We start from the raw sequence: 72,089 nt of genomic DNA, 5'->3' as shown, positions 1-72,089 counted from the left end.
AACACTAGAGGCTGTTGCAAAAAAGGCTAAGTGTGGGTACCAAAGACATGGTGGACATCTATAGGATGTAATAAGGGCCTCACAAAGTGTAGAGAGGCTGTAGTACAAGGCTTACATGAGGAGTTTACAAGCTTATGTCAGAAGCATTAGGTCTAGGCAATACAAGGCTAAAAAAGTCTATCAAAATAGAAGGATAGATGAGGCTTGTCCTTCTCTTAGTGGTCTTCTTCTTATTCTTTTGCTCCATGGTCTTCTTCTTCTTTAACAACAACTAGATAGGCCTTTTGGGACCTCTTCCTGGCATGATGGAATTTGTCCATGTGCCCAATCCTTTTGAAAAAGTCACATACCAGTTAATCTTTCTTGCCCTTGTACCTGGTACCTACATATAACATTTGTTCATCTTTAGAGGTGCTTGGTTCTTCTTTGGATTTTACCTTCTTTTCTTCTTCTAGCAAGGAGGCCTTAATATCAACCAGTTTAGGACTAGGCATGTTGATCAATATAGTTGACACGTTATTATAGTCAGAAGGAGGCATGCTTTTTAACAACACACCCATACAAATATTTTCATCCATCTTAAGATCAATTCTTACAAGCTGAGTTAAGAGACTTTCCATGTAGTTTAAGTGAGTTGTAAGAGATGTGTCTGATTTCATATCTAGCCTGAAAAATTCAATCAGTAATGAATACTTAGATGAATTTGATTGTGCACCAAACAAAGTATCTAATCTCTTCCATGTATCATTAGAGGTTTCACAGGTATCCACATGGTGGACATACCTATCATCCAATTCTAGCTTAATGGTGGCCTGTGCTTTGTCTTCATTCTTTTGCCAAGTAACTACAAGGTCTGCATCCCGAGGCTTCTTCTCCTTGCCATTGGTAATGGTCCAAAGACCCTTCTTTATCAAAATGAGCTTGATGTGGGTTTGCCATGTGTGAAACACGACCCCTTTGAACTAAACAGTTGGAGAGTCTTTGCCCATGTGCTAGAGCAGCAAATTAGCATTAAAAGACTTAGATTTGAGTAGCACAAGATTTAATTGTGTCAAGAGACACAAGGAATGTAGTGTCAAATAACACTTGATAAGTATCAATAGATACTATGCTATTAAACACTTGAGTTTGATGCTTTGATGCTTGGATTTCTCCCCTCCTACTAATTTGATGGGAAATGCTTGCTAGAAATATCTTCAAAATGGCTTCACTTGATTAAGGTTGATCAGTAACCAAGTTGACTTGTAGTGTGTTGAAAAACACAAGCAATGGTAGCATAAAATTTCACTATGCTTAATGCTTGTACTTCAATGAAAGCTTTGAATCTTCAAAAACTTTCCAAGGCTTGCTTGTTGGATACTAAAATATTGCTGGAAACTTTGATTCTTAGTGGATCAGAGTATAGAGGTTTGGTTTAGTGGCAAGAGAGAGAAAATGAAGGAAAAAATGAGCTTGAAGGTAAGCGGCTATGGCTACCAGTTACGGTTTCAGAACAACAGCCTAATATTTTGGCTGTAGCAGCTCACCCACTAGACCATTTGAGTTGAGATTTTGTCAAGAGGTAAAAACTTCAAAATCCTTATGGTAGCCCTTGAAATTTTGAGGTGTAATGATGGCTCCATCGATTGAATAATAGTAGGCTTGTTATGGCTTCTTGCAGTACTACCTCCGAGTAATCTTCTAATATCTCTTTGCTGGAGTGGAATTTTCTCAAGCCCTCTTAGGTGAAGTAAGTCACCTATATGACCAAAAAATGCCCTAGATATGTGTTATCTATGGTAGTTAAGAGAGATAGAGTGAAGATGGAGGTGAAAGATAAAGGGTTTATGTCAAGCTAAGATAACCAGAGGTTGAGTGGAGCCTTGTTAGAGAGAACTAATCTTGCTCCAACAAGTACTAGCTAAATGACCAGACTTCCCACATATGTTGCATTTAACATTTGGACAATTCCTAGGGAAATGTTGGGCACCACACCACTTACAACTAAATCTTGGGGGGGAGGGGGGGCCTCTTCAGGGCATCACTCCCTATAAAATTCTATTGCTTCTTAAGGAAATTGACATCAATGGCTATTTGCATATATTGTTCACTAATCATGTCAGTATAGTGCTTCATCATATCCCTGACTTCGCCAAGGACATTCAAGGCACTTGACTCATAGCCGCGATCATCTACCTGTCAGTATAGTGCTTCATCATATCCTTGACTTCGCCAGGGACATTCAAGGCACTTGACTCATAGCCACGATCATCTACCTGTCACTCCATTGGCCTAACCACTTGATTAGAAATTGGATGTTGATTTCTTGGAACAACAGTAGGATTGGCTTCCAGCATTTGGTGGAGCCATCTAACTAGCCATAAGCATGCTCACACTAGGAGGAGTTGGCAACCTAGGCACATTTTGAATCATACTTCCTCTTAGGAGGACTCATGGGCATCCCTTGACTGCCATTCATCAATGCTAGAGTATTTCCAATGCCTAGACTCTGATTCTAGTTTTCCCTAGAGGTATAAACTGCTTCTAATTGTGATTCTACCTCCTCTACTCTTGTAATAGCCATATCAATGTCGACAAGAGCAACACTACTCAACTGCACTTAAATATTAAAGTCTAACCCATTCAAAAAGTATTGCAACTGAGCAGTATAGCTGGAATAGGAATCTAGGTTTATAACTTACGAAATACTTATAGGTTGATAGGTTTATAACTTATAGGTTTATTAAAATAGCAATAACCTTTTATCCAAAACTCAGAATTCAAATTTGTTCAAATCATTGTAATCTTGGCAAAGAGTTCTACATTACAATTTTGTTACTTCACCTTAACTTTTGAGAAATTGTTTAAAAACTCAATATTTAATTTTTGTGTTTCTCCATCAAGATTTTTTACCAGTATCTCAAAAAAGTCAATAAAACTAATGTCTTCAACACTCCCAAAAATTATTACTCTTTAAGGTTACTAATGTGCAATAAAATATGCAACATCCTCGATTACTTCTATCATTAAATAGTATATAAAATATGCAACATCCTCAATTACTTCTATCACTAAATAGTACATAAATATATAAGGTACCAAGTGGATACATTTAGTGATGAACACATACCAAAATTGTTTCAACCAAATCCAATTTGTAGATATCAAAGCTAATGTTGTCATGTTTACTCTAGATAGGAACATTAGAAATAGGCAATGTTATATATATAAACAATCACAACATGGGGACTAGAGCTTTACATTTTTTTCTCTCCCTATAAACTCATCTAAAATTATTAACAAAACCGTTTCAAGAGAAGGCCCATCCATTAAACTAACCTTTCTATTGCTACATTTTTTATCTAGTGGTCACCTTCAAGCTCTCGCCAAGTTACTATAATATTTTTTACCTCAAGATTTAGTAGGCTTTTCACTTTGTCTAGGTATTGTCTTTGCTTTTATAGTCATTGTTTACTCTACAACTTGACATCCACATATTTTTACAGCTAGTCATGATCCAAGAGATCTCCACCGCTAACTAAGATCTGTGTTTTTATTGTTTCCCATCCTACTCATTTTCATTCAATGTCAGAAGTTACTACTAGCTCACTTTAAGGTACTTCACATTTTCATTTTTTATCTTCTATAACTAGAGGCATATTCATAATCACCATTCAATTATGGACAAATGGTTTTTTTTCTCCCTTCATTACTATCCACCTTCATTTGGTGTCTTCTTTAATATCCCCTTTGTTGCAGAAAGGACTGTATTTTGCTACCATGACATAGGCACTCTTTCTACAAGAGTTGCCACCTTGATTAGTCAAGCCATACATTTATCTCAAATTACACCTATCAACTCTAGAGTCTATTGGCCCACCTTTATCCCTAGTCTTAAAGACATGGAGAATTGAGGCCGATTGTATCATTATACATCATTCATGATTTCATTCATTTTGTAATCTTTTGAGTTCGTAAATTTTTAGTGTTTTTTGTACACCATGTTGTCTCCACTTCAAGTCCTATTGCTTCTTCACAAGCCTCTCCTAGAGGGTTATTGATTTTGCAAAGGCACATGAATAGAAACTCATAAGTAGGTTGGAGACAAGGGAGTGTAACAAAATGCCATAGGTCAACTATATTCAGGATAGCCTTGATCTTCCATGACTAAATGATGACATAATTAAGCCCATCTAACTTGGTCAAGGAAGAGATTGGGTAGGACGGTTGGGCACTTATACATGCAGTGTAAGCAGAGGGGGGTGAGGATGAGACACATTAAAAGAGGATAGGGGAAGGGAATACACAAAAAGATGGTAGATAGGAGGGATAGTGTGATCATTGAACCACATTAGGATTGAGTTAGCCTTGGTGTTGGTCCTCCTAAACACGATAATATTTGTGATGGTCCTCATAGTCCTGGTGGTCTTCATGGTGGCGATCCTCATGGTCTTGATTCAACTCTTGATCCTACCCTAGTGGTCCTTTTATAACCATAACACACTTTGGAAATAGCAAATGAGTGTGCACATGGATCAAGGATGTGGCTTGCTGATGCAATGACTATACCATGGTGAGTGTTGGTAAGTGTGTTTTCTATTTGTATCAAGCAGTTTGATTCATCAAGCATGTGAGTAGACTAAGCAAGAGAGAACCGTGTGCTTTGTAGGTCAAAATCCTCGAAGGAATAAGAATGCATCCAATGGTCCCAATGTTGATCTCATATAGCACAACAATCCAAAATTCAATCCATGTGTTTTGCCATCAAGATTTTCTACCAAGATCTCAAAAAGGTCAACAAAAGTAAGGTCTTTAGCACTCTGAAATGTTATTAATCTTGAAGGTTTTTGATGCGCAATAAAAAAGACAATACCCTTGATTACTTCTATCACTAAATTATAGTACATAACATCTAAGATACCAAGGTGGATACACTATAGTGAACAAGTGTCAAAAGAGCTTCAATCAAATGCAATTGATAGATATCAAAGCTAATCTTGTTTAGTCTACATATGAGCATTAGAAATAGGCAACATAATATATGTTTACATTCAAAATAAGGCGACTATAGCTTTATATTTTTGTCTCTCCCATATAAACTCATGCAAAATTATTAACAAATCCCTATCAAGAGGAAATCCATCGATTAAACCAATGGAGATCACTCTTTGTAAAGGAGACAATTATCACTATGTGAAAAATCATTGAAAATCCTATCTATGACTCGTGCAAGAGTCATATGACCCCCTTTTTACACTTATATGATGTATCAAAAAAAATTTATTGCGTGCCTCCTTTCTTGGATATAAGATTTTGTATTCTGTTTATTTTCTCTTTTTTGTAATGCTTAAAGACTAGAACATGTTTAACATAATAATTACACCTTGCACTTTAACGGTGATACATTGTCAGATCACTCCAAAATTATATTTCATGATAGTGCATTATTTTGAACACCAAAAAGGTAGTATTTCAAAAATGTAGCAGGTAAATTACATTTCCCTTCCCCACCCCCTTCCTTTTATGATTGGAGGGGGAAACTAATGGGGGTATACATATGCTTATGTACTTTTTGAAAAAAAAACTCTCCCTTGCACGTACGTGATTCCATAAGTTACCCATGGGAAACTCCCCATGCCATTAAATATAGTAGTTTTCAACCTCTCTACTACTATATTTTTAATATGTTGGTCACCTTCAAGCTATAACTAGGTTGCTACAATCCTTTTACCTAAAGATTTAGCAGGATTTAAACTTGAGCTAAGTGTTTTCTTTTCTTTTATAGTTGTTGTTCACTCTACAACTTGTGCCCCACATATTTTTACAATTTTCCTTGTTCGAAGAGATTTCCAACACTAGTAGCAAATGTAACGTACCCGCCTTTGATTACGTGACGAGTAATGTTTAGTAGTCCCCTAGAGTTTACCTTCCAACCGTTGCCACCCGTACTCTTAACCAGAATGATCAGATTTTGTCTGGCTAGTTAACCCTAGGTCTACCCCGCAAGGGAAGCATCCTGCCATTACCCACAGAGAACCAACCTGAAGGTTCCTAATTGATCTAACAATCACTTATCAACAACTAACTCACATTCGGAGGTGTCCTTCGAGAGGCTTCTTGTCCGAAAGGAGCAACTGCCATTACCCTTGGTTCATGGAGTATAACGCTTTTTTCCAAGCGGACTAAGGATTTATGAAATCCCTTGCAATGCTCTGGCACAGCCGCCGTACCTTTCCCCTAAGATAATTTACAGTTCATGTTCTGAGACTAAACCCTAGGTAAGTCAGCGAATCGGCCCTTCCTAGAGTTTCTTCCTAGTGTTCGTTTTTGGGGAAACCTCTCGGCTAACCGAGACCACCCTGCCATAGGACTGCATTCATCGAGAATCCATCCACCCACTTCCCTCTATGGAAGTTCTTAGTTATCTAATTACCTACCACATTATGTGAAACATATAAAAATAGCTTTATTAATTAATATCCTTTTATGCATAGTTGTTCGTTTACATAATTTACTTATGGACATACAATCAGAATAAAACAAATTCATTGATTATATTACAATTTCGCGTTCTGCCTCATCCAGTGCATCTGCACGTCACGTGCTGCCTCATTCCGTGAATTTGCACGTCACCAAGATCAAATCCACCTATAGATAGCGTTTACAGGTGTCCCAAGTAAAACTCGGGCCATACAGGGGACCAAGTAGTTCCTAGGTGCGAAAAAGGATTTACTAGCCAGAGCCCCCTCGGCACCTTTCCACCTCTTACTTAATACGATCCTTGATGGGAGACCTCTCACTATCAGAGCCGGTCCATGCTTCCGCGATGGTAAAAACATCCCCTCTTGGTATGGGGATTCAGTACCTATCCTTGGGGGAGGTATAGGGCTCCTCAATTCTTATATCTTCCAATTCTTAATTCAATCAGGATCTAATCTAGAAGATCACAAACAAGATTGATGTCTACAAGCAGTTATGACTTCAATCAATCATACATTTTTATACATTTTTTACATACAGAAGGGTGTCATATAAAGGGGTTACTTACAAATTGAATAGAAAAGGGTTGTGTTTTATTTAATAAAAATTCACAAATTAGGATATTTATAAATAGGCTATGAACGCACGTTATATAGAGAATATGTATATAGGGAACCCCCTGAGCAATCGACACTTGAGTTTCACATAATGAAATCTTCCTCTTGGAATTTAAGTAAAGGCATCTAGATTTTGGGATCTCTAACTTCCAAGTTCTTGTAACCAAGTCTCTTGGCCTTAAGTCAGCATTTCTCAAGAGACTTATCTTATTTGGATAGAGCTTTTTTAGAAAAACCCGTGGTATCGCAGTTGGTAAAGGGTTGTCATCTGCACCCGTGACTCCGTTAGTGACTCCCATGCTTGCAACTCCCACTGTTGCTTCCACGTTAGTAGGGTTATTTGCGATTTTTGCTTCTGAACTCTTTTTCTTTGAGGCCATGATGGAGTAGAGACGAGAGTAGAGGTATGATAGAATAGGATAGAGTTCTTCAGTGTCTTCTCTTCTCAGATCAGAGTGGAAGAGGATGAGAGACCTTCAACATATCCCTTTCCTTGGGTTTAACGGGATGATGTCTCTTCATCTCGTGGAATAGAGTCTCCTCCTTCTCAATCAACGTCTCATCCTTGTCAAGATTGCTCATTGTCGCTCCTTCTCGATCAGCATCTCGTCCCGTAAGGATTGCTCTTGTCGCTCCTTGTCTCGTAGGAGCCATGGAAGAAGCCTGACGGGTTTGGGCAGCGCTTTCGCGTAGTTCTGTACTTCCTAACGCATACATGATACTATCAGTGATTTGTGTTAAACTATGCATTAATTGCTAGACCACTCTACAAATTGTTGATAGTATTCAGATGGACTAAGGAATGCCAACGTGCATATGAAGAGTTGAAAAAGTCTCTGACAACCCCACCAATATTACGAGTCCCAAACTGGACCATAACCTTCCACGTCCACATTAACGCCTCAAAGTTTATTGTGGGAGCAGTGTTGTTCCAACCTAGTGAACACAATCTAGACTATCCAGTCAGTTTCGCTAGTAGACAACTTAGGGATACCAAAAGGAACTATTCTAGACCAAAGAGAGAAGGTTTAGCCATGGTGTTTGCTGTAAAGAAATTTCGACATTATTTGTTGACTATGCCTTTTACTTTCTTTGTTGACCAACATTTTTACTTTGTATTTATGAAAGTTTTGGGCCTTATTGAAAATAATACATACTCATGTACCAATCCAAGATTTCCATTGGGATACATCAACCATTCTTTGTTGACCTAGTTTGCATCCATCGTATCCCTACATTGCAAGTCCCTTTTCCTTAGCCTATGCTGGTTGGAGAGAGAGAGAGAGAGAGAGAGAGAGAGAGAGAGAGAGAGAGAGAGAGAATGATTACAGCAGAGCTTCATCACATCAATAGTAGCAGAGAGACTTCTGCATGGGTCGTTGTGTGTCTCTTACGTAATGCTTTACCCCTGTTTATATAGTAGTGAGAGAGAGGGGGGGGGGGGGGGGGTAAAGAGAGGCACCTACTTTTTGGCATTTTTAATAACATCATTGATGACAAGATTTCATTCTTTTTTTTGCCCAACCTGTTTTTATCATAACTTTGTAGTATGAACTCCAAATATAGATGTTTGGGTACTTAAAATGATCAAAACACATCTGATTGACAAGCTATCGCGAGAAGAATTGCAAAAATCCATAAAAAATAGGCAAAAATGAGGATTTTTGTAAATCACATTATTTTTATCCATCTTTTGTCTTGGATGACTTATTACCTTCAAAATAAGTCACAGTATATATTTGGATCCATCTAAGATGGGAATTAAGTTATCTAAACATGATACTAGAGATTTCAAACTATACTAGTAAACCATTTCGGCTTCCTGTAAATCCTGTAGAAATTCTGTAGTTTTTTCTTTTTCATGTGTGGACGTGAAACATAAATCAATTTTCTTTCGAATGTATATTCACATTTTTTATTAAAATAAACTAAGTAATGGGGGCATTACATTCTTGCCTCCTTAAAGAAATCGAGATGTCCTCATCTCAAGAGAAACTGGGGGTATTCTTTCATAAGGGTTACCTCATTGATCCAAGTGGCATCCTCTTGAGGATAATCCTTCCATTGGATGGGATATTCTCTAAGGGTTCTATTCCTAAGGATTATTTCTTTTACATCCAAAATTCTATCAAGTTGAAGTTCAAGTAAACCTTGGCTAAGGATTATTTCTTTTACATCCAAAATTCTATCAAGTTGAAGTTCAAGTAAACCTTGGCTTGGCATTACAACTTGCTGATCATCAAGAATATGATCAAGATTAGGTACATAGGGCTTCAAGAGATTGACATGGAATACATTATGAACTTTTAGGATTTCAGGGAGTTGCAGCTTATAAGCATTTGGTCCAAGAGCCTTTATGATAAGATCCATAATATCTTGGGCTTAGCTTCTTGAATTTTCCCAAGGATAAGGAACTTCTCTTTGGGCATACATGGATAAAAACCTTGTCCCCTTCTTGGAAGATTCACTCTTTTCTCCCTAGGTCAGCATAGGCTTTCTACCGATCCTTGGCAGCTTGTATGTCTTGCTTGATGGTTTTGACTTGTTCCTCCATTTGTACAAGCATCTTTTGAGAAGCTTCAACTTTCAAGGTAGGTTCGAAGAAGTTTAGCAGGGTTAGGCATTATTGCCCATATAGAGCTTGAAATGGGGTCATTTGGATGCTCTGATGATAGGACACATTGTAAGCAAATTCCACCAAATGTAGATATTGTATCCACCGTCGAGATTCTTTGCAACAATATGCCCTAAGTGTGTCTTCAATGACCTGATTTGCACACTCTGTTTGTCCATCAGTTTGAGAGTGATAAGCTGTACTAAAACAAAGTTGTGTATCGAGAGCTTCAAATAATCCCTTCCAAAAATGTAAAGTGAATAGAGAATCACGATTGCTAATAATTCTCTTTGGTAGTCCATGAAGTCTAAAGATTTCTTTGACAAATAACGTGGCAATATCTAAGGCTTTGTAGCTGGTTTTGACCAGAATAAGGTGGGTAACCTTAGTCAACATGTCCACAATTACCATGATCGAGTTGTATCCACCTTGAACTGAGGGTAATCCAACTACAAAATCCATACTAATAAATTCCCATTTCATTTGAGGAATATCAAGTGGTTGTAGCTTTCCTGGAAGCTTAACTCATTCGGCTTTTATTCATTGGCAACTCAAGCATTCGATTACGTATTTAAGTACATCACTTTTGAGCTTTTCCCAATCATAGCTTTTCCTAACTGCATTGAGAGTTTTGGCATAGCCAGGATGTCCTAAAAATGGGGAATCATGAGCTTTCCATAGTATCTTCTTCTTAAGATCTTGACTTGAAGGAATAGATAATCTTATCCTGGAATAGGCAAGCCCTTCGTCAACGGAGAAGTTAAGATACTATCTTAATCTTAGAGTCTTGTTTTTTATTATGTAGTTCCTTCAGCATTTGTTGATATTTGGGATCATTATTTGCCTTCTCCTTGGCTAGCTCGATATAGGATTGCTAGCCATTGATATCATTGTAGTTAGTGTTTGAGCTCTAAGAGGTTCTTCTGAGATAAGTGCATTGAGAAATGATTTGTGGCTTAAAGCATCTTCAATTACATTCTCTTTGCCCGGTCTATACTTGATCTCAAAATATACTCTTGCAAGACTTCGATCCACTAATGTTGACTCATATTTAGATCTGGTTGAGTGAAGATCCATTTAAGACTGTTATGGTCGGTTACCAGTGAGAATTTCTTCCTGAGTAGATAATGTATCCATAACTTAAGAGCGTGGATAATTGCAAGTAATTCCAAGTCATGAGTAGCATAATTTCTCTCGCGATTCTTCAATTTTTTCGAGGAATATGCTACTGGATGTCCTTCTTGCATGAGTACACATCCCATGGCAAGAGAGCTTGCATCGGTCACCACTTCGAATTCTTTGCTAAGATCGGGGAGTTTGAGGATCGGAGCTGTGACTAAACTTAGCTTGAGCCTGTCAAAGCTAGAATGTTCAACTTGGGTCCCTTTAATGGCAACCTGCTTCTTGAGTAGGTCGGTGAGGGGTGCAACAATCAAGGCATAATTCTTCATAAAAACCCGATACCATCCCGTTAAACCCAAAAAGCTACGAACTTTGCTTACAGTGGTTGGAAGTGGCTAGTCTTATACATCCTTGACCTTGGTTGGATCTATTGAAATTCCCTCTGCTAAAACTATAAACCCTAATAACTCGATTTCCTTCTTGAAGAACACACACTTCTTCTTCTTAGCATACAACTTGTGAGTTTGCATTGTCTCAAGAACTGTCCGTAGTTATGACTCGTGACTTCCTTCATCCTTGGAATATGTTAAGATATCATCAAAGAACACAAGGACGAAATAATCAAGATAAGGTCTGAATATATCTTGCATTAATCTATTGAAGGTAGCGGGGGCGTTGGTTAATCCAAACGACATTACGATAAACTCGTAATGACCATACCTTGTGCTAAAAGTGCTTTTTGGGATATCTTCTTGCTTGAATTTGATTTGGTAATACCCTGATCTGAGATCAATCTTGGAGAAAATCTTCGCTCCTTGTAGTCGATCAAGTAGTTCGTCGATCCTTGGAATCGGATAATTATTTTTTATTGTTACCTGATTTAGCCCTCGATAATCAATGCAGAGACGGAGAGTCCCATCCTTCTTTTTTTGAAATAACACCGGAGCTCCCCAGAGTGAATTACTAGGTCTAATGTATCCCTGATCTAAGAGCTATTTGAGTTGTTTCTTTAGTTCTATGGCTTCTAGAATGGACATTTGATATGGTCATTTTGCAACTGGTGCAGCTCCTGGTACTAGCTTGATTTCGTGATCGACTTCTCTTTATGGTGAAAGTTCAGTTAATTCTTCAAGGAATATGTCAGCATATTCCTTAAGCCACGACGGTTCATCTTCAACTTCTTTAGCTTGTTCAGTTTTATTTAATTTGATTAGTTATACATGTGAGCCTTTTCTTAAACCTTTAGCGATTTGAGAAGCTTTTTCTAATTGAATCTTTGGTTTTCCTACTTCTCCTTGTGTGGTGACTTGTTTTTCTATAAGATTCAAGAATGTGACTTGGCCCTTTTCACAATGAATATGAGCGTCATTGGGAATTAACCAGTCCATCCTTCTGAATTTCATGTTGGTCTGATTGCCACCTAGATTAAACTCCACCTTACTTGTTTTTTTATATTGAGGTAACTTCTTTTCCATTAGCTAACTCAACTATCAACCTAGGTGCACGCATTGTGTCTATGCCTAGTTTTCTAGGACACCTTGGTGATATGAATGAATGTGTGCTTCCACAATCGATCAAAATTTTAAAGGGTTTACCATTATAGGTTGATGGTGTTTGAATCACTAAGAATTGTCGATTTGATCCCTTCTTGAGGTGTGAATTCTCGCTCTCTCCATGTCGATTTCCAAGGTGGGACCTTTACGGTCTTCTACTTCCTTGAGGGTTATGCCGGAAAATCTTCCTCTAGCTATGACTGTCTGGCTCTAGTTGTTACAGAACTTGCTTTGGTGTTCATTCTATCCGAGTTTTGGGCATTGACTTTGGATGTGGCCAGTTTCGTTACAATAGTAGCACGTGAAAGTGTCTTTATTACCACTAGTAAAGTTCTCCACCGCTGACGTCTTAGCCTTTTTGCTATTAGCAGGTTGGAATTGACCTTGGGCTCTTTTTGCATAGCCCCTAGTTATATTTCTGTTTTGAAACTTATTATTCCAAGGCTTATCATTTCTTGGTTTGGACTGGAGTTCCTGTACAATCGGTCTTGCTCTTATCAATGCATCTTGGAGGTCGAATGGACACATTGCTTCAAGCCATGTGTTCAGGGGATCATCTAATCCGTGGCAAAACTTGGATACTTGCTGTGCAATGTCCATAGACGGTGCATACTTGAGAAGTGTTACAAACTTCGAGTAATAGGCTTCCAGTGTCATTCCATGTTGCTTTAGACCAAAGAATTCATTCATCTTTTGTGTGCGGTATGCTGGCGGAAGATACCGGCCTTGCACTGCATCGTTTAATACGTCCTAATTAACAGACGTTTGAAGATTCCTTGGTCTTTACACCATTGTCTCCACCAAATTCGAGCTTCTTCTCTTAGATTTAACTTACCGATCATTGCTTGATTAGCTGGGGTAATTCCAGCAATAATGAAATAATCTTCCATGGGCTCAATCCATATTTCTGCTTCAATCTCGATATTTTTGCCTTGGCCAGGAAAAATACTCATATCTCAGGCCACAATACCAAGTTTTTGATTTCTTTTCACTCTAATACCACTTAACATACCCGCCTTTGATTACGTGACAGTAACATTTTAGTAGTCCCCCACAGTTTACCTTCCAGTCGTCGCCACTCGTACAGCTATCTATGCCAACATTGAGATTAAAAAATAACGACAGGAGACGGTATTCTTGCGGAGTAGGATCTTGCCTTAATAATACTCTAAGAAGCCTAACGTAATTACAAGTTGTGAGAAAAGGGGGGTTTGGGCAAGAACTGAACTCATTAAGGAAATGGTCAATCAAGGCATATAAGTCGTGCTCAAAAAAGGTGAGTGCTTCCTTGGGCTTAGTGGCATTGACATTATAGATTCTTGAAAAGTCATATCAATCGTGGATGTTTGGATTAAAGTCCACTCCTACCCTTCTAGGATATGGCATGTAAGTGGGGTTATCTCTTTCGAAGGGTAGGATGTTGCAAAATGACATCCAAGTATCCATGTTGTCGTCCCAGATTTTTCTTCTCCACCTTGGTTGGCACTCATAGCCTTTCATTATTTTGGGTGCTTCCATGACCTTGTTCTCCCAGTAGTCAAAAGCCCTTGTTCCCCACAAGGTAGGATTCTTCTCTCTTTCAGCAACCCACTTATCTCCCAGCCTTTTTCCTACATTAATCACCTCTTCCACCACCTTGGTTAATAGTACTCTGCTCAATGTGGTGGAGAATTGGAAATTAAAGTCGAAGGGTTTACAGCTATTCTCTTTCTGCTCCCATATTATGAGCTATGCATTCCAATCTACTGGAAAACAGTCTTCTCTTGGAGGGATGGGCGCTTCTGGGGCCACTACTGGTTGAGCTCTCAGCCTCCTCCATGCCTGGTCTAGCATATTCAATCTCTTTTTTTTAATTTGCACTTTTCTTTCAACTGTGATGTCTACCTCCAGCTGTACTTTTGGCCATGGAGAGGGAGGATGGGGTACTAGCTCCTCATCTTGCTGCCCCATTTCAAAACTTGGTCATGCTTCTTCGGTCAGCATTTGCACCTCCTCTCCCTTGTGTTCTTATGGCTCTCCTTCCCTGACTCCTAGAGATTCCACTTCTTGGATTGTCAAGCCTACTCTAGTAAGTAGCTTATTTGGTCATGTAGGCTCACGGTGCTTCATTTTGCTTATGGTTGGATGTGTAGCCCATGTTTTAGAGCCATGTGGGTGATTTCCAAATTTTTCTTTAGTAACTCAATGGCCTCCTCCTCCTATGATTGTGTAACATCCAAGCTAGTATTGAGGAAGGCACATTCTTGGGTTTCCAAGCTTGTTTGCACGGCCTCTGCCCTGCTTTCTGCTAGCACCTTGTCACCTCTTGCAAGGGTTAGACGGCTCGCTAGCTTTTTTTACTCTCCCTTCAAATCTACCCACCCATTTGACTGCTCTCCTTTTCATCTCTTCCAATATTTCACTTTGCCTTTGAGCTAAGGTTCTTATTCTCTACTCTTGTTCCTTGATTTCTCTTTCTAGCCTCTTCTGCTCTTCTAGTTCTAGGACTATCCTCTTCTCCAAATTTTCCACGTTTTTTTGATATCCTTGGGCCATCTCTTTTTGTCTTGCTGTGAACTCCTCCATGGAATTTTGGACTTTTTCCATCTATCCTTGCAGTTCTTCTTGTTGCAAGATTAGGAGCTTATACTCCCTTTGAATTCCCACTAGCTCCTGATTCTCGTCTTCAAGCCTTTTTCCCTAGCTTTCCTCTTATTCCTCCTTAACCATGAGCTTCGCCTTTAGCACACTTATTTCTTTTTGGTAACTGGCCACTTGGTGGGTTCTCTTAAGCTAGAAGGCTGCTAGTGTCTCTTTCTCAGCTTCTAACTTTGCAACAAACTGTTGCTTTATTTACATGTGTGTGGCCCAAGCTATGTCCTCTTCTTCATTCTTCCCTAGCTGTTATGTTTCTTTTTTTGTTCTCCTCTTCCTCTCCTTGGCTTTCTTGGACTCTTCTTTTATCTTCTCTAACCTAGCTTTTTCTTTTCTTTTCCTTTCTTCCTTTGCCTTCTTGGATTCTCTTTGTGCCTTCTGTAGGTCGAATTTCTTTTTCTTCATTCTCTCTTCTTTTGCCTTCTCTTGGGGGGTTCTCTTCTTGGACTTTTTGGCCCCTCCATGGCTAGACCGCGTTTCCTGTTCTTCTTCTTCATCACTCACAATTCTCTCACTAGACTGTTCCTGCTCATGGTGGGGAGGTGACCTGTTTGGTGTCTCACCAAATTTTTCTTCACCTTGTGCTTCCCCCAATGCCTCCTTGATGATGGAAATCAAGACCCCACCAAATCATATGTTCGAGGCCTTAGATGATGACTTCATTCTTGCCTTGGAGGCCGAGGACTCTCCACCTGTGGGTCTTCCACCTATAGCCAGTGCCTTTGGTGAGGTCTCAATTTTCTTCCACACGAAGCCGTTCAAGCTCACTTCATCTAAAGATTTGGATGTAATGCTTTCCAACATCAACACGTTGATCATGCTCATTAGTGTGTTGTACCTTTGGCTGGAAAACAAGGCATGCACCATCTTGGCCTATAGTTGGACTTCTAGGTTAGGGATATCAGCTAAGCTAATGCCATCATTAGCGTGGACCAGAACTTTGTCCATTCCCAGTATGTTGTATACATCCCTTTTCGATCGTCTTTCCATTTTGTTGGCCAGGCCCCCGGGGAGTCCACCTTATAGAACATGTAAGATACCATGTGAGTTCAAAAGAAAGGGTATTATCTTTAGTAAAATTTACAAGATTATATTTACAAAAGGGGTTTTTAAATGCCACCATAGTTGAGACGGCAACACCTTGTGAGCTATCGTGTCTCCGCTAAAGTGTCCTCCAACAATTCTGTTATGTGCTTCTGCAAGTATGTCATGCATTTCATGCTCGCACACACACCTACATAGCAAACCGTCCTGCCCTAGCCTATAGAGTTGGCCTGCTACCAAACTAATAGGGTTGTACTAGATAGGAACGTATAAAGTAGGTTGGGGATAAGGGAGTGTAATGAAAACCTGTAGATCAACTGTATGAGGATAGACTTCATCTTGCATAACTAAACAATGGCATAATTCATCCCATCTAACTTGGTCAAGGAAGAGATTGGGTAGGATAGGTACCTGCTTGTAGTGCAAGAAGAGGGAGATGAGGAATGAGATGCCTTAGAAGAGGAGAGGGGAAGGGGACATATAAAAAGATGGTGAATAGGAGGGATAGTCCGATCATGATTTCTACCTTGAACCACATTAGTATTGGCATTGATCCTTGTGAACACAACAATATTTGTGATGATCCTCACAATCTTGGTCATCTTCATGGAGATCCTCATGGTCTTGATTCAAATCTTGATCCACATGATCCTACCAACCCTAATGATCTAAGATATTGAATCCTTTCAATTCGTGAAAATGAAAGCCGCATAATCCTACCAATCATATTTGGTAACTCCTTTCAATTGTGGGAAATAATAGAAGTAAGTTTGAGAGCAAAGGCATACACATGTGGAGCAAGCTAGGTGATGCAATGAATACAATGTGGTGAATGTTGGTAAGTTTACTTTCTATTTGTATCTAGATTTTTGATTCATCAAGTATGTGAGTCAGCTAGGTGAGAAACAATTGTGTGCTTTATAGGTCAAAATCCTTGAACAAAGGAGGATGTGTCCAATGGTCCTAACGTTGAGTATATAGTGCAACAATCCAAATTTCAATCTTTGTGTTTTTCACTCAAGATTTCGTGTCAATATTTGATTACTTTTATCACTACATAGTCTATACTACATTATTATTTGAGCTACAGGTTCGGGAAAGTGTCGAACCACCACAGTGCTCCCGAACCTGGCTCCCAAACCAAACCAAAGTGACCATTAATGTCACATGATTAGGAGGAGAATGAAAGGTAAGTGACCATTAATGTCACATGATTGGGAGCAGAATGGAATGTGGTCTCCTTCCACCACCTTCTCTTCTTCTCTCACTCTCACTCTCATTCTCACTTTCACTCTCACTCTCACTCTCACTCTCACTCAGGAGGCAGCAAGTGCAAGCAGCAGGAGGCAGGCCAGCAAGCAGCAGGAGGCAGGCCAGCAACAAGCAGCAGGAGGTCAGTCTTCTCTCTCTCTCTCTCTCAGCATTTTTGTGTTTTCTCTCTCTCTCTCTCTCTCTCTGGTTGACGTCTGATAGACGTCAGAGAGTCGAGTCTGTCTCTCTGTGTCGAGACGCCAAGAAACACGTCAGAGGGTTGGGCGGGGGTTGGTCTCTGATAGCTTTACGGTGTGTGTGTGTCTGCATCTCTCTCTCTCTCTCTCTGTCCCTCCGTCCTTTGAAGAAAGAAGAAACCGGCGTTGATGTCTGTCTGGGCCACTCGCCAGTCTCTCCGTTGTCGTCCTTCCCCTCCCGACACTTCCCATTCGAGTAAAACGCTCTCTCAGAGTCTCTCTCTGACGGACGTCAGAGAGAGAAGCTGAATTGGGATTGAGGAAAGCTCCCCTGAAGCTCCATGAGAGAAGGAAGGCAATGAGGAGCCTGGAGAAGCTCTCGACCGCATACGCAGAGCTGCCCCCCAGTCCAGTGACGCCACTTGCATCGGACTTCGAGAAGTTCCTGGAGAAGCTCTTGACCGCATACGCAGAGCTGCCCCCCTTGGTCCCCAGTCCAGTGACGCCACTTGCATCGGACTTCGAGAAGTTCTGCACAGCAACCACTCCTACTGCCAGCAGTAGCAACAATACCACCAGCCAGGGGAGCTCTGTGGTGGTGGTGTCCCCTAGGCAAGTACCTCCCCAGCTCATGAATGCAGAGCTCTCTCTCTGACGTCCGTCAGAGAGAGACTCTCTGACGTGTCGTAACACGTCAGAGCTCTCTGACGTGTTACGACACGTCAGAGAGTCTCTCTCTGACGGACGTCAGAGAGAGAGACAGTCTCTCGGTCCCAAAGATATACCTTGGCAGGGTAAAAGGTCCAATCGAGTGACGTTAATAGGGTCCATCTATGTACACATCATATGGTACTCTCATGAAAAAATTTAGAACATTTTGGCATTTTTTTAATCAAGTTATTGTTACTTTAAAATCATGAAAGAAGACTTCTCACAATGACCATATATTGAATGTACAAACTAAACCAGATGACAGATGTACAAACTAAACACAGCTTTACTCTCTCTCTCTCTCTCTCTGACGTCCGTCAGAGAGAGACTCTCTGACGTGTCGAGTCAGCTCTCTTAGATTATATTGGTTTGAACCTTTGCTCTCTCTCTCTGACATCCGTCAGTCAGAGACTCTCTGACGTGTCTGACGTGTCGCACGTGAGAGAGAGAGAGAGAAGCGCATTTATTGGTTTAGTTTGATGTATTTATTGGTTTAAATAGTTAGTTTAGTTAGTTAATTAGATTGTTGGTTAGTTAATTAGGTTATTGGTTTAAATAGTTAGTTTAGTTAGTTTTGGTTGTTTATTTTAGTTTTGTTAGTTTGTTTTGTTAGTTAGTTAGTTTGTTTGTTTTGTTAGTTAATTTAGTTAGTTATTTAGTTAGTTTTGGTTGTCTGTTTATTTAGTTAGTTTATTTAGTTTATTTGGTTTTGTTAGTTTATTTAGTTTATTTGGTTTAGTTAGTTAGTTTGGTTAGATTTGTTTAGTTAGTTAGTTATTTAGTTTAGTTAGTTTGTTTAGTTAGTTGATTAGATAAATTAGTTTGAATTATTTTTGTGTGTTAGTTACTTTGCATTTAGTTTAGGGTTAGTTTATTTTATTTAGTTTACTTGGTTAGTTTAGTTAGTTGTGTTAGTTTAGGGTTAGTTTATTTAGTTAAATTTAGTTAAATATATAGTAAGTTAGTTAGTTAAATAGGTTGTTAGTTAGTTTAATGTATTTAGTTTAGTTAGTTATTTAGTTTACTTGGTTAGTTTAGTTAGTTGTGTTAGTTTAGGGTTAGTTTATTTAGTTAGTTAGTTAAATAGGTTGTTAGTTACTTTGGTAAGATTTGTGATTAGTTAGTTTAGGTTGTTTATTTAGTTTTGTTAGTTTTTTTAGTTAGTTATTTAGTTTATTTAGTTATTTAGTTAGTTTTGGTTGTTTGTGGTTATTTGATTTAGTTTGTTTATTTAGTTAGTTGATTAGACTATAACTTACTTTATTTAGTTAGTTTTTTTAATTAGTTAGTTTAGGGTTAGTTTGTTACTTTACATATAGTTTAGGGTTAGTTTATTTAGTTAGTTAGTTAAATAGGTTGTTAGTTAGTTTGATTAGATTTGTGGTTAGTTGGTTTAGTTAGTGTTGGTTGTTTATTTAGTTTAGTTGTTTTATTTCGTTAGTTATTTAGTTTATTTAGTTCATCTCTGTTCGTCATCTTTGATTGAATCAACAATCCTCTTTTGTTAGTTGTCGAAATTAGTTAGTTTAGTTAGTTGTGTTGGTTTAGGGTTTGTTTATTTAGTTAGTTTAGTTTGTTAAATATAGTAAGTTAGTTAGTTAAATAGGTTGTTAGTTAGTTTGATTAGATTTGTGGTTAGTTGGTTTAGTTAGTTTATTTAGTTAGTTTAGTTAGTTAGTTAAATAAATATAGTAAGTTAGTTGGTTTGGTTAGATTTGTGGTTAGTTAGTTTAGTTAGTTTTGGTTGTTTATTTAGTTTAGTTGTTTTATTTAGTTAGTTATTTAGATTATTTAGTTAATAGTTTAGGTTTAGTTTGTTTATTTTAGTTTTAGTTGAGAGAGAGAGAGAGAGAGAGAGAGAGAGAGAGAGAGAGAGAGAGAGAGAGAGAGAGAGGTTGCTTTGCTTGGTATTGTCTAATTTATTGGTATTTTCTAATGTATTTATTGGTTTAAATAGTAAATTAGTTAGTTAATTAGGTTGTTGGTTAGTTAATTAGGTTATTGGTTTAAATAGTTAGTTTTGGTTAGTTAGTTTTGGTTAGTTTGTTTAGTTAGTTTGTTTGTTTGTTTTGTAAGTTAGTTTGTTTAGTTAGTTGATTAGATAAGTTAGTTTGAATTATTTTTGTGTGTTAGTTACTTTGCATTTAGTTTAGGGTTACTTTATTTTATTTAGTTTACTTGGTTAGTTTAGTTAGTTGTGTTAGTTTAGGGTTAGTTTATTTAGTTAAATATATAGTAAGTTAGTTAGTTAAATAGGTTGTTAGTTAGTTTAATTTATTTAGTTTAGTTAGTTATTTAGTTTACTTGGTTAGTTTAGTTAGTTGTGTTAGTTTAGGGTTAGTTTATTTTGTTAGTTAGTTAAATAGGTTGTTAGTTACTTTGGTTAGATTTGTGATTAGTTAGTTTAGGTTGTTTATTTAGTTTTGTTAGTTTTTTTAGTTAGTTATTTAGTTTATTTAGTTATTTAGTTAGTTTTGGTTGTTTGTGGTTATTTGATTTAGTTTGTTTATTTAGTTAGTTGATTAGACTATAACTTACTTTATTTAGTTAGTTTTTTTAATTAGTTAGTTTAGGGTTAGTTTGTTACTTTACATATAGTTTAGGGTTAGTTTGTTTTTTTATTTTAGTTTATATATGTGTTATGGGTTAGTTACTTAGTAGATTTTACCTTAGATTAGTTGCTTAGTTACTTTAGAAGATTGTGTCTTAGTTTAGGGTTAGTTTGTTTTTTTGTTTTAGTTTATATATGTGTTATGGGTTAGTTACTTTAGTTTGGCTGATTAGTTGCTTACCTTACTTGGTTTAGTTTGTTTAGTTCGTAGGTTGTTATAATAATATCCATGTATGTTTTAGTTTTAGTTTAGAGAGAGAGAGAGAGAGAGAGAGAGAGAGAGAGAGAGAGAGAGAGAGAGAGAGAGAGAGAGAGAGAGAGAGAGAGAGAGAGAGAGAGAGAGAGAGGTTGCTTTGCTTGGTATTGTCTAATTTATTGGTATTTTGGTTTATATTTTGTGCAGTTTGTTCGTGAGGATATTTCAGGTCGGTGATCTCTCTCTCTCTCTCTCTCTCTCTCTTTCAGGTTGTAAATGTGTTGTTTTATTTAATTAGTTATTTAGTTTATTTAGTTAATAGTTTAGGGTTGGTTTGTTTAGTTAGTTATTTAGTTAGTTTTGGTTGTTTGTGGTTATTTGGTTTAGTTAGTTTAGATTTGTGGTTAGTTAGTTTAGTTAGTTATTTAGTTTAGTTAGTTATTTAGTTAGTTTTGGTTGTTTGTGGTTATTTGGTTTAGTTAGTTTATTTAGTCGATTGTGTGGTTATAATAATATCCATGTATGTAAGTAGTTAGATAGACAATCATGGATAAATAGTTACATGCATACCCATGTAAACTTTTAGTCATATGTTACATGAACTTGGTTTTTAGTTATTTAGTTTAGTTAGTTTGTTTTATTTAGTTTACTTAGTTAGTTTAGTTAGTTGTGTTAGTTTAGGGTTAGTTTATTTAGTTAAATATATAGTAAGTTAGTTAGTGAAATAAGTTGTTAGTTAGTTTGGTTAGATTTGTGGTTAGTTAGTTTAGTTAGTTATGGTTGTTTATTTAGTTTAGTTGTTTCATTTAGTTAGTTATTTGTTTATTTAGTTAATAGTTTAGGGTTAGTTTGTTCTTTTGTTTTAGTTTATATTTAGTTTATTTAGTTAAATATATTTAGTTAAATAGTAAATTAGTTAGTTAATTAGGTTGTTGGTTAGTTAATTAGGTTATTGGTTTAAATAGTTAGTTTGAATTATTTTTGTGTGTTAGTTACTTTGCATTTAGTTTAGGGTTAGTTTATTTTATTTAGTTTACTTGGTTAGTTTAGTTAGTTGTGTTAGTTTAGGGTTTGAATTATTTTTGTGGTTAGTTAGTTTAGTTAGTTTTGATTGTTTGTGGTTATTTGGTTTAGTTAGTTTATTTAGTTAGTTGATTAGACTATGACTTAGTTTATTTATAGTTAGTTAGTTTAGTCCATTGTGTGGTTATAATAATATCCATGTATGTTTTAGTTTTAGTTTAGAGAGAGAGAGAGAGAGAGAGAGAGAGAGAGAGAGAGAGAGAGAGAGAGAGAGAGAGAGAGAGAGAGAGAGGTTGCTTTGCTTTGCTTGGTATTGCTTTGTTTATTTTATTTAGTTTACTTGGTTAGTTTAGGGTTGATTTATATAGTTAAATATATAGCAAGTTATATAGTAAGTTAGTTAGTGAAATAGGTTGTTAGTTAGTTTTGGTTGTTTATTTAGTTTAGTTGTTTTATTTAATTAGTTATTTAGTTTATTTAGTTAATAGTTTAGGGTTGGTTTGTTTAGTTAGTTATTTAGTTAGTTTTGGTTGTTTGTGGTTATTTGGTTTAGTTAGTTTAGATTTGTGGTTAGTTAGTTTAGTTAGTTTATTTAGTCGATTGTGTGGTTATAATAATATCCATGTATATAAGTAGTTAGGTAGACAATCATGGATAAATAGTTACATGCATACCCATGTAAACTTTTAGTCCTATGTTACATGAACTTAGTTTTTAGTTATTTAGTTTAGTTATTTTGTTTTATTTAGTTTACTTAGTTAGTTTAGTTAGTTGTGTTAGTTTAGGATTAGTTTATTTAGTTAAATATATAGTAAGTTAGTTAGTGAAATAGGTTGTTAGTTAGTTTGGTTAGATTTGTGGTTAGTTAGTTTAGTTAGTTTTGGTTGTTTATTTAGTTTAGTTGTTTCATTTAGTTAGTTATTTGTTTATTTAGTTAATAGTTTAGGGTTAGTTTGTTCTTTTGTTTTAGTTTATATTTAGTTTATTTAGTTGAATATATTTAGATAAATAGTAAATTAGTTAGTTAATTAGGTTGTTGGTTAGTTAATTAGGTTATTGGTTTAAATAGTTAGTTTGAATTATTTTTGTGTGTTAGTTACTTTGCATTTAGTTTAGGGTTAGTTTATTTTATTTAGTTTACTTGGTTAGTTTAGTTAGTTGTGTTAGTTTAGGGTTGATTTATATAGTTAAATATATAGTAAGTTAGTGAAATAGGTTGTTAGTTAGTTAGTTTGGTTCGTAGGTTACTTTAGTTTAGAGGTTGGTTACTTAGTGTATTGGTTGGTTGGTTAGGTGTATAGAGAGGGATAGGGACAAGCAGAGAGAGAGGGTTAGTTAAACTTTGGTAGTATAAAACATGGTAGTTTTTGCTGTTTTAAAATTTTGAGAATATTTTATATATCCCTCAAGGCTAACGCGTCTTTTTGTCCAGTATGGAGGCTTCTACGGCAAACAATAATATGTCTGTAGAAGATATTATACAGTGCACTTCTGACGTGCAAATGAATGCACGCAAAATAAAGGAGGCCACAAGGAAAAAGGCTGTTCGTCGTGCACTTAAGCATGTTGCAGGGCATGATAGTTCCGTTGGTTCCTTAAGGTTTATTCGTCGCCTGGATGGGATTGAAAAGCAAGTGAAGACACTATTTCGACGTCAAAAGGCTTCAATTTCAATTTCTGAGAACATTGGTGACCGACTACAGAGGATTGAGAGAATGTTGGATGAGAAATATGAAGGGCACCTTGCTGATGCAGTAACTATACAGGGCGAGTTAGAAGAGATCAAGGGTTATATAGGTGACATTTATGAGCATATTCAGAAAAATTGGTGTCCGCGTGCTGGATCTTCGAATGATCAAGAAGGAAAGTTGAAAGATATTCTTGATAGTACAGGTCGTATAGAGGATGGAGTATGTGAGCTGATTGCACACAAGAACGAGAGCTTAGTTGCACCGGAGAACATTGCTCTTGATGTGCAACTTACTTCTTTGAAAGTTTATTTGAATAGATTCTCAGCAATGTTAACGCAGATGAATCGCCGTGCAGGCTCATCTTCTGGCACTGGAGATCATTGCCCTTGATATGCACTAGAGAACATTGCATCATTGAATAGTGGTTCACAATAGGTTTTTGGCAATGTTAACCAGTGCTTCTTTGTCGTGGTTTGCTTGGTATATGTAATTCTTGCAAGACTTCTTAAATGAATTATTTGATGAAAATCTTCATTTTGAAACACATCGTATGTGTCTTGCAAATTATAAAACTACTTTCAATCCATTTTAATAGTTCCTCTTTCTCTCTGTTTCTCTATGTTTCTCTATTGATTACTGAGCAATTTTGCTAATGTACTTTTGTAACTTAGATTGGACTAGATACATAGAATGATTGTAGCTTTGATATGTTGTGACGTTTTGTATAGTTTGCCTTCCTCGCTCCTCTCTCTTTGTCTCTCTCTCTGCGAATGTGAGTTGGCAAGGTATTGTGTGTCCTATGGGATTGACACCAATAAGTATTTCAAGAATGGGGACACCCTTCTATATACGTGATGTTCTTTTCTCTCAAGATTGTGCTGATGTACGTGAATGAAGATCGACATGGCATGACCTTTAGACAATGTATGGTTGGTACTTAGTGAGCGTCATGTGTGCATGATAGCACTCATGCAACGTACATATATTCTTTCATGCATTTAGGGTTTGTGGTTGTGAATGTGAGTTAGTAAGTTATTGTGTGTCCTATGGGGTTTACACCAATAAGTATTTCGAGACTGGGGATATCTTTCTGTATAGGATATCTTTCTGTGAAGATGTACATGATTGAAGATCCATTGGCAGGGCCTTTAGGCAATGCGTGGTTGGAACTTGGTGAGTGCCATGTGTGCATGATAGTACTCATGTGTAGCGTACATATATTCTTTCGCCCATTTAGAGTTTGTGATTTCGAGACTGGGGATACCTTTATGTATAGGAACATGTTCTTTACTCTCAAGAAGGTTGTGAATGTGTCCATCACTTATGTCTTGACGTTTGGTGTAGCCATGGAACAAAGCGAAGCCATAGGAGATATTCCCGACGTAGTGCTTTCGACTCCATTGAGTGTAGTGGATTCAGTTGAAATAAACAAAATGGCAACAACGTCATCTCTTCGGCACTTGCCAGCTTGGGTTCATTCGCATGGGTATGGAAGATAGTTTTGTTAATTGTGATTGCGTCAAAGTGCTACTATTTATATTTTTGGAGATGATTGTTTATATGTTTCATTGCAGCCAACGTATGAGCTCTAATAGAATGAATGTGCGAAAAATGAAAGAGGTGGCAAGGAGACAAGAGATACATGTTGCTAAATGTACAAGAGCTGCAAAGTTTCGAAGAAACACAAGGGCTACTTCGGACGCTTCGGACCTTAAAAAACTTGAGGCCAAGATGAATGAGTTGATGGAAATGCAGACGAGTTTATGTACGCGTGTTGATAGTGCGCTTGCCATGTACTCAATGGAGTTACATGAACAGACTAAAGGTCTGTATGGTGTTGTCAGCGAGACCAGACACACGCAGGGTGTTCTCCAGCAAGTGTCGACTGATTTGGGTGGTGAAGTAAGGGCACTTTCAGCAATTATTTCTGAGACAAGCAGATTAATGAATCTGCTGGTGAACGATATGTGGGCTTCCGTTTGGGGGCTTGGAGATGACCATGAACCTGTGATCTGCCAGAGGGGTTGTCGGTTGCCGTTCTTGCAGTTTCAAATGAATGTTAGTAGGTTTAATGCTTTGTTGCAACAATTGAGCCGTCAGATGAACGGTCGCATCTAAGAAGACTATGTATATGCAAAAATTGCTTGGGGTGGAACTTATAGGTTCAGATTGTGTTGCGTATTTTAAAGTGCATGGGCTGGCACTTTTTATGATAATATTTGCTTCTTTTTGTAAAGCCTACATGAAAAGTGCTAAGATGTGTAACACTTTTGATATAACAAAGCGTATTTGAGTAAAATGTATTGAGTGTGTATGACGTGATGTCTCTTTCTTGATATTTACATGGAGCAGATTTGATACTCCAATGATGGTTGGTATATTTAGATTTGATGTATTGTGTACATCGAATGTACGCAATACATTTAGTTTAGAAATCAAACCATGCCTTTGATAAAGTGTATTGATAGTCGTTTCTTCAGTTGCATGTTTACTTTCTTTTGTTAATTACCAAGGTTACTTCTATCTTAGCAACCAGGCTCTCTCTCTCTCTCTCTCTCTCTCTAATGGGCTGGTGTAGCGTCTTTTTACATTGATTGGGTTGTAGTGGTTTTGTGTCTTGATATTTAATCTTAAATTTACATATTTATATATTAAATGTGTGTATACGTTGATAATAGGTTTTGTGGCCAAGTGATCAATATGGGGTGTTCGCATCGAGCAACTGGGAGAGACTATGTATTGCGTGTTCGTAGGGACATGCTTACTTCCACGAGGTATGAGCGACGGCAGGTTGCTAGACTCAGGGCTCGGAAAGGGATTTTAGATCGTGGTAGATCCATTCAAAGAGACATTGAAAACCATTCGTTCCATGAGAAGATTCTAAATGGTCATTGTGAACTAGGCCAACCACAGTTTGGTATAGATGTGGCTAATGTTTTGCCATCACCGGATAGAACCATTAGGGGATTTCAAGCCCAACGACAGTTTGGTGTGGATTTGACGAATGCTTTGCCATTAGTGGGTGGTTGCAATGGTCTTAATCATGTGACTTTTGAGTCACATGTTAATAATGCTTCAATGTCTATGTGCCAACATGGGGGAAATCTTAGTGGAGTCGTTTGTGAGAGTGTGTCTCACCGTGTTGAATTTGTAAATGGGGATAATGAGCCAGTTGAACAGCATGTTGGTTTAGATTTTGGAAATCACCACAATGTGGAAAATTCCATGGCTAATGAGTCACGTGCTCATAATATTGCTGTTTTTGATCCCCAAAGTGGTGGATTGTGCTCCATTTTAAATGCTTTGCCTGCAACGGATGTTCACCCGGCAATGTCAATACTACTATTTCAAGAGCCGGATGTGCATTCCATGGGGAGTCTTTGTATGATGTGTGAAAGGTGTTCAGCTAAGTTGTGGAGATGCGAGACTCGGGTTCAAGGGTCGATTTTGTTTGGAAGACACTGTTGTCGAAATGGAAAAGTAATGTTGCCGCCGTTGCAACGTCCACCACAGCCATTGCATGATTTGTTGCATGGCATGCACCCTCAGAGTAGGATATTTAAAAACAGCATACGAGCATACAACAGCGCTCTTGCATTTGTATCACTCGGAGCTAATGTTGATGAGCTACCCGTTATCGGGAATGGTTACACCTTTAGAGTGCATGGGTCTGTTTATCACCGTATAGGTACTTTGCTTCCTGATGTGCAGCGTCAAGAAAGGCCAAGATTTGCACAACTGTATGTTTATGATACCGAGCATGAGTTGCTTAATAGACTGGGGGTTATGCATGATTTATTACCAAACTTGCTAGGGGAGCTTCAATGTATGATGCATCGACACAACATATATGCACGTGCTTTTAGGTCAGTGGGTTTGCAATTGCAAAATAATCCCGTGCAGGAACTAAGAATGAGTATTTTTGGTATTCAAAGAACCAGTAAACAATACTCTGCTCCTGCAGCAACTGAGGTTGCAGCTATCATGCTAGGGCAGGGTGACGAGGGTACTCTTGATCGTCGGGATATTCATGTTTACATTCGGGGTGGTCGATGTGTTGCTATTTCAAACTTGCATAGGGCATATATGCCAATGCTATATGTCCTCCTTTTTCCTATGGGGGATGATGGTTGGCATGTAAAGGTTCCCTACAGTAATGTTAGTGTTCCTGTTAACATATATGAATTGTCCAATAAAAATTGTGTTACCCAGATACAGTTTTATGCATTTCGTCTTCAAGTGCGTGAAGATACTGAGGTGTGCATATTGCGTGCTGGTCGACTATTGCAGCAATTTATTGTTGATGCTTATTGTAGTATAGAGCAATGCAGGTTAACTTGGTGTCGCCAGAATCAATCAGTGTTACGATCGGAGGCCTATAAAGGCTTAGCAGACATGGTGGGGGCAAACGATGATGGGACAATGCCGATTGTTGGTGCCTCTGTTGGCAAGAGGATAGTTTTACCGTCGTCATTCACAGGTGGACCAAGGCACATGTATCAATTATATCAGGATGCCATGGCTATAGTGCGATGTAAGGGAAAACCTGACCTTTTTATAACAATGACATGCAATCCAAAGTGGTTGGAGATTACTAATGCTTTATTGCCTGGGCAAAGTGCTTATGATCGTCCGGATTTGACTGCTCGCGTGTTTCATAAAAAGCATGCTGATTTGATGTGTACGTTGTTGCGAAAGGATCTCTTTGGAAAGGTTGCTGGCTATGTTACTGTGATTGAATTCCAAAAGAGGGGGCTACCACATTCTCATACTTTGCTAATTTTAGAGTCGTCTTTCAAACCTTCAGAAGCATGTCACTACGATAGACTGGTTTGTGCTGAGTTACCCAATAGAGTTAAGTTTCCAGCCTTATTTGAGACAATTTCAAAGTGTAACATTCATGGCCCTTGCGGAGGATTGAACCCCAAGAGTCCCTGTATGGACAAGGGTAGATGTACTAAAGATTACCCACGAAAATTAGTGGGCATGACGACAGTTGATAGTTCTGGCTATCCCGTTTATCGAAGACGAGATGATGGAAACTCTGTGATCATAAATGGTAATGTTATTGATAATCGATGGATTGTTCCATATAATCCATTCTTGAGTAAAAAATACAATGCACACATAAATGTAGAGGTTTGCTCGACAATTGCGGCTGTGAAGTATTTGTATAAGTATGTGTACAAGGGGCATGATCGTGCAACCGTCAAATTTTCTGTTGGGGTTGATTCAGTCCAGAATGGTGGCGATGCTCACGAGGTGGACGAGATACAAAGTTATTTGGATGCACGATATGTTTCTGCCTCTGAGGCATGTTGGCGGATCTATGACTATGCATTGCACGATGAAAAGCCTGATATACAATGTCTGCAGGTACACTTGCCTGGTGAGAACTATGTGGTGTTTCGGGATACAGATAGTATACCAGATGTTGTGCAAAATGAAGACCTTCAGAAAACTACTCTTACTGAATGGTTTGTGTGCAACCGCATTCATCCAGAGGCTAGGACTATTCGTTATCAAGACTTTCCAGTGTATTGGGTGTGGAATGCACGACATAAGATGTGGACTAGAAGGAAGCGTGGGAATACATGTGGTCGGATGTATTTTGTGGCGCCTACCTGTGGTGAGCTCTACTATTTGCGGATGCTTTTAACAGAGTGTCGGGGATGTACTTCTTTTGAAGATTTGCGTACTGTTGATAGCATGATTTGTGATACTTTTAGGGATGCTTGCATTGCAAGGGGCATGTTGGAGAGCGATGATGAATATGTTGTGTGCTTAGAGGAAGCTGCCTCTGTGCAAACTGGTGCTCAACTCCGAACTTTGTTTGTTGCAATTTTGGTCTTTTGTGAGCCAGCTCGGCCTGGCCATCTATGGGAAAGATTTATGGTGCAAATGGTAGAGGATATCATGTATAGATTGCAGTTACAGCACGTGCATGCCTCTCTTGGTGTTCTGCAGCGTGAGGCATCTAACATGGCTTTGTTGCATCTACAAGACCTTTTACGTCATGTAGGACGAAGACTTTGTGATTTTGATGGGTTGCCTGAACCTCATCAACCAAAATCACAACTACATGCTAACCCTCTTTTGCAAGATGAATATGCATACAACATATCAGAACAACATAGGGTTTCTGAATCCATGGAGGGAATGTTGAATGAAGGACAAAGAATTGCCTTCGGTGCAGTCATGGAAGCTGTTGATACAGATACTGGGGATGTATTCTTTTTGGATGGTCCTGGTGGGTCTGGAAAGACTTTCCTATACAAATGTTTGCTTGCGAAGGTACGCAGTGGTGGTCGCATAGCATTGGCAACAGCATCATGTGGCATTGCTGCCTTGCTTTTGCCAGGTGGTCGTACAGCTCACTCGCGGTTTAAAATCCCAGTAGAATTAAATAATCGATCCACTTGCAATATTCCTGTTCAAAGTGACCTTGCTCAGTTATTGAGACAAACAAGCCTTATTTTGTGGGATGAGGCTCCTATGACCCATCGACATGCCTTCGAAGCGGTTGATAGAACTCTAAGAGATGTTATGAGCTGTGATAAGCCATTTGGTGGAAAAGTTATTTTGTTTGGGGGAGATTTTAGACAAGTCTTGCCTGTTGTGGTAAAGGGAACACGTGAGGATATTGTTAATGCTGCATTGTGTTACTCTGATTTGTGGTGTTACATAAGGGTGCTAAGGCTATCTGGCAATATGCGAGTGTCGACAGCTGGTAGTGTGGTGGACAATGGGTTCATCTATTGGATTCAAGGAATAGGGGATGGAGTGGGTGTTACCGAAAGTTGTGATAAGTTGTGTGTCCCACCTGGCATGATATTAAAAGGGCACTCTATCGAAACACTGATTGATAGTGTCTACAGTGACGTGTCCAATGTGGGTGACTACACGTCGTATTTTAGTGAGCGAGCTATACTTGCCTCGCGGAATACAGAGGTGGCTACTTTGAATGATCGTGCATTGCAACTAATGCCAGGGGAGGTCAGGCAGTATTATAGTGCAGATTCAATTGCAGAGACCGACGACTCATTTTTGTACTCTGTTGAGTATTTAAATACATTAGACCTTGGAGGTGGATTTCCTCCTCATTTATTGCTGTTGAAGATAAATGCACCTATTATTCTTCTTAGAAACCTAAATCCAGGAAGGGGTATGTGTAACGGTACGCGATTGATATGCAGAGCTTTCAATAGGAAAGTGATAGATGCTCAGATAATAACAGGGGCAAATGTGGGCGAACGAGTTTTTATTCCCCGTATTACTTTTATTTCAAATGCTACACATTTGCCATTTACTATGAAGCGGAGACAGTTTCCCATCCGGTTGGCATTCGCTATGACAATCAACAAGTCACAGGGGCAAACTTTGTTCATTGTTGGGCTTTATCTAAAGGCACCAGTGTTTACACATGGTCAACTGTATGTTGCATTTTCAAGGGTAAAATCTTCGCATGGTGTGAAAGTGCTATTAGGTGAAGAGGATGGGGGTATGACCACAAACATTGTATACAAGGATGTTCTCCGAAAGGTGCAATAATGTGCATTACTTTCTTTGCGGAGATGTAGTTATTGACGACCATGTAGGTACATTGGTTTTTGCATATATATGACCATGCAGGGAAGTTGGTTTTACATATGTGTGAATTGCTCTCTATGCGCTGTTTGGTTGGCATATACTCTTGGAAGTGTAATTTTTTCATATTTCACTATTCATTTAACTTTTGCAGATGCCTACCCTGGAGTGGCACTATTACCCAGCTTCTGACTATCAAAAGGAGCTGCAATGCACATTACTCACTATAGCTCCTGATAATATCATAAGAAGAACACTTGCAAGGGTCATCGAGCATTTATATGATGATGTTAATATTGACATCAAGCTCCCAGTTTTTATTGAAGTTGTACATTGTGGATACACACAATGTTTTCGGGTGCATATGTACGAGGTTGACCATAAGAAGAGATTTCAACGCTCCCATACAGATAAGATACCGAGGCATTGGTTTAAGTATGGGTTCAAAGATTTGGGTTGTTTTGTGACACTGCATCAACGTTTGTCAGTACCTACGGAGTGGTTCACAAATGTTCGACCAGGTATTATTGTTATTGGGATGGAATGAACTTTGTTAGTTGTTCCATGTACTTATATTGTAATTTTTGTTCTAATGCAGGTGGTGAAGAGAGAGGTAGGACCGTTGCATCGCCCATGCGATTACCAATGGAAACTGTGGAATCGTGCAATGCTTCACCTTCACATATTTTGCTCAAGGAGGAGGATTTTGTTAATGATTCCTCGAAGAAAAGGAAGATTTCTTTCCATTAGGCGTCTTTGAGACATTGTCTTTTTTTGTAGGCATCGGCCATTTGCCTATGGTACTTAGAAATACGTCGGTGCCTTATGCTTGGCCTTTGTGGCTTCATTTTGACTAGGTCTCTTATGGAAATTATTTTTTGTGGTGCTTAGTCTCTGCCTCAATTATAAGTAAGTACGTGTAACATTGTTATTCCACGTACTTACTTATACCGTTGCATTGCCGATGTGATTACTAATGGAAACCATGAAAGCATTCCCGACTTCGCCTTCTCGTGTTTTTCTCAACGAGAAAGATTTTGTTAATGATTAGTCAAAAATCTTTGTTTCTATTAGGCATCTTCGAGACATTGTCTTTTTTGTAGGCATCAGCCATTTGCCTATGGTGCTTAAAAACACTTGCGTACCTTATACTTGGCCTTTGTGGCTTCGTTTTTCAGTATTGTGCTGTTGTTTCTAATTATCGCATGTGCAAGCATATAATTTCTTACATTTATGTCGAGAGGAATGTTTGTAGGTATGGTGCATGGAAGAGATTGTTTTTATGTTTGGCATTTTGCGTTGCATTGCCGATGTGATTACGAATGGAAACTATGGAAGCATTCCTGGCTTCGCCTTCTCGTGTTTTTCTCAACGAGGAAGATTTTGTTAATGATTAGTCAAAAATCTTTGTTTCTATTAGGCATCTTCGAGACATTGTCTTTTTTGTTGGCATTAGCCATTTGCCTATGGTGCTTAAAAACACTTGCGTACCTTATACTTGGTCTTTGTGGCTTCGTTTTTCAGTATTGTGCTGTTGTTTCTAATTATCGCATGTGCAAGCATATAATTTCTTACATTTATGTCGAGAGGAATGTTTGTAGGTATGGTGCATGGAAGAGATTGTTTTTATGTTTGGCATTTTGTGTTACATTGGTGTGTGTGTGTGTGAGACATAGAGAGGGTGCTTAGAGAGAGAGAGAGAGAGAGAGAGAGAGAGAGAGAGAGAGGTTGAGAGTGATTGAGTGAGTGTGGATATAGAGGGGGGAGGTGTAAATGGGATCAAAGATAGAGGGGTTGTGAGTAGAGGAGAGTAAAGTATGTGATGTTTTTGTGATAGCATTTCCCACTGTGCGATAGGGAAGTGAGCGGCAGCTTCACTTCCCTTGCACCCCGCTTCGCGGCGGGATAGCGTTCTTCGCGCGCAAGGAACGCTAGTACATAATATCTAAGGTATCAAGGTAGGTACATTATAGTGAATGAGTATCAATTATTTCAAACAAATGTAATGGATAGATATTAAGGTCAAACTTGTCACATTTACTCTACATAGGAACATTAGACATAGGCAGCATTATACATGAGAACAGTCACAACAAGGAGACTACAACTTTGTATTTTTGTTTCTCTCTTACGCACAAAGCACATGGGCTAGCGATGTACATTTAGCAAATGAAAATGCATTGCATTCATCCATGGTTGAATTCGAGAGCCATGCACACAGGTTGAGATAGGCGATTGACAACCAGAAATGTGTAGCTTGCCACCTACTCATGTATGATGTCCGAGCAGGAGTTCTCGAGCCTCACTTGGTGCAACTCCTGTTGCTTGCGCGAGTCTTGTTCACCCTGTAATGCGCATTGCAGAAACCCTTTTACCGAAAGAAAGAAGCACTAAGGCACTAGCCCAAAATTAAAGAGGAAGCGGAAAACGAAGTGTGTGAAAATGTGTGTTGGTATATTAAGGTGGAAAAGCGATACAAAATTTGGGGGCTGTTGGCCGCTTTGTTGGGATGGGACTAAAAAGAAGTTTCCTTGGGATGGGATTAGCAAGAAGATTCCGGACTGCACTGCACGGCATGGAAAACGGTGTTTTATTTGCAACCAGTACGGGATGGGTCGTAGAGAATAGGCTTCAGCCGGAGATGGGCACGTCGGTGATGGCGGGCTGGTTGGGCTGCTGAGTCTGGCACTTGGGCACGGTGATGGTGAGCACCCCATTCTCCACGCGGGCGCTCATCTCCTCGGGCTTGGCGTTGTCGGGCAGGCGGAAGCGCCTCAGGAAGCTGCAGTGTGCCCGCTCCACGTGGTGCCACTTGTCGCCCTCCTGCTTCTCCTCCTTCCTGCTGTGCTCGCCGCCGCTGATGCACAGCACGCGCCCGTCCTCCACCTGCACCTTCATCTCCTCTTTCTTCAGCCCCGGCAGGTCGGCCTAGAAGATGTGGGCCTCGGGCATCTCTTTCCAATCCACCTGAGTGTTGGCCACGGCCGATGCCTCGCGGGTCAGGTGCCACGACGGCTCGCTGTCCAGGAGGCGAAAGGGCCAGTCAGCAAAAGTCCTGCTGAAGAGGGCGGAGCTGCTGGCCGGGAAGGGATTCCAGGAGAAGGGGTCGAAGATGGCGCCGCTCTGGCCAAAGAATGGGCTCAATGCCATATTCTAATCGCTCTGCTGGCTTAGCCTGCACTGCTTGCGCGTCTGAGAGATCAGGGAGCGTGTGTGGGGAGTGGAAATAGAGATAAAACGTTGTATAGTGGCGTAGGCTACAGCCTATGAGACGGTGGGTGCTGATTTGAGGTGAGGGAGGCGGGATCAGCTGCTCCGATTCGTCTCTGATGGCCCCGATCGCGGCTCGGCCTTCCTTTTAAAGAGGCTCCTAGGAGCCCTGCGATGTCTGTCCCCGAGAACTCTAGAACGGCCCAGAGGGTTCGGTTCGGGAACCCTCTAGGCAGAAAGCTCCCTTTCTTTTAAACTTGCCTAATTCTAAAGGCACGGTCATGTCCATGTAACCTCTTACCGACTCCCTTCCAAGCGGCTGCCGAACATCCATTTGGGAGAGGCAACATCTAGTAATGAATGTTTCGATACCGACTCCCTTCCAAGCGGCTGCCGAACATCCATTTGGAAGAGGCAACATCTTGTAATGAATGTTTCGACTCTCAAACACATATGGAAGAAGAAAAGGAAGTGCAAGAAAGTCGGGGGGGGGGGGGGGGGGGGGGGGGAGAGCCAAATATGACAAAATCAAAGGTAATGGACACCAAGAAATCTAATGTCTTCTAGAAACTTCTAAAAGATTCGAGAAAGTGCTAGAAGGTTCTAGAACATTACTTGGAGGTTTTAGAAAACTCCTTATATCAAGACTTATATAAGCATGGCTCATATCACTGGTTATGTTAGTAATGCCTATATCATCAATGATATCATCATCCTTTTACTAGCGCTTATATCATCTCATATCTAGAAGCTTCCCCTCAACCTTCTTAACTCTAGTATAAATAGGGGTCTTGGGCTACCTGCCTTTCAATCTTGCCAAACTGATATGAGAGGAGCAAGAACTTGGCAAAGGGCATCACAATGAAGATGTGCTAGTGATTCTTCATCGTCATAGATACACTTTTTTTACCCCTACACCATTTTTAGTCATACCTCTCATATAGTAAATCATTATTAAGTATGTGACACCATAGCATAGATGAAAGAAAACTTTAAAAATGTTATCAACATCTACCAATATGCCATTGAGCTCAGCTGCTTTCATCTTGTGCAAAAAATTGTGAAGACTTGGTTATAGAGCTTGCATTTTCTTGCAACGGTACTAGGGAGGATTAAGTTCCAAGAGGGGTACTTGGGAGACTCAAGGAGTAATGTAAATAAGCAAGGAAGAACCCAACAAAGAAGGATGAAAATTTCTAGGTAGGAGTACACTCTATTTTCTTCATTGTCATCCTATCACCTTTAGAAAAGGTAAACAAGTGAAAGTACTATCTTTAAATGAAGTACCCTTCATTGCAAGAAAAGTTGGCATTAAGGTGATGAAATTAGCATCATAGTAGCTCTCGAATAATATTTTTGTAATGTGAGTTTATTTTCAACTCCCTTTTTGCCTTGTAAATGAGAAAAATAAATTTTGAGGCATCTCTTACTTTGGTCGTGTGAGTTATTTTTGTTTGATTAACTCAGAGTATTCATGGTGGAGGTGAGCCCTTTGGTAGAGGCCATGGTGTAGGTCTTCCATTTGGGAGAGGCAACATCTAATAATGAATGTTTTGATTCTCAAACACATATGGAAGAAGAAAAGGAATTGCAAGAAAGTAGGGGGAGCCAAAGATGTCAAGAGGATATAATCAAAGCTAATGTTCTCATTTTCAACTCCCTTTTTGCCTTGTAAAATGAGAACAATCAATTTTTAGGCATCAATTGTTTTGGTCATATGAGTTAGTTTTGATTGATTAACTCAGAGTGTTCATGGTGGATGCAAGTCATTTGGTAGAGGCCATGGTGTAGGTCGTCCATTTGAAGGCAACATCTAATAATGAATGTTTTGATTCTCAAACACATATTGAAGATGAAAAGGAAGTGCAAGAAAGTAAGGGGAGCCTGATGCTAGAAGGCATATTCCACGGTGGATTCCGTGAGATTTTGCAGTGGATTCTGTAAAATTATATTTATTGCCGGGGCTTATACACAAGGTGGATTCCTTGTGCAAAAAGTTGATGGGGGACGCCTGTCTTTTTCGGGCGTCTTGTTAATTCAATGTGCAAGTGGGTGATTCCATAGCAGGTGATTCCACAAAATACATATTTAAGTTTAGAGTGCACACTTGTAATAAATTAAGGTTAGGATTGAGTTCTAACCAATTTATTTATTTTGTAGCTGAAGACTACTAGGTATTCACTTTTGTCGATTTAATTTTATTATATTCTAACAATTATGAATGCTTCAGTTGATGTGTAGAGCAGGCAGTGGTGGCGTTGGGAAGCACTGGGCGATAGCATGTATTCAAGTTATTTAGAAGAAATTATCATTTTGATGGGCACGCATCTTAAGCGTGGTGCTAATATTTATTTTGACGCACTTATTTATTGAAGCGACTGATATTTATTTATTATTTTGTATGCGCATGGGCACACTATTTAAATATTTGTTATTGGACATTGTATTTGGGCACAGCCCGACTCTTTGGGCACCAAATCGCTTTAATTCTTTAGTGGTACAAAAGCAAACACAAAAGCTAAAGCGTGCTAATTGTAAATTGGGCTATATTTCTTGAGTTTGGAGATGAATAATATATCAAATACATGCTTTGTGGAGCGCTTACACAAGGCATGGGGGGAGATTGTATCCAATTAGTCTTTTGCTTCATGTTGTGCAAGTCTTCTCTCTTGTTTTTTGTGCAAAAGTAGAGTTCTTTTGTTATTGGGGACCTTTCGACGCTCGCTACGTATGCATACAGCATTCGATCTGTGCATTAGTGGTATCAGAGCAAAGCTGAGATCGATGGCTTCCAATCATTTACTATCTCGTGCAAAGGCGGAGCTCCTGGAACGATCAAGCTCTACAGTCAGTCTCGTGACAATTCGTCAATACCAGCGTGTTCCTGGCAGTGAAGAACCCCCTGCTACACACTTGGATCGCGAAGGACCAGCCTCTACAGGCAGAGGACCACGTGGGAAGATTCTTCATCAAGTCTTCTATTCTCACAAGAAAGAGATAAAAATTTTTTGATTAGTGTAGTTAACAAGCTTAATAAGCTTTTTATAAATCTTAATCCCACAAAATTTAACGGCGGTGATGGCAAGATACAGTCGACGGTGTCGATCGTGACCAGGACATGCCGTCGTCCTCGAACAAAAAAATTTAACATTAAGCTTTTTCAAATCTTAAAGGCTTTAAGATTTTCTAAAGCTTAAAATAATTATCTTCTTTAAATCTTCTCATAGCAGCAGTTCCCACAGAAACAATCACGAACTTGTCTTCAACCTTCTGGCAAGCCCCTGTTCACACCTGTGGACTGATAGAGTTCAATTCCAGCAAACAAGATTGCTACACGCAGACTACACGCATGAATATCCTCTTGGAAGAAGACCGTGACATCAATTTCAGCATCCATAAAGAAGAAATACTGCAAAAAGCCATTTAAAAAATAAAAGAGAAATAAGCCTTGTAAATCCGACTTTAAGCTACGCTCATCCCACTAACAAGATTTCGAGTATGTGAGGTCTTTTGGAATTTTGCAAGATGTCCGATCAAACCATGGAAGATTTTATGGCTGAAGGTGATTTACCGGAACCAACAATGGAGCAAAAATTGGATCTAATTATGATGCAGCTTCAAGAGGAATGAAGAGCATGTCAAACTTTACAAGCTCAATTGTCTTCTCTCTTGTTTTTTGTGCAAAAGTAGAGTTCTTTTGTTCTTGGGGACCTTCCGGCACTCGCTACGTATGCATACAGCATCCGATCTGTGCACCAGAGCCAAAGATGTCAAGAGGATATAATCAAAGCTAATGGATACCAAGAGATCTAATATCTTCTAGAAAACTTCTAAAAGATTTGAGAAAGTGCTAAAAAATTCTAAGAAGTTCTAGAACATCACTGAGAGTTTCTAAAAGAGTAGTCATATCAAGACTTACATAAGCATTGCTTATGTCATCGGTTATATTAGTAATGCTTATGTCATCAATGATATCATCATCCTTCTGTCAATGCTTATATCATCTCACATCGAGAAACTTCTCCTAAGTAACCTTCTTAACTCTAGTATAGATAGGGGTATTGGGCTACTTGCCTTTTAGCCTTGCCAAACTAATATGAGAGCAACAAGAACTTGGCAAAGACAAGGATTGTTTCCTCATAGCTTATAAGGGATTAACTTCAAGAAAAAGAAGAAGAACTTGATTCTGTATTTAAGAAGACAAAATACAATAGCATATTTCTCTATACAAGATTCTCTACAATGATGTTTACAATAAGACTAGGTTCATGATACAAGACAAGGCAAGATCTTGATACAAGACTAGACTAAATACAAGACAAGACAAGAATCGAAGATACAAGGCTTGAACAAGGACTCGAGAGGACTTATGTTGCATGATCCTTACAACCAAAATTTCATTTTCTTATACCAAAAGAAAGCTCTAGCTACACATTTAAATATCCCTGTGTAGATGCCCATGCAAGAAAGTTTTCTTGACATCCATTTATATAAGATCCATATCTTCCTTGGCAACCAAGGCAAGCGCTATACAAAGGGTAGTCATATTGACTATTGGAATGAATATGTCATCAAGGTCTATCCCCTTCTTGTGCTTGAAATCCTTGGCTACCAATCTTGCATTATACTTTAATAGGCAATGCATCAAATGGAGAGATTTTCAACTTGTAGATCCATTTACATGGTGGTACATGCTTATCCTTAGGGAAAGAAACCAACTCCCAAAAGTACCATGTTCTAACGTGGTCGATGACCACAAGAGCAAGCTTGAAGCTCTTAGATTCTTGCTTGAGGTCGTAACTCATAGGCCAAGGCATTGAGCATCTTGAGAAAAGTAGTTGCTCTTTTCTTCTTCCCCCTTGATACTTCTATTGCTTGGGCGCATGTGCTTTTGGATTGTCCCTTTATTGAGGTAAAGCACTTATCTCATAGGGACTCCACTGTCAAAACCATCAAGGTGATGTGTTGCCAACACTTCACCCTTGTCTTTCCTCCGCCTGCCCTTGTTGACCCGGCCCACTAGCTTTCCTCAATAATAGTGGTAGATACATTTTAGCCTCATCCTAGGACACGAGGAGCAACAACCGAGCCCACCACCAACCCTTCCAAGGATGCCATGGAGAGAATTGAGGTGCTCAAATCATAGGAGAAACTGCTCTATAGAGTGGTGAGCACCAAGTCCTCAATAAGGATGATTAGTCGCCCAACCCCTTTGCCAAACAACCTACTAAACAAGGTCCTACATCACAAGAGCCTCACCACCTCTACTCCCCAAAGAAGTCCAACTCTACCACTAGCCTCTTGGCCAAACTCGCCCTCCTCAATTGACGGCCCAAAAATTCCCAAGGGAGGAGGAAACTACATATGACACCAAGCTTCTCATCCCCACTTTTTCCCTTACCAATCCTGACAATACATCTCTTGCAGCCATGCCCCTCCTTGCAAACGTGTCCCAATAGCTCATCATCATCCAACCTGAATTCAGTTGGGAGATGGTCCATCAATCATTGAACTTCATCAATGAGTTCTTGACCAAGCAACAAGATCAGTAGAGCAAGACTTGGTAGTGTAAGTGGATTGCCTCAAGCAAGCCAATATCTCCCTCTTTGAGAGAAACTCAAGTAAAAAATCTAACTCATGACTATTTCCCTAGAGAAGCTCACAGCAGAGATCATCTACCACAATATTCCATAGCCTCCCTTCTAGACTCACATAGACTTGTGGCTGTAGTAGTACCACCTCCAATACAATCCCCTCCCACCACTTTGCCATCCACCTCTTGGCTAAGCAGGACCTCGATCTTGGCTCCACCCAATACCAACCCACCTCACCCCCTACTACCTCCCCTTCCACTGTTGGCCCATCGCACCCTAGCTCTACCACCAGACATAGAGGATGACAGTAACATAAGCGAGTAACTTTGTAGGTCCGAGTCTACCATGCATGCCGCTGTTAAAGGCAGGAGAAGTTAGTGGGCTTTAAAGCTAGGAGCCACCACCGGATGGTGCATTAAAGAGCTGGCAAGTACAGAAGCAGTAAAGACTACTTAGCATGACACATGGGTGGAGAGTATTTCTTTCTACAAGCAACGGTCTATATAAAGTAAGGCAGTGAATCACTATTATTGTTGTTCAAGCATACAAATGTTGAGATATCGAGCTCCACTCATGATATGGCAGGGTGACCGTTGTGCATTTATGTCACCGACTTGTCAGTTGTAGATGCGGTTGGTACACCGCCCATGAATAATAGCTAGATGACAGCTATCCTTATCTACTCTAGTTCGTGGCTCAGTTAGTATGCCACCTTAGTTAGTTGTCTTTGGTTTGAGACCCATATATAGGGTTCTTCTATTTCTTTGTATGAGAGTTCTTTTGGCTTACACAACTAAGAAGAGGAAAACTGTTTTCAGCCTCCACCTATGTGTGTATTCCCCCATTGTGCAAGCAAGAAAGCTACAAGTGAGACTCCTTCCTTCTCTCCCACAATCTTGACATGGTATCAGAGCCTTGTTCGTGGTAAGGAGCTCAAGAAAGCAAGCCAAGCTCACGGTGTTCTGGTAAGAGGAGCAGTGTTGCTTTCATTTTCTATTTTGGGAGTAGATCTCTGCAGGTAGCACAGTCGGAAATTGCAAGAGTGCATTGTCTCAGGTTGAGACGCCCTTCGCAGTGAAGCAAGAGGGCAGTATATGCAACGGGTAAGGGCTTTAGCCCTTGGCGACCCTGTTTTTTTGTTTTGAGGCCATTTCGGGGCCTGTTTTGGAGGCAGAAGTTTTCTGCACGCACTCCGGAAAAGGCCCAGTTTTATGCTGTGTGACCACTATTCTACAGGTCAGTGAAAAGTTACTGTAGAAATTGCATCGTATACCTATGCGCAGAGACATTGGGAGTTGCAGAATCATCCCTGTTGCCTGTTGATGCAAAATCGTCACTAGGAAGTGACTGTGTGGTCATATACCACTTTCGTCAGTTTTGCAGATTAGCCCTTGTGAGGCTGAAGTTGTGTTCTTTGCAGTGACAGAATTTTTTACAGTGTTCTGTAATGGCGTCTGACTCTCTTTCACAGATTGTCACTGAAAAGCTTGACAAGAACAACTTCCAAGCATGGAAGTTTAGAATGACGAATTTCCTTATGGAAAAATGATATTGGAAATTTGTTGCAGGAAATGAAGAAGAACCAGTTCTTCCTGATGTTCCCAATCAACAGCAAATGCAGGCATTTAAAGCATGGCATGAGAGAGCCAGGAAAGTTATGTACTGGCTGTCTATCAGTATTTCAGACTCTATGATTGTGCATATTTAGGATGCAAGTACGCCAAAGGAGGCATGGGATACTTTGTCAAAAATGTATAGTACAAATACGCAAGCCAGAAAATGCAGCTCAAGCAAGAGTTGCATAATGTGCAAAGAGAAAATATGAGCATCAATGACTACCACATGAAGGTGAAGAAGATTGCAGATGCACTTGCTTCCATTGGGTCGCCAGCGGAAGATGATGATTTAGTTTCTGTGACCTTGAATGGTCTAGGAAAGGATTATGCACAGTTTCAGACATCCATTTCAGTTCGTGAAAGATTTTCTGATTTTGAGGAGTTGATTGCTCTTCTAATTTCTGAGGAGCAGAGAAATGGTGGTGCATCTTCTTCAGGAGGAACTTCAAAAGAAGCTGTCTTCTACTCAAATGCTGGAAGAGGTAGAGGCAGAGGTAGAGGAGGCCGATTTGGAGGCCGTGGTAGAAATCAGAATATGCAGCAAACTGAAGAAAACCAGTCCTATGGAGAAGGACGTGGTAACTCTAGAGGCAGGGGGAGCCAAAGAGGTCGTGGTGGATGGCAAAGAGGCCAAAATGCAAACAGTAATGTTGAATGCTACTACTGTGGTAAAATGGGTCATATGGCTAAAGACTGCTATAAAAAGTAGAATGACATCATGAATGGAAAACTGCAACAAGGAAATTATGCATCTTCTAGTAGACAGGGTGATGACAGAAATGAGCATTTGTTTATGGTGCAGCACATGAACAATTCTGTGACAAGTGCAGAAGAAAGCAACGATGTATGGTATGTTGACTCAGGTGCATCAAACCACATGACAGGTCATGCAGAATGGATGGAGGATGCAAGGAAAATGGAAAAACCAAGATTTGTGGAGACTGGTGATGATACTGCACATCCTATTGTGCAGATTGGAAAAATTCTTTTGTCTATGCAGGATGGGAAAAAGAAATACCTGTCCGATGTATTTCATGTCCCGAATATCACCAAGAATCTGGTTTCTGTTGGTCAAATGGTTGAGCAGGGCTTGCAGGTTAGATTTAATCCTCATGGATGCTTTGTTGAGGATATGAAAAATAAAGGTCGCTTGATAGCAAAAGGAAAGAAGAAGGGCAGAATGTTTACATTGGATGCAGAGATGCCGAAATTGAGTGCAGCAATGTTTGCACATGGGACCGGTGTAGTTGCAGATATTGATATCTGGCATAAATGCATTGGTCATGTTAATGTACAACGACTTAAATCAATGCAGGCCCAAAACATTGTTGCAGGATTGCCTAAATTCAAGGTTGGTGAAGCCTGTCAATTTGGAAAACAGGCAAGGAAACCATTTCCTAGACATGTTCAAGAGAGTAAGAAGCCATTGGAATTAATCCACTCTGATGTGTGGACCACTAAAGCTGCATCTCTTGGAGGCTGTCATTATTTTGTTACTTTTATTGATGACTATAGCAGAAAATTTTGGGTGTATTTTATGAAAAAGAAAAGTGAGGTTTTTGGGCATTTCAAAACTCTTAAAGCTATGGTTGAAAAAGAAACAGGCCTGCAAATAAAATGCCTAAGGTCAGATGGAGGGGGAGAGTACCTCTCAAATAAGTTTGCAAGATTCTTGCAGGAGCATGGCATAAAGCAGCAATATTCATGCAGTCATACCCCACAGCAAAATGGAATTGCAGAAAGAAAAAACAGGCATATTGGAGAGGTATCTCGTGCCATGCTCAATGAAAAAGACCTGCCAGATTTTTATTGGGCTGAAGCAGTTGCTACAGCAGTCTACATAATGAATAGGACTCCCACTGCAGCAATACATGGGATGACTCCAGAGGAGAGGTATACTGGTAGGAAACCAGATATTTCTCATTTGAAATTTTTTGGTTGCATTGTCTATGTACATGTGCCAGATGAGTTGAGATCCAAGTTGGATCCAAAAGCTGAGAAGTGCATCTTTATTGGTTACTCTCTGTAGCAGAAAGGGTATAGATGCTATAACCCTTCTACTCGTAAGTTTACAGTGAGCAGAGATGTTGTTTTTTATGAGATGAGTAGCTGGTATAAACCAGTAAATGTGATTGATGATGTAGATGCACAAAATGGTAATGCTGCATAGAATTCACAGCAGCAGTCACAAAATATTAGTGGACTTGGAACGTCTTCTAGCAGTGGTTCACATTCTTCGCCATGGACAGGCAGATTGAGATCAGGAGAATCTTCTGAAGGCAGTGCAAATAGTGGTATGCAGGTATCACGAAAAGGAAAAGAGAAGGTAGATCAGCCCATGTTTGATGTGAATGCAGGTCACTCTTATGTGGATGGTGAATCCAGTGGCTCAGAACAGAGCATTGATGATGAGTTGGGTATTCCTTCTATTGTTACACCTAGAGTAAGGAAGACCAGGGATGTTTTGAGAGCACCTGGGAGTGAACCTACTTTGCGCAGGTCTACGAGAGCTAGGTATCCTATGGATAGGCTGAAATATGGTGGATTTACAACCATTCACTATGCATATATGGTCAAAGTGATACAAGAACCAGAACCCACTTCTTTTGAGCAAGCCATGGGAAAAGAAAAATGGGAGAAAGCCATGGATGAATAAACGGATGCCTTGGAAGCAAATGCTACATGGAAATTGGTACCTTTGCCTAAAGGTAAGAATGCAATTGGTTGTAAGTGGGTTTATAAGGTGAAGCACAATGCAGATGGTTCTGTGAACAGATACAAGGCAAGATTAGTAGTCAAGGGGTATGCACAAACATATGGCATTGATTATGAAGAAACATTCAGTCCGGTTGCAAGGATGGCAACCGTAAGAGCAGTCATTGCTATGGCTGCATCAAAGGGATGGTCTTTACATAAGATGGATGTAAAGAATGCCTTCTTGCATGGTTATTTGTAAGAAGAGGTCTATATGGAGCAGCCACCAGGTTATGTGCATGCTGTTCATCCTGAATTTGTTTGCAGGTTGAAGAAAGCCTTGTATGGATTGAAGCAAGCACCTAGAGCATGGTCTGACAAGATAGGACAGTATCTTGTCACTATTGGCTTTCAGATTTCCAAGGCAGATTTCTCACTTTATGTGAGAAAAACAGAGAAAGGTATTATGCTACTTGTCATTTATGTTGATGATTTGATTATGACAGGTGACAGTGATGAAGATATCATTCATGTGAAAATGCTATTCAAGCAGAAGTTTGAGATGAAGGATTTGGGAGAGCTGCGTTATTTCTTGGGCATTGAGGTGATTAGATCACCAAGTGGGATACAGCTCTTGCAGAGGCAGTATGGATTGGACATGCTGTCCAAATATGGGATGACAGGCTGTAAGCCTATTTCAGTTTCTTTGGAGCAGAATGTGAAGCTGAGCGGCGTAGATGCAGGTGAGCTTCTGGAAGACCCTACTATGTACAGACGCATAGTAGGAAGCTTGATTTATATGACTATTACCAGGCCAGATTTGAGCTATGGTGTTGGACTGGTAAGTCAGTTTATGCAGGCTCCAAGGAAACCACATTTGGATGCGGCTAGACGCATACTCATGTATGTGAAGTCCACATTGCAGTATGGACTATTTTATGAGATTGGGGTTCAGATACAGGTTCATGGATACACTGATGCTGATTGGGCTGGTAGTATTTCTGATAGACGATCTACCAGTAGATATGTGTTCTCTTTTGGGAGTGCTGCAGTCACTTGGAGCAGCAAGAAACAGCCTACAGTTGCCTTGTCGAGCACAGAGGCTGAGTACAGGGGTGCAGCAATGGCTGCATGTGAGGTAGCTTGGTTGCATAAGCTACTTTATGATATGCATCAGCCTACAGATGGGCCAGTTGTCATTTATTGTGACAACATGAGCAGTATACACTTGGCAAATAACCCAGTCTATCATGCTAGAACAAAGCACATTGAGGTGCATTATCACTATGTGCGAGAGAGGGTTTTACTATGTCTTATTGATCTAGTTTATGTCAGCACAGAGGATCAGGTAGCTGACATATTTACGAAGGCATTGGGCGCAGAGAAGTTGCGCAAGTTCAGAGACCTGCTTGGTGTGCAGGAATTGGGATTGAGCTCGAGGGGGAGTGTTGAGATATCGAGCTCCACTCGTGATATGCCAGGGTGACCGTTGTGCATTTATGTCACCGACTTGTCAGTTGTAGATGCGGTTGGTACACTGCCCATGAATAATAGCTAGATGACAACTATCCTTATCTACTCTAGCTCGTGGCTCAGTTAGTATGCCACCTTAGTTAGTTGTCTTTGGTTTGAGACCCATATATAGGGTTCTTCTATTTCTTTGTATGAGAGTTCTTTTGGCTTACACAACTAAGAAGAGGAAAACTGTTTTCAGCCTCCACCTCTGTGTGTATTCCCCCATTGTGTGTATGAGAGTTCTTTTGGCTTACACAACTAAGAAGAGGTAAACTGTTTTCAGCCTCCACCTCTGTGTGTATGAGAGTTCTTTTGGCTTACACAACTAAGAAGAGGAAAACTGTTTTCAGCCTCCACCTCTGTGTATATTCCCCCATTGTGCAAGCAAGAAAGCTACAAGTGAGACTCCTTCCTTCTCTCCCACAATCTTGACAACAAATAGTCATAGAGGTCAAGCAATAAAGGATCATGTTGCCCCATGCCATATCCTTCTTGAGTCTTTTATGCTAGTCTTCTTTGATTGGCATCTTGAGTGCTCTCTAATAGTAGAGCTTGCATTGTACTTTCCCCAATCATTGCATTGAGCAGTAGCATTGCTTTGGTCTTGTATTCTTGCAGTTGTTTAGTACTCTTTTGTTCTCAAGAATTTGTGTTGTGACCATTTCGGTACCTAGTTGTTGTATTGATTCTTACTTCAAAACTATATTTTGGATCGAGTCTTGAGTACACTTTGGTGTTTGATCTTTGTGCTATGAACATGTAACACTTTACAACCTAGGTGTTAAATGCCAAAAGTGATGTCAGTGTCCGTGCGTGTGTCAGTTTTGAGTATGTCAGTTGTCATTGATGTGGCAATTGTGCGTGGACATCGATTACAAGAAATTTTGAAACATTTACTCTTCTTGTAGTTGTTTAGTACTCTTTTGCTCTCAAGAATCTGTGTTGTGACAGTTCCGGTCCATAGCTGTTGTAAGGATTTTTACTTCAAAACTATATTTTGGATCGAGTCTTAAGTACACTTCGGTGTTTGATCTCTGTGCTATGAACATGTAACACTCTACAACCTAGGTGTTGAATGTCAAAAGTGATGTCAGTGTCCGTGCATGTGTTAGTTTTGAGTATGTCGGTTGTCATTGATGTGGCAATTGTGCTTGGACACTGATTACAAGAAATTTTGAAACATTTACTATGCATAAGTTGCAAAAAAACTTCGGCCCTACTTAACTGACTTCACGAGAATATTTTTGGATGAATTAAGTGTCTTTGGCATAGCACTCCTACATTTGCATCATCTTTGGCTATGCTTCACTAGATACTAAGAAGTAAGGCTTAGTTTTAACCCATGCAGCATGTTTTTGCTATAAAAGATGGTGTTTTGTTGGGCTATGCCATTTTAGGAGATGGGATTACTGTGGACCCTTGCAAGGTGGTTTCTATTGTGCAATCCATGCCTCTAGAATTCCCCATCTGTTGTGTTGCACATTCTTGGGAATGTTTGCCGGCATGGTTCACTGATGTTGCGGTACAATGTATCAAGAAGTGTGCAGCACTTATGGTTTTTCGTAGTCATAATTTTGCTAACGTGGCACACATGCATTGGCCACATTCAAACACCTAAATCTCTATGCATCAATGGCCCTCAAAAGTAACTTTCTTATTATTTTTGCTCTATTATATCTTCTATTCCTATCATCACCATTTTGTGCTCTTGATGCACTTTGTTTGTTTTCCATTCTTCTTCATTGATAGCTTCTTGTTACTGTCAGCAATGTTTATCTCCTATGTTTGGCTTGATTGGTTAACACCATTACTAACTTAGTGCAAGGAGACTGTTATGCCTTGTGGGCACCACTTGCACCTTGATGCTTCACTAGCTTTGTCCCTGGGAGAGCACCCATGTCTATCCCATGGCTCAATCAATCCTTTGGAAATTTTATCATGACTCATAGGTTGAAGTGGTAGGGTATCAATATGACCTCACTCCCCATTGCATGTAGGAGCAATTACTCCTCCCCATGGATAATGTGTTAGAGGCCCCTTCTCAACTCCCTAGCCCCGATATGGAAGCTATCTTTGGGCTTGCCAAAAAAAATGAGAATCACCTTAGTAGCATAATGGGCAACCGCAAATCAAAATAGGAGGTATTAAAATTTTTATTGGAAGCACTGTACTTGTAGGCTAAGGCCTTCAATATGTCGCACAAAGTTGAATATATGTTCTTCATGCCCAAAACTCCATCTATAGCTTGGGTAGAAGTCTTTCTAAAAAGACTGAATGTGGATGCAAGCAAGTGGTGACCTCTCCTTCAGATGTGAAATCCTTGAGGATCATGTGTGGCCAGCATTTCACTTTCCTTTTTCCCCTTGCTACCCCTATAGATCCTCCATGCCCTAGTCCCATTAATGATTTCAGTATCCTTCACCCTTCTCCTCCACATGTTAGTTCACATGCCCAGCCAAATGGACAAGCCAATGCAGTTTAGGAGCTTGAAGACATGGCTTAATCTATCGGATGCTCCAAAAATGAAGCCAACAAGGAGTAGCTTGTGGCCGTAGAAGAAACCCTATTTTCCCCTTAGCCCACCTCTATATTTGAAGCCTCTCACTCTAACCAAAGCAAGCTCAACTTCAAGTCCCATTGTGCTCTACTGTTGTAGACCTCTCATGGCAAAAAACATAGCCGGAAGGAAGCTTCATGGATGGCTAGTCAGATTGCCACAATTGTTACTGGGACTACCATTCTCCCTATCTCAACCCTAGCCCAGATTGCACTCCCTACCTATGCCTCTATTGGTGTTTACATGTTGATAGAATTCTACCCAAAAATCTCACAGTGTTGCCTCACCTATGTGGTAGTAGGAATTCCTCAGCATCAACAAGTTTAGCAATAAGTTCACACTCTTAGGATAGAAATAGTGCATGTGTGTTAGGAGAATGCAACATCAGCAGTATGTGGAACTCCGAGAGCAATGATAGAGCCATTTGGCCTATCAAGAGGCTCAACTGAACTTTGTGGATTCCATCTAGGAGTAGCTCTAGCAGGCGTAAACACAATCCATCTTCCTACATGGATAGGTGGTAGGAGCTACTAATGAAGGCACATCTATGCCCATCTTTCCCAACACCTTGTAGGAGTTGGAGGATTCCTTCCAAGCAAAGATGTGTGAAGTTTGGGACAATGCGGTGTAGCGATTCCAAGCTACACCGGTGGATCCTTATTCCTAGTTGTTGCCTCTACTAGCTTATTATGATGATCACATGTAGATATGTAGTCTCAACCTCTAATATAGCTATTGTTGGTTTTCTCTTCCTCCCCAACCAACCACCTTTTCCTAGGGTAGATGCTTCCTCTTCTTTGGCCCCTACTACGTCTCATTCTACAATAGGATCGACAACCAACCTCGAGTGGGAGCCTAACACTCCCACTAGGCCCTATGTTTCCCAAGATATGCCTAGTACACACCGATGAAGAAATAGCCCCAACACCCATTTCGATTGCCACGCACCATATCAGTCATCTTCAAATACAGTGCGAGTAAGGTAATTTTGTACCCGCGCTTCACTTCTTTTGTGTCGTATCGATCATATGATAGTACGGTGTGAATAGCTTGATTTTGAACCCGCGCTTCACTTCTATCACGTCGTATCGATCATATGCAAATATGATGTGAGTAGCTTGATTTCGAACCCGTGCTTCTGTTGAGAGTGGAAAAAGACTGAATTTTTGACTGATTTTGTTGTTTTTGAGGTCTGAATGATTGATTTTTGATAGATTTAGAGTGATGTATTGTTGATAATGGAAGTGTTTGAGAGTGTTTTGAATGATATTGATTATGTTTTGGAAGTTCATGATGATTTTTAGTGGAGATATGAAGCTCTATGATGTTTTGATAGGTTTTATTGAGGTTCTGATTGGTTCTGTATATCTTCTGTTTTGTTTTGATTTTCTTCTGTATGAAGCATGGATTGATGATTGATGAAGATTGGGATATTTTGAAGGTTTATTGAATAGTTTTTTATAGTTTCGAATGGTTTTAGTATGAGTTATGAGGTTCTGATGACCTTCTGTAACCCTCTGTAAACCTTCTGTATAGTCTCTGTCTTTGTTCTGTATCTGTTCTGGTGCTGTACTGTACTGTTTTGTAGATCTTCTATAAGTGTTCTGTAGAATGTATGTGTGACTTTGGAAAATTTTTCTAACTTTTGGAAAGGATGAATCTAAGTTCAAAAGAGCTAAAACAAATGGAAGAAGAAGACTGAGAGAAGAGTGGAGTGACAGTGACAGTAATGAGCTGTGAAGAGATACTATAGTGGCTCTAGTACCTCTTCACATTAGACATACCTCTTGGGAGGTGCATCCACGACCTAAGAAGGATTATTGAGAGTCACTATGAGAGCATTGTAGTGAGGATATGATGTACTATTGAGAGAGAGAGAGAGAGAGAGAGAGAGAGAGAGAGAGAGATAGTCAATTCTATCAAAACAGTGTAATTGTATATGAGAGATTGAGAGAGAACCAAGCAGACATTGAAGATGAATGCTATGTGATTGATTTCCATTCAAAAATGGTGTATTCTTTTATATTATTTGTTATATTGAAGGATTCTATGAAGATATTGAAGATTATCGTTGATTCTATCAAATCCGTGGGAGATATCTACTATGATGCTACGTGAAGATTTGTTGTTTTCTTTGTTTTGGTCATCAAAAGAATTAAATAAAATCTTGTTGATGTTACAAGATAGATGTTCTTGCAGTAGAATCCCTTTTTCCTTGGCGTTCCTCTTGGGGCTCCATGTTTTTGGTGCGTAGCCGGGGAAACTTGCAATCAACAAGCATCAGAAGAGGTGGAAAATGAACGAAATGGCATTGCCAAGAAGAGGAGAATTCGATGGATGTTTGCAAAGTTCCTTCTTCCACTAAAGAGTTGGAGATTCTCATTATCAAAGCCACTTTCCAAAAGAAGTTCATCCCACAATGGCAAAAACATATTACCATCATGATGCATGCTTCATGTGGTGGACTGTTTCCTCTTCCTGTTGAAGCAACAGAAACTTGCATCTTGGTGGAAATTTGTTTGGAAACAAACTGAAGAGCAGAAACAGAGAGAATGAACATCCATGGAAGATTTTCTATTCATTGAGAAGTTTTCAGACATCATCAAGTGGGAGATCGTGAAGAAGCTTAAGAGTCGTGGTCTCTGGAGGTTCACGAAAACAAGAAGGAAAAGAGTTGGAATTTGTTCGTGGATGCTCAACAGCAAGATATGTGGGATGCTTGGTGCACTGATAATCTTATGTTTTTCCAATTAGCAACCCACTGGAAGTTGGTAGACAGAGTGTTTTTTGCAACATACACTGTTGAAACCCTCAGAAGCTGGCATTATTATAATGGCACAACAACGATCGTAAGAAGAATGAGTTTTGATACTTGCACAATGGAATATCTCCCCCTCTGTAGTGGTTTGAAAGCCAAATTTAGAGATGTTGAAAAGAGGGAAGTAGAAGAGATGTTGGCCAGAGAATCCTCCAGAGACTGAAGCCCTCTCTGATACTATCCTATTGAGTACAGACCAACTGGTTGGAGCCAACCTCCTGATGAATGACGCAATCAAGAGGCAAGCGTTAGAACGAGTCTAGAGGTATGTGAGAAGAGAGAGGGAAAAAATCAAAGCTAAGAACGAGCTCGCAGCAGCAGAAGCCTCCTTTGACGCTCTAAAAGCACTCTTTACAGAAGTCCCTATGGTGACTCAAGGTCCCCTTCCTAGTCAGATTTGTCCTGGAAATATTGATGGTAAGCCAGCAAATGTAGTCCCATTGCCAATTTTTAAAGGAGAGTACAATGAAGACCCTGATCTTCATGTAGCAGAATTCATGGTAGCATGTGTGGCTAACAATGCCAGAACCCCTAAGCATTGGTTAGTAATATTCCCCACCACTTTCAAGGGCTCGGCGTTTCAGTGGTATGAGAGACAAGTAGCAGGAACTTTTGGCACATGGGATGACCTGAAGTTGGCATTTCTCACTAAATTCAGGCGTGAAGGTTTTGAAGAGCGGATGTGAGAGGAGTTCATGAACCTAAGTCAGTCCTCTAGAGAAAGAGTAGAAGCTTATGTCTCGCGAATGGAATCCATCCTGAAGAGATGGACTAACCATCATTTGGACGAAGGCATTTAGAAAGGAGTGTTTCTCAGAGTCCTACAACCAAAAGTTTGCAAGTTCGTGGAATTGAGAAGACCAGTCAATCTGCAAGCTGCAGTGGAAGGTGCAAGATCATATGACGAAGTTGAAGCAAGGTTGTCAATGACTCCAGGAAGAGGAGTCTTACCTTCTCCCATGCCAAGAATGGTATACCCACCAAATGCAGTTCCAAGGAAAATTCCCTACCCTTATCCCCAGATGCAAACAGTGCCGCAGTATAATGCACCTAATCCATTGTGGTCACCACAGATGACAATACCTCAAATGATGGTTCAACCACAATAACAGTGGCCTCAAACAGTTCCTCCAATGGCGACTCAACAACAATGGAACCCTACCAAATGGAATCAACAACCCCAAGTCTCAACAGGAGCTCTGAATCAAAACCAGAACAGAGGACCCTTTGGATTGACCCAACCAATGTATGCAGTAATTACAGAAGCTTCCCAAAACCTTACTACAAGTACTTCAGGAGGTGAAAATCTGAAGGACTACTTATCCAACTTAGTTGCAAGTATCAAGAAAGAGCTTCTGGATGTGATTACAAAGTAGCTACAGACATTGAAGGTGAATACCATCAATATATCCACTCCTGCGACTGGAAGAGATGTGATGCACTCTAATACATGGTGCGAAAAGTGTCATCAAGCGGGACATTTAGCCACTGAATGTACCCGAAAATCAACCATTCCTGGAGCCTTATGTTCCTACTATTTGCGGAAGAACCATATAGAGGATATTTTCTCTTTGAAAGAGATGCATGAACGAAGACAGAAGGATGAAATTGCACGGTTCAACTTGCTAGAATCCAAAATGACAACACAGGATATTGGACCAAATCCTAGGGAATTTGGTCTTAATTTCTGTCCAAGGAGGTTTCCCTCTCAAAGTTACAGAGGATGACAGTTTGGCGGTGGTTAGAGATCAGAGGTGGAATGTTACAGGTGTGGAGAAAAGGGTCATATCTCCCCGAATTGTCCAAACCCTAGACGAACTATGGATTACAAGCCCTCATGCAGCCGATGCAAAGGAGAAAGCCACAGTGCAAAGGATTTTCCAAGCCCAACCCCTGTAAAAGTCAATGGCACTGATAGCCAACAGAAGGCGCAAGAGCCTACCTCCAATTTGGTAGAGTTGGAAGTTGCCACTATCACACGCACCAAGAAGAAGGAACCAGTTGTTCATAACGAAAATAACTCTCCTGCCAAGACTGTGAAGTTCAACCTGCCAACAGAGGGACAAAGCAGTACAGAACAGAACAGTGCAGTACAGAGCATTGTAGTGCCACAGAGAGTTACAGAGACAGTCCTAGAAATAGAACTAGAGGTCTAGGAGATAGACGATATAGAAGCACCTCAAGAAACAAAAGAAGTGCTGATGCTGCAATTACTAGAAGAAAAAGGAAAGATAAAAATGGGCGTGGTCCCATTCCCCAGCCGGCTGGAGAAGCCTGTGGATCCTATTAAAAATTATGACTTGGTCAAAGACCTAGACACCTTTAAACCAAACCTAACATTCCGACAGTTGCTGATGGTGTCTCCTAGCTGCCGAAGGAAATTCAAAAGCATCTTGACAAAAAGACGTGGACTAAGGATCGCTCCTTCAACAGCGACCAATACCAATAAGGCCCCGGAGCCTGTAAAGGAAGTAGATGTGGTTAATGCCTTCCTAGATCCTGGAACCCCAGAGATTAGTGTATGGATTGAAGGATGCTTTATTTCAGATGCATTGATTGATGGAGGCTCATCAGTAAACATAATGAGGGATGTGACAATGAAGGACTTAGGGTTGCAAGGAATTCAACCTACACAGTGGCTTATCAGATTGGCAGACCAAAGCAGAATCAAATCGTTGGGCATCCTCCCATACGTCAAAATAACCCTTGCAGGAAGAGACTCTTGGCTGACATATTTGATGGTCAAACCAAATTCTTATGGGACCTCATACCCTCTGCTGTTGGGAAGACCTTGGCTTTTTGAAGCAAGAGCCAGGACGCGGACTAGTTCAAAGGAACCCTAACCCTAGGCAGAGGACCCAACAAAGTGGTGTTAAATTTGTATGGATTACAAAAAGGCAATGGATCCACATCCATTCAAGTCATCATTGACTCCTCCAATGAGGTAACAGATTGTACATCAGGAGTAAACAGAATAGAGGCACAGTCCCTAACAGTGGGCACTGTAAGCCAACTTGGCTTGTCCATGGGAGAATACCTCCTGCCTCAACTAGAATTAACTTTGAAATCACATCTGACAATGAAATAGAAGCATGGATGTACTATTCTCCCTATTACATGACAGTCACAGAGACAGAACAAATATAGAGCAGTAACAGATACAGAGACAGAGCAGATGCAGAACAGAGACAGAGCGGATACAAAGACAATCACAGAGACAGTAAAACAGACACAGAGCCAGAGACAGAGGCAGAAGCAGAGTCAGAGGCAGTGATAGAAGCAGAGGCAAAAGATCTGTTCTTCTTCTACAGAGCCTCTACAAAAGCAGAGAGACAGAGACTCCAGAGGAAGAGAATGATAATGAGGAGGAAGAAAACAAAGGAGGTTATGAAAGTGCAGATGAAGAATTTCCTATGATAGAGGATGATCTTGCTGATATCCCTACAGAGACCTCAGAGGCCGAAGATCTCTAGGTCTGGATGGAATGACCATGGTTCCATTTGAATTGAGCAGTAGACCACAAAGTTTGCAGAATATGTATAAGCAATGGATTAAAAGCATAAAAATTAAGTCACCAGTGGCTCCTGTCACCCTATTCAGTCCAGAGAAAAGATGATGATGATACCCCCTGTCAAAGCCTCAGAGCTACGGCCTCTAGAAGATCTGTGCTATGTGACATTCTTGGATGCATCCTCTGAAGATGAATACCTAAGTCCAGAAGAAATTACCCCTCACACAGCAGCAAACAAAGCTTTGATACCCTTCCAACAACCTCAACAGACAAATGAGTCATCTGTTTAGAAGGAGGACACTGGTTCTAGTGAAACATCAAACAAGGATACTACTCTCTTGAAAGAGTCAGACCTCTATCCAGAAGCAATCCATGGGACATTTATCCGCGAAGTAGAAGGTGAAAAACAAGTGACGTTCCTGGATACTGACGGTACTGAACGTCGCCTGAAGGTGGGTCTCAATCTTCCAGAAGAAGAACTAGTGGTCCTGCGAGACCTACTCAAAGAGAACTTAGACGTGTTTGCTTGGTCATATAAAGATCTAAAGGGGATTGATCCCACAGTATGCCAGCATCACATTGACCTAGAGCTTGATGCCAAACCTGTAAGGCAAAGATAAAGGCGTATGAATCCTAATTACTCTGCTTTGGTGAAGGCTGAATTATTGAAACTTCTTGAAGCAGAGTTCATTTATCCCATGGCTAACAAGGAATGGGTTTCGCCCATTGTGGTAGTACCCAAGAAGAGCGAAAAACTTTGAATATGTGTGGACTTTCGAAAGCTCAATTCGAAGACAAAGAATGATCATTTCCCTATCTCTTTTACAAACCAACTATTGGACAAAGTGGCAAGCCATGAGCTTTATTCCCTCTTGGATGGATTCAACGGATATAACCAAGTCCAAATCGCAGAAGAAGACCAATCCAAAATAACCTTCACCCCAGGTGGCGAAGAGCCGACATCGAGGTTGGTGATGAAGATCATGTCCATTGTTGTTGTCATCAGGATCTTGAGGAGGAGGTGTACCCAGGGAGTCAGCCAACAAGTCTGGTACTTCAATAATTTGTAAGAAAAGTCGTATGTTAAGAAGGGCAAACGAACTGATATTGCAGAGACAGCGCACCAAGGAAGGTGGCTTCAAATTTCTTGCTGAAAAGGTTCTACTAGTGAGTCAGCTATCCTGAACTGAGGAGTGTTACCACCTTTTCCACAGTCAACTTCCCGCCCAAGGGTGTTTCCACCTTTTCTTGGAAAGAGGCGTGTTATGACAGGAAATTTCTTCCTTTTCTCCCATAAAAATTTTGTTTTTTTTAATTTTCTTTTTCTTTTTCTCTTTTTTTTTCTTTTTTTTGTTAAGAAAGAGAATGGTAGAATTATACCATATGTTAGGACCAACCTCGCCACCATTGTTGGATCAGATAAGAAGAGAACAAGGTCGGGTGGAGATGTATCTGCGCGAGGGGTTAGCAGAACGAGACTGCCTCATTAGGAAAATCATAAGGGCTATCACAAGCACGATGAGAAGGACAGTGCGACGCCCAAAAGGGGAAAGGTAAGTCGATTGTGATTGTCAAGTTCCCCAAGGAGGGAAGTACTTTTTTAGACGATAGCCATTAATCAGGAAAGGATCATCAAAGGCATCAACAGTCTGCACCTGAATAGAGCCATTAGGATTGACAGCCAGCAAGTACCTTGTACGGGCCCATCCACCGTTGTTGAAGCTTGTCAGGAAACTTGCCAAATCTCGAATCATAGGCCAAAACAAGATCACCTTCTTTGAACTCCTTGTGCTTGATGAAACTGTCATGATAAGCCTTGCGTCGCGCTTGAGTGGTTTCCATGCATTGTAGGACCATCCACCGTATCTCATCCAAGCTTTCCAAGTGCAGGAGGCGGCATTGTAGTGACTCATCATCTCCCAAGCGTTCTTTAACTGCCACTCACAAAGAGGGAAATTCCAGTTCAACAGGGAAGACGGCTTCTATACCATACACTAGCTGGAAAGGGGTCTATCCTGTAGCTGCCTTATGAGAGGTTCTGTATGCCTAGAGGGCCTCTGTAAGTCGATCGTCCCAGTCGCGATGATGTGCAGCAATCGTTCTTATGAGAATCGAGCAAAGGATGCGATTGTGACTTCAACTTGGCCATTGGCTCTGGGGTAATAAGGGGTGGACTTGCGATGGCAGATCTTATACAGCTCTGTCAGCTCCTCCATGATTTTGTTAAGGAAATGAGTACCTCCGTCACTAACCAGCTCAAGGGGACTGCCAAAACGGGTGATAATATTCTCGTACATGAACAGGGCTATGATGTTACCATCGTCCCGTTTGAGAGCTTTAGCTTCACACTACTTTGCGGCATAATCCATACATACTAAGATGTATCTGTTCTGCTTACATCTGGTAGGTGGATCAATGGGACCCACAAAATAAATCCCCCACTTCTCGAACGGCTTTAGGGGAATAATAGGTTATAGTGGCATGGCACTGGTTTTGGTGGGTTTCCCCATTCGTTGACAAGCATCACATCTTTTGCAGTAATCATATGCATCCTTGTGGAGGGTCGGCCACTAGTATCCAGCTAACAGAGCCTTCCTGGCTGTCGCTTCTCTTGTGAAGTGTCCACCACATGGTTCGTCATGGCATGCTTTCAATACTATGTCGATTTCATCCCCTGCAACACATCTTCGTAGCACTTCATCTTTGCTTCTCTTATGTAGTGCACCGCCTAGCAAGGTATAGGGGGCTGATTCTAACAGAAGCTTCTTCTTCTCACGGCTTGAGATGCCAGGAGGATACTATTGAGTTGCCAGGAGATTGGCTATGTCTGCAGACCAGGGAGTAACTGTTTCAACTAGAAACAAATAAGCATCAGGAAGGTCTAAATCATCATGTTCCTCTTCTTCTGTTTGAGGGATCCATGACAGATGATCAGCTAGGACATGGGAACGGCCAGGCTTAGTGACTACTTCAAAGTCGAACTCCTGGAATAGGAGTAACCATCTCATCAGTCATCCTTTAACATCTACGTTGTTCATCAAGAAGGACAAGGCTTCATGATCCACGTAGAACTTGAAGCGTTGACAGTAGATAGTGTTGAAACCTCTCTAGTGCAAACACCATTGCCAAGCATTCAAGCTCTGTCACTATATAGTTCTATTCCCTATCAGAGACCTTTCGGCTTGCATAATATATTGGTTGATCTAATTTAGAGGGGCCCTTTTGACATAGGATAGCACCTAGCCCTTCAACTGATGCATCTATGTGCACATGGAACTCGTTCGTCCAGTCAGGAGGCTGCAAGATAGGTGCTTGGATAAGGCACTGTTTTAGGGTTTTAAAGGCTTCTTCATAGTCATCATTCCAAAGAAAATCCGCATATTTTCTTAGGAGCTTGTGCCAAAATGTGCAATAAATCTTTTGTAGTAGACCACATGGCCAAGAAATCCTCTCAATTCCTTGAGGTTTGTTGGTGCTGTTAAGGTGGCAATCTTTTCAATCTTTGCCGGGTCTGTTGCAATCCCTTGTGCCGAGAGAATATGGCCCAGAAGAACTCTTGATGAGACGCCAAATATATATTTGTCGGAGTTGAGAGAAATCCCATACTCTCGGCATCTGTCAAAACATTGCTCTAGGTGTCCCCAATGCTCACAGATTAAGCTATAGACACAAAAGTCATCAAGATACACCTCAATGAAATCATGCAAATGATTTTGGAAGATAGCCATCATTACTCGTTGGAAGGTGGCAGGAGCATTACAGAGCCCAAATGGCATCACTCTATAGGCATAGGTCACCCATTATGTGGATTGAGTGATGCGAGCTTACATCCTAACAGGATGGGGATGTGAGTATGGGCTACCCTATGTATCTATCAGAGAGTGAGACAGAGGGTGGGGTGAGTGACCAGTCTTTCCCTTTAAATCAAATGAGAGGTGAGATGTGTGAATGGAGTGTTGCACGCACGGGATGAACCTCTAAATACACAACATGCGATTTGTTCCTGTGCACTGCACCATAAGGCTCCTTGGTCTTCCTTCTTGCACTGTATGCCGGCATAGGGCGGGATGCACAATTGCACCATCAAACTGCACAAGGCATACAACCTCTACACAAGTGACAGTGAGGATTACATCAATGGGTTTCAGAAATGGGCTGCCCTCTGTATCTTTCAACAGAGCGTGAGATAGCAGGTAGGCTGACTGGTGTTTCTTTAATCAATTATCGAGAGGTGAGGATTGAGGGAAGTTACAACCCTTGGAGTCAGGTGCATTTCTATTTCCCTCTGCACCCATGGGATGCGTATCTATCATCAGCATAGGACACGTCACTCTGTTCTGTACACTGCACTGCAAGGCTCCTTGGCCTTCCTGCTTGCACCTATGCCAGACGGGGTTGGACGCACTGATGCACCATCAATTGTGCACCCTGGCATACTCCCTTTGCACCATTCCCTTGTCGATTTTTAAACCGGGTGTGAGCTCCGGGTTTTCATCATTATTTCCTCGAGTGATGTTAGTAATGGGGAAAGTGAGTGTTCTTTCATTCCATTTGCATGATCGTGAGTTGAGTGCAATATCTCTCATCATCGACGAATTTCCTGCGATTCTTTCAACCAGCTATCTCCCTGGGTGCTGTCGCGTGGTCCCTACCATGAAGGATGACAGACGTGAACTGTGAAGACATCTGGGTACCTCTTGTAGCCGCAACGATACAAGACACAACCTCGATAGTCGACATTCCTCCTCGGTAATATGGGCCAAGTTTTTCTAACCCTACACCTTCTATTTCTCAGTGACAGTCATGTCTTAAGTGTGGGGATGTTCATGGTTGGCCTAATATGTGGTATTAGGTCCTTGATGTTCAGTTTTCCCTTCCTATTAAGGTTTTAAGTGTGGGGACGTGTCCCTGCGTGTCTATGTTGCATACCCCCATGCATATACCCTATTATGATCATGCATCTATACCATGACTTCATTTTACCTTGATGGGGTCCCTTCCCCACTCTTCCATTCTATTTCACCCTGTCCCCAGAGTTGTTTCTTGACCGTTTGCCTTTATTCTTTATTTTGCAATTTTTCCATGTGAACGCACCCTACATTCTCTAAGACTCACATCCAACCTTACAGCCTTGTTTATCCCTTTGAACTGCCCATTTTTCCTTTTCACCAACTCCCGTTCCGACAGACAATTCTCAAGTTATTAATTTTTAAAGCAATTCTCGTAAATCGGTCGATTTTCCATGTGAACGCATCTTTATTACTTTGGAACACTAATCTAAGGTGCCAGCCCTACCCTATCCATTCCCCCTGACATTTTTCTTTTTACACCCTGTCCTTCCAATGCACGGTTGGTCCAATATCACCGGAATTCTAGTTTAATTTGACAGTCGTATCTCGCCAGCCTTTCCCCCACTTTTTCCTTTTTCCTTCCCCATCTTCCGACTGCCGGATTTTTAGTTATTAATTTTTTCGCGTGTTTTCGGGTGTGTTTTTCATGTTTTTTCCATATGAACCCCTCCTAATTTTCCCCAACCTGAGTTTTGATGCACCAGCCTTGTGAATCCCTTTTTTTCAGACATTTTTCCTTTTTACTGTCCTCTATTCCGGTGCACGGTTCTTCCCGTATTAATGTTCGAGTCTATTTTCGGATATGATTTTTGGGTTTTTCCCATGTGAACGCGTCCTATTTTGATTGGAATAGTGTTTTGCCATGATAGCATTATTGAACACATTATTCGGCACACTTTTCCTTCTTTCTGTACTTCGTTCCGACGTGCAGATTTTCTGGTATTAATACTAGTATGTATTTTTGGGCTTGTTTTTTGCATTTTTTCCATGTGAACACCTTGATTTTTCCCCGGACCCGGTGTTGCATGTTTCCATCCTTTTTTGCTCGTCTCTTGGTACATTTTTTCTTTTTACGGATTTTCGATCCGACATACGGTTTGAGTTTTATTACATTTTTTGCTGTGTGGTCACGTTTCTCGTGTCATGCGTGAACGTGCTTGTTCTTGGTTTTATGCGCCTCGGGATCCCCCCATGGCGTCTTGGCTCACGTGTCACCGTCCCTGCCCCGTCTGATCCTGCTAATGCAAAATTTTTTACTCCTACCCCGCGCATGCGCGCGAGACAGGGGTGCATTCTTTTTTCACACCCATAACCGATTTCTTTAAGAAAAAAAAACCAACACAAACACAATATTTTTAAAAACAAAAACAAAACAAAACAACAACAAACACAATCCACATTAAACAAATACTAATCATAAACACAAACACAAGAAACAACACTTTTATTTAATATTATTTAAAAAAACCAACAAACACCCACATTCAAATTTACAATTTAAAAAAAAAAACAAACAAAACAAAAATCAACCACACACACATAACTTTAAAAAAAACAAAAAACAAAAACAAAACAAACACACAAAATTAAAATTAAAAGAAAAAAAAACAAGCAAACACACCCCAACCACACCAACACACATTAATTCAAACAAAAAACCAAAAAAAACAGCAAGAACGAAAACAAACTTTTAAAAAAAACTTCAAAAACTAAAAAATGATAAAGACAAGAGAAAGAGAAAAAAACAAAAAAGGAGGTAAAACTTACCTGTCGGTTGACCGCGCCCTCCCTTTCTCCTTCCCTTTTCTTCTCCACATCCCTCCTGCACCTCCGTGCCTTGCGTACCCTGCGCCTTCTTCCCTTCCAAATCCCTCCTGCGCCTTCGCGCCCTGCGTGCCCTGCACCTTCTTTCCCTTCCACGTCCCTCCTGCCTTCTTCCCCTCCCTCGTGCCTTCCTCTCCTCCCCTCCCCTCCTCCATCTCCTCCGCCTCGCCCCTAGTGCGTTGAACCTACTCCCCTCCCCTCCGCCTTCTCCGCCTTCTCCAACGTTCCTTCCCTCCTCTCGCCCACCTCGCCCTTCTCTACACCACACCTCCTTCCTCTCCTCCTTTCCTCCACCCCCGCCGTCGATTGCCGCCGCCCCCACCAACCCTCCTCTTCTCCTCTCCTGGTTAGTCACTATTCACCTAATTGACTTAGGGTACTAACTTAACCTGATTGACTTCAATTACTAAGTTAACCTAATTGACTTAAGTCACTAACTTAACCTAGCTGACTTACCTTACTACCTTAACTTCACTGATTCACCTTACTAACTTCACCTAATTTACTTACCTTACTAACTTGACCTAATTGACTTAACTTACTAACTTACCCTAATTCACTTAGGTTACTCCACTAACCTACTTATCTTAGGTTACTACCTTAACCTCATTTCCTTCCACTAACCCCCGTTTTCCCTCGTGTAGCTCCCGTTTTTGCCCCTTTGTCCCTGTTTCTCCTTTGTTCCTCCGTCACGCGTGCACGAGTATGTGAGCTGCTAGCGGGCGTTCACGCGCGAGGACGCGCTTCCGATTCGTTCGTGTAGTGGTGTGTTGTACTCAACCATTCACAAGCAGTCATCCTCTGATGTTCACATGAAGCTCAAGTACCGCCTTTTAATTTTCAAACCCGAAAAACATATAAAAACACATAAAAATACACCTAAAACACTAAAAAACTCCAAGAATTCATTAAAATTAATTTAAAATTCAAAAAAACTGCAAAAAAATTCCTAAAAATTTTCAACATTGCTGAAATCATTTACATTATTTTCTAAAGTGAGAATTCAAGAAAATAAATTGCACAAAATTCAAAAATTCAAAATTCTTTCAAAAATACATGCAAAATGAGTAAAATTCATTAAAAAATGGTAAAAATTTAGAAATATTTCCAAAAAATTTCACAAACCCCCTTGCCCCTTTTGCCAATAATTTCTCAATTAGAAAATACATCCATAAATGGCCAAAGTATTATTTGAAGCCAAAATCCTAAATTTAATGCTTCACCTCATGAAAATTCTTTTTAAAATTCCAAAAATCAGTTGAAAAATCAAGGATAAATTCAAACACTTTGTTGACACTTGTTGGATTGCTGAAATTTCACTCTTACACTTCACAACATATTCATGTGTTCTATATCTTGTTTTAATCATTAAAAATATTTAAAAAAAAACAAAAAAGAGAAGAAAAAAAACCCATACAATATACAAAATACAAACACACCTAAATTACATTTAAAAAAATAAGAGAAAAAAATCAGAATATAAAAATAACACAAAAACACTAAGGTGCTTTATTTTTTCTAGTCAGTGGTGTTTTTTTTTTTACTGGATTCGTTGCCTTTGGGACTACTCCGTGCGCCTTCAGCCTTTGCATACACACCCCTACCAAGTATTTATTTTTAAGTTTTATTCATTTTCATTCTCTCTTAACCATAATTAATTTCTAAAATGAACTATACTCAAATACTTTTTCACATGCGCTTGCGCTAAACACACAATTTTCTAATAATTAAAAATCAACCAGCCGTTCACTTTGCACATGCTACGCATGCTTCAGAGGCACCTTAATTTTTATTAAAAATGAACCAACCGTCATAAAAAAAACACGCGCTAGCAAAAAAGCGCTCCACATCACTATCAATTTTTAATTAAGGAGTTTGCATTTAAATACCCCAGTTTGGGAATCGTAGTCTGGGTTTCGTTAAAGCACCGCTTCATCCTAATAAATTGTAATTAAAATTTTAAGAATGAACCACTGTTTTCTCAGGGTTTTGGGTGTCTACTTGTTGCATCGCATGAAGTTTTCGGTCGCATATGTGTAGAGGTCATGCCGAATTTTTTCTAGAATGTGGATTGTTTGGGGTGGTAAATTGGTTAGCTACGTCTGTGTGTGTGTACTTCTTTTGATCGATTTCTTTTTTATAGCTCTTTGGTTATTTTGTAGGCATTCTTTGTGATTGTTTGTGTTTGTGGTGTGTGTTTTTTTCATCTAAATGGCACCTCACGATCCTTCTCCTATCTAGTATGTCCCGTTGATCAGTAGGGATTATTCTTTCCTACTGGCTTTTGAGCCTATAGCAAAAGCAGGACTTGCAACTTTCGTGGCTGCTTCATTCCCTTTTATTCCATATGATCCATCCCTGTGTGATGAATTTCTTGCATCATACAGTAAGAAGTCAGGCTTGGTTCATGGTGCTTCTCTAGTATTGACACCCCGAGGGTTAGGGAAGGCTAGCAGATACCTTGTTTTGCTAGAAAGAATGTGCTTCATTCAATTCTTTCAAAATCCTCCAAAGACATTTGTAGATGAGTCCTCCATGGATCGTTTTCAAAACCACCAAGCCTTCAAAAGGGATCACCTTCATTGATGCCTCTGCAATGTATTTTGGATGATTCTTAATGATATATATCTCTCTTTTTGGAGGTGTCATTCAGATGGTTAGTGTTGGTGCTTGTGTGTGTGTTGTGGGTTAATCTTATGTGATGAGTTCGTATTGGTTGAATAATTTGTTCGCGAGCTCTTTCCAAACTATTGATGGTGGATGGAATGCCTATGGTGGAAAGCTGAAGAAGAACCTCTTATATCCTTTACAAATTTGTTATGAATTTTAATTGATTATAAGATGTGTTAATCAATGACAAAGTTTTTCTTTAGTAGTATTTTTTTTTAGAAATACAGGTGATAAGTTAGGGTTGTAGTTTGGCGAGATTGTTGAAGATCCTACGGAAGATAAAATTAAGCTTTTTAGCGAACTTATATTCTTCTTTTCCTTAGGTTGCGAGGACGCTTCCTTTCTAAGTGTGGGGATATATTGAGAGTGGAAAAAGACTAAAATTTTGACTGATTTTTGTTGTTTTTGAGGTTTGAATGATTGATTTTTGATAGATTTAGAGTAATATATGGTTGATAATGGAAGTGTTTGAGAGTGTTTTGGATGATATTGATTATGTTTTGGAAGTTCATGATGATTTTTAGTGGAGATATGAAGCTCTGCGATGTTTTGATAGGTTCTGTTGAGGTTCTGATTGGTTATGCATACCTTCTGTATAGCTTCTGTTTTGTTCTAATTTTCTTATGTATGAAGCATGGATTGATGATTGATGAAGATTGAGATCTTTTGAAGGTTTATTGAATAGTTTTTTATAGTTTCGAATGGTTTTAGTATGAGTTATGAGGTTCTATGACCTTCTGCAACCTTCTGTAAATCTTCTGTAGAGCCTCTATCTCTGCTATGTCTTTGTTCTGTATCTGTTCTAGTGCTGTACTGTACTGTTCTGTAGATCTTCTGTAAGTGTTCTATAGAATGTATGTGTGACTTTGAAAAAGTTTTCTAAATTTTGGAAAGGATGAATCTAAGTTCAGAAGAGCTAAAACAAATGGAAGAAGAAGATTGAGAGAAGAGTGGAGTGACAGTGACAGTAATGATCTGTGAAGAGACACTGTAGTGGCTCTGGTACCTCTTCACATTAGACATACCTCTTGGGAGGTGCATCCACGACCTAAGAAGGATTATTGAGAGTCATTATGAGAGCATTGTAGTGAGGAGATGATGTACTATTGAGAGAGAGAGAGAGAGAGAGAGAGAGAGAGAGCCAAAGATAGTCAATTCTATCAAAATAGTGTAACTGTATATGAGAGATTGAGAGAGAACCATGAAGACATTGAAGATGATTTCTATGTGATTGATTTCCATTCAAAAATGGTGTATTATTTTATATTATTTGTTATATTGAAGGATTCTATGAATATGTTGAAGATTATGGTTGTTTCTATCAAATCGGTGGGAGATATCTACTATGGTGCTGCGTGAAGATTTGCTATTTTCTTTGTTTTGGTCATCAAAAGAATGAAATAAAAGCTTTTTGATGTTACAAGATAGATTTTCTTGCAGTAGAATCCATTTTCCCTTGGTGTTCCTCTTGGGGCTCCAGCTTCACTCCTATTGTGTCGTATCGGTCATTTGCAAATACGGCGCAAGTAGCTTAATTTCGAACCCACGCTTCACTCCTATCGCGCTGTATTGGTCATTTGCAAATACAACGCGAGTAGCTTGATTTCAAACCCACGCTCCACTTCTTTTGTGCCGTATTTGTTTTTTTTGTTTAGGGTTTAAGATTTCTTATTTATGGTTTTAGAATGTTCTAACGTGTCTCATTTTCTAGCAAGTCGTGGCTAGGACAAAGCAAAGAGCAAGGAAGGTGTATATAGATAGCAAAGATAGTGAAGAAGAGACAAGGCCATCAGCTCCTCAATCTTTCCCTCCTGAGATCCCTCCTACCCTTGGTTGCCCTCAGTCTCTTACCATGGAATCTAAGCAATCTAGTGCAAAAATAGTGTCTTCTCCTGGCCTTAGTAAGCTTCATCATGTACAATCCTCCCCTACAACTACTAAGTTTCCAACCTCCCTTAGAGCCCCTATTCAACAAGCAGAGAAACCTAGACCCTCTTATGCCCATTGAGAAGAAGACCCTTCCAAGTCTAAGAGAAAGAGAAAGTCTAGATTTTATTATGTTTAGAAATGTTTTAGTGATATAAGGAAGGCACAAAGAGCTACACAACATGTGATTCCAAAGACATAATTTATTAGAGTTATCAAAGATATTTCTTATAGATTATCAAGGGTGTCCACTAAAGTTGGCATGCAAAAAAAATGGCAGCTTGTAGCCATTCTTTGCCTTCAGGAGGCTGCTGAAGACTTCATTATTGATTTTATGAACGATGCTTACATTGCTGCTACCCACGCTCATAGAGTGACTTTGATTAACAAAGACTTTAGTATGGTCAGCAAATCGACAAGGTATTGAGGCCCTCGCCCATATTGATAAAAAAGTATTTGAGATCCTTAACGTTCCTCCAAAATTATCTAGGAGAGCGAAACAACCAGTGATTGAAGAGGTGACACATTCTACAAAGACCGCCCTCCAACAAGTGTCTGCCCAGCAAGAATGGCCACAAGAGATTATAGAGTCAGAGGATGAAGTTTGCAAGAGGAAAATCACTGTCCTTGGTCTTGTCAATCTAAAGAGAATGGAGGAGGTATACGTGCAAATGGTTGTGAATGTCTCTTGCACTTCTTCAGAAGAAGACTATCTTAGTATTTCCCATGAGGACAAATCCATGCTTGTTAAGAAATATATATTCAATTGTTAGATTCTCTAGTCTTTTGTTGCATAAGACTCAAAAAAAATTTTAATGGAATGATAGTGATGTTCATTGCAAATGACATTCCTTTGTTTTTGCTATTGGTTTTAGGGCATTGATTGCTTCTCTCAGCTAAGAAATCTCTAAAACTATATTTATCGTTGATCCACTGTTATCAGTGGAATTGTTTTTAAGATCTCAAACATATAATTATTTTTCAAAACGTTCAATCCAATCACAAACTACAATATATTTTTTCCTTATGTTGAAAGGTATGCAATTTTGTAAAGGGCTTAATGTATACTTCTTTATAGTATGCATTTCTTACTAACATTTTACTTTGCAGAGGACATTGGATCTTAATATATATTGATATTCTCACTAGAGAAATTATCCTTCTGAACTCTCTCAGTGGTATCCACGGTCAAGCAAAAATGTGCGTTGAATACAATAATCCTCACTTTTTAGTTTATTATTTATTTTATTTGATTGTCTTTTTTTAGTAACATGTTTCCATTTATAGTGCTGGCAGGTTGGTGGTTACATTTTTGGATACCACATATGAGAATCTTGTTGATCCTCAAAAACCATATAGCTTTCTCTTACAAGAAGTGCCCTTGCAAAATGATTCACGTTCTTGTGGATGGAGAGTGATTTCAAATGTTTGTAGGACAATAGATTCAAAGATTGTCAAGATAGATGGGGCTAATGTAAGTATCTTTCACATTCTTTTTTGAGCAACATGTCTTTCAGTTTTCACAACAACTCCTGCAGTATCATCAAACTTTATAATTATTCCATTTCTGTGTTTTAACTCCCTACAAGTACGAAGTATCACTACCCTAACACCTGACTTTTTAAGATACATATTGGGTACATTTTTCAACTTATTACAAATTTCCTTGCAGTGCCAAGATTACCTGATTCATACACATGGTGGATAAGAGAGAGATGTATTGTGTTAATTTTGGACAGGGCAATCACACTAGTCGACCCCGACTCTCCTCCACTTAAATCCTTAACTAAGAGTAAGAGTAAGGAAAAAGGAAAGTCATCTAGAAAGACAAGTAAGGTAAGCTCCAAAAAGACAGAAATACCAACACTTTCTCATCCATCTCCTCATCAGCCCCCTGAAGAGAAGAGGCCCCCTGTCCAAGTCAAATTCTTCAACCAACCAAAGAAAAAAGCCACTATAAGGAGATTAGATATCTTTTCAGAAAGTGATGAAGAAGTTACAAAGATGAAAGAAGACAAATAGATGCAAATGAAGCAAGATCCTTGTATTTCTACAATTCAATTTTGTAACTCGTTATTCAAAGAAAAGTTTTTTGTCAAATGTAAAGGTCATCAATGTTTTCATATTTATGGCTCGAAGCTTACAATTATGGGAGGCAAGCAACTCATACAAGAGAAAGAGCGTTCAGCTCTTTTCCCCACTATTTTACCGTTTACTTTGAACTTCTATTTTAGGGATGTCCAATCTAGCATCTCCAAGGTATCCCTTACATCTTTAAGATCCCAATTGGAAGTGATATTTATCTTCTTTTCTATAACTTGCACCTTAAGTTTGAAGGGCGTGCAATCTATATCAGAATCCAAGGAAATCCAGATGCCTAGTTTAAGTTTGTATATCCTATAATCAAAGCCCAAAGCAAGAGTTTATTGTGCTATATTATAACATAGAGACAAGGATTGGGGGCATACAATACACCTCATGGTGTCGCCCTTATGATCAACCTCTCTAGATTTCCAAAGCTTTCCTATAATGTTATCTAGTTCTACTTCTACAAAATTTCTACTTAGCCAAGATACTTTTGTTCTTTGTAAGTTTGCTATTTTGAAGGAGCATCCCACAAAGATATGTAAGGGGATAAACCATGACAGGCATATTATTCTTGAGATCCTTCCAGTTGTCATAGACTTTTGAATATCTTGACATATTTTGAATTTAAAACTAAGCATGGTTTCCTTATCATGAACCTCCCAAATTAGAGATGAGAGACTTGGCAATGGAAAATCCTCGATATGTCAATATGTACCCTCTTTAGACGGAACCACATATTGTGCATAATATATATAAAAATTTCTCTCACTAAAAGAACCAACGATCTCATCAGCATATATAATGTTTGCAAATGCCTTATGAATCGCATTGAAAGTTCCACTCAAACTCTCCACAGGTTGCCATTCAGTACTAGTTGATAGAAATATATCTACAACCAAGAATTCGATATTAATACTTGCTTAAATGAAAAAAAACATCACATATGTTATCAACTTAAGACTTATAATGTGTTTGTTGGCAAACACGTTTGTTAGGAGACAAGTGCATATCCTTGGCTATATAAACATATTACACTTTGACTAACCACCCTTCATGCGTAATTTTGAAAGCAATGATATGCCCTTTCCAATGATGTTTTATATCCTCTCTTTTTCTTCTTTTGACCTTGTGAGAGCTGTTGCAAGAGGGCAACATGGTCACCCAATCATTTATGGAAAAGGTTTTGGGCTCCCAATTTCCATCTACTCCTTGGCTATAGACAATGCAGGAGTTTGTTAAACGAGACGGGCGCCTTTTGGATGCCATACTTAAATTGAATTCGCAGAGAAAAGCACTCACTGAGAAATACAAATGAGCAAAGAAAGAAACTGAAATACGAATGAACAAAGAAGAAATATTGAAAAGACTAATGAAAATATATTGGGGGTGCCAAAGCTCCGGACTTTTAAAAAAGTCATTATTAACTTCACAACATCTTTATCATAATAGGTTTTATTATATTTTATAAGTAAATAAGGACTTCGGGACTACCAAAACATGTCAGAGTTTGGAGATTTTAGCTAAAAAAGAGGAGAGAATCACAAGCTGGACTCTACTATCTTCAAAAAGGAGGAGACAAGAATACCATATTCTTGCACACGTGGCAAACTCTCTTTGGCCCTTTCCTTAATCCTATGATTAACAAACGTGCATTTTTTGAAGCATTTTTGGCCCTAATGAAACCCGCAAATGTGAAAGTAGTTGCAAAAGTATCACACATATTGAAGTAGAAAGAAGAAAAAAAAACCACAAATAGCTTAAAAGTTGAATGTTTGCAAAGTTGCAATCAAGAGTAGCTCATCTTTTTTGGGCTTCTGTGAAATGAACTATGAATGCACTCTCACATATCTTGCCTTATGATTTCTATACAACTCTTTGATAATCTACATCCATGCTGTAGTCCTGTGGTTTCCCTTCCAAACATAAAACATTTTGTTGCTGAGAATGCTCTAATTCTCATTTCCTTACAACTCATTTTCAAACTCCTCATTTACTAATTGCCAATTTTTGTCCCACTTAGAGACAATGTTGTCATCCACCTCTTGATGTGTTCCATTTGGCAAGGCTAGTGAGAGGATGAAAGAGCCTTTGGTGGGTATGTAACCCTCATTCTCAAATGCGACCTTCAACATAGATAAATCCTATCTAAGCTCCATCACCCTTTGATTGCATATGCATCAACACAAAGGAATCAAAGGGGGAACCCTGCTTGGATTGGTTGTCAATGCTTCAAGGATTTCAAAACCATAAGGTTTTGCCATGTCTTGAGGAATAATGTAATCATTATACAAATCATCTTGCTTTTTGTTCTCTCCAGAATTGGATGCATGAGTACCTTGATCGTCACCTATTTCATTTACTTCTAGATTGGGAGTATCATCACTTGCTTCAGTTGGAGTGTAGGGACCCAAAACGGGCCCGACACTGGCTCTAAGGCACTAGGTGAGGGCCTCTATTACTCACCTAAAACCACCCCACATGGCCTCATAGCCAAGAGCATGTAAGAACTTTCCGTTTGTACGATTTGTAGTCCAACAAATAATTCTTCTCCCACTCCTCAGAGGAAGTCCCTAAACATATTGGTGTTGCACACCACGTAAGCACACACAAAAAGAGCACCCCTCAGTTGATCATCATGGCTCCACTACGGCTCTCCTACACCTTGGGGATTGGCCCCAAGATGAGCCCTGAACATAGGACACATTCAAAACAAAGTCCACTCTTTCAATTGATTGGTCCAAGAGATAATGAATAAACCTCACTAAATAATCCCCAAGGAATCGAATATTTACCCCTACGGCTTAGGGTACCTTGCACTCTCAGCGTAGCTCATTGCTTATACAAACAAGTGCTATGCATCAAGGATATGATACCATATGGTGTGTGTGATGTAATTGTGTATGACCATCATGCTCAAATAAATTTATTCATTTAAAATCAGCATTATGAAAGTGCAAAGACAATTCTTTTCATGCTTTTCTTCTAATACGTGATTGCTTTGTTGCTTAGGGCTAGTATCGAGCTTTCTCGTGCTACTAGACCCTTTAATTTTAGACAAAAATGAACCCTATATGACATGCATCATAAAACATTAGAATTTAGCGTACTTTAAACACTCAACAACCCCCTTCTTCCTACCATTTAGAGTTATGCATTTGTTGGTAGGTTTAAGGAGTAATTTTTATGCACTTTCCTTTTACAAAAATAATAATAACTCACTTCAACAAAGAGATAGGGCTGAACTAAGGCTAAACCTAATGCTTCAGCTCTACCATACATTCACAAATATAAATCTTATTTTTTTACTTTTTTGAATGCAAAAAACTTAAATTTTTCTATTTTTGGCTATTTATTTATAGCATAATTAATGATATTTACTAGTTTTTTTAATTTAGATTGATTGATCTTACTGAAAATGATTTTTTAAGAATGTTTCAACCCAGAAGAACAACATACGCACACTAGAACCCAAAAAACTACATATTTCACATGAAACTGCAGAGTCTCATATTTTGCGTGTTTAGCATAAAATTATTATACGACTGATTTTTTATGATTTCTTCAACATTATTAATAAATAAAAGTATTGGTAATCAAATATAAGCATTTCTAACAAATTTCAACCAAAATTAACGATACAACGATGAAATCAATCACTTACTCATAAAATCGTGTACTGTGACATACGTATTTCGGCATTAGAGACCCAATGATGCTCTTCAATAGCCATTGACGATCCGTCCAACCTCTTGAATTTGAGATTCGTCTAGACGTTGGCTTCATGACATCAAAATCTATAAACCTGGCTACCATCATGCACTTTTCGTCTCCTGGATCACATAGTTGCTTTATAACGTGAAACATTGCGGGGATTAAATGGGGACTCCGATTGTGACAAACTGAGAC

At 39.6% G+C, this 72,089-nt stretch overlaps 3 protein-coding genes across 3 annotated transcripts; 1 reads left to right on the top strand and 2 right to left on the bottom strand.

The window, feature by feature from the left end:
• Window positions 1-29,873: 29,873 nt before the first annotated feature.
• LOC148037779 (uncharacterized) lies at window positions 29,874-33,219 on the top strand. Its single transcript, XM_087677156.1, has 4 exons — window positions 29,874-30,472; window positions 30,593-30,772; window positions 30,920-31,175; window positions 33,148-33,219. Exons 1-4 carry the CDS (start codon window positions 29,874-29,876, stop codon window positions 33,217-33,219), a joined length of 1,107 nt encoding a protein of 368 aa, XP_087533282.1.
• Window positions 33,220-33,941: 722 nt separating this feature from the next.
• LOC148037778 (17.7 kDa class I heat shock protein-like) lies at window positions 33,942-34,208 on the bottom strand. The gene has a single exon (XM_087677356.1). It carries the CDS (start codon window positions 34,206-34,208, stop codon window positions 33,942-33,944), a length of 267 nt encoding a protein of 88 aa, XP_087533482.1.
• Window positions 34,209-34,238: 30 nt separating this feature from the next.
• LOC148037777 (18.2 kDa class I heat shock protein-like) lies at window positions 34,239-34,460 on the bottom strand. The gene has a single exon (XM_087677357.1). It carries the CDS (start codon window positions 34,458-34,460, stop codon window positions 34,239-34,241), a length of 222 nt encoding a protein of 73 aa, XP_087533483.1.
• Between the last annotated feature and the right edge of the window lie 37,629 nt (window positions 34,461-72,089).

The sequence above is a fragment of the Lygodium microphyllum genome, chromosome 4 (genome assembly GCF_053477565.2).
Source record: "Lygodium microphyllum isolate KBCC chromosome 4, Lygodium_microphyllum_v1.1.10, whole genome shotgun sequence".
NCBI lineage: Eukaryota > Viridiplantae > Streptophyta > Polypodiopsida > Schizaeales > Lygodiaceae > Lygodium > Lygodium microphyllum.
The sequence above is the reverse complement of the archived record's forward strand: the minus strand, read 5'-3'. Positions and strand labels throughout refer to the sequence as shown.

Excerpts from the sequence above, each read along its gene's own strand:
- LOC148037777 (XM_087677357.1), bottom strand. The coding sequence starts at position 34,460 with ATGGCATTGAGCCCATTCTTTGGCCAGAGCGGCGCCATCTTCGACCCC.
- LOC148037779 (XM_087677156.1), top strand. The coding sequence starts at position 29,874 with ATGGAGGGAATGTTGAATGAAGGACAAAGAATTGCCTTCGGTGCAGTC. Across the intron at positions 30,473-30,592 it reads GGTAGTGTGGTGGACAATGG|TGTCTACAGTGACGTGTCCA; the intron begins GTTCATCTATTG and ends ACTGATTGATAG. Across the intron at positions 30,773-30,919 it reads GAGACCGACGACTCATTTTT|AGCTTTCAATAGGAAAGTGA; the intron begins GTACTCTGTTGA and ends ATTGATATGCAG.
- LOC148037778 (XM_087677356.1), bottom strand. The coding sequence starts at position 34,208 with ATGAAGGTGCAGGTGGAGGACGGGCGCGTGCTGTGCATCAGCGGCGGC.